At 33.4% G+C, this 60,349-nt stretch overlaps 5 protein-coding genes across 13 annotated transcripts; 2 read left to right on the forward strand and 3 right to left on the reverse strand.

Moving 5' to 3' along the window:
• The first annotated feature begins 5,180 nt into the window (after positions 1-5,180).
• Positions 5,181-7,833, forward strand: LOC115959405. Its single transcript, XM_031077773.1, has 4 exons — positions 5,181-5,355; positions 6,761-6,833; positions 6,927-6,982; positions 7,584-7,833. Exons 1-4 carry the CDS (start codon positions 5,300-5,302, stop codon positions 7,696-7,698), a joined length of 300 nt encoding a protein of 99 aa, XP_030933633.1. The 5' UTR covers positions 5,181-5,299; the 3' UTR covers positions 7,699-7,833.
• Positions 7,834-8,672: 839 nt separating this feature from the next.
• LOC115962052 (protein ABIL2) lies at positions 8,673-13,962 on the reverse strand. Of its 4 annotated transcripts, none has more exons than XM_031080916.1 (10): positions 13,324-13,962; positions 12,227-12,364; positions 11,914-12,011; positions 11,673-11,823; positions 10,204-10,303; positions 9,954-10,046; positions 9,813-9,855; positions 9,627-9,715; positions 9,348-9,490; positions 8,673-9,131 (listed from the first exon to the last, which is right to left on the reverse strand). In XM_031080916.1, the coding sequence occupies exons 2-10, from the start codon at positions 12,329-12,331 to the stop codon at positions 8,961-8,963; spliced, it is 993 nt and encodes a 330-aa protein (XP_030936776.1). In that variant the 5' UTR covers positions 12,332-12,364; positions 13,324-13,962; the 3' UTR covers positions 8,673-8,960. The 4 variants fall into 4 exon arrangements, with proteins under 4 accessions (XP_030936776.1, XP_030936779.1, XP_030936777.1 ...); XM_031080919.1 differs by having other exon boundaries at positions 11,914-11,996; positions 13,324-13,960; XM_031080917.1 differs by lacking the exon at positions 13,324-13,962 and adding an exon at positions 13,167-13,185.
• A 3,903-nt stretch (positions 13,963-17,865) lies between these two features.
• On the forward strand, positions 17,866-32,221 carry LOC115959260 (protein RKD4). 2 transcript variants are annotated; one of them, XM_031077600.1, is made up of 5 exons: positions 17,866-17,972; positions 22,457-22,609; positions 30,541-31,039; positions 31,607-31,642; positions 31,752-32,221. In XM_031077600.1, the coding sequence occupies exons 3-5, from the start codon at positions 30,677-30,679 to the stop codon at positions 31,905-31,907; spliced, it is 555 nt and encodes a 184-aa protein (XP_030933460.1). In that variant the 5' UTR covers positions 17,866-17,972; positions 22,457-22,609; positions 30,541-30,676; the 3' UTR covers positions 31,908-32,221. The 2 variants fall into 2 exon arrangements, with proteins under 2 accessions (XP_030933460.1, XP_030933461.1); XM_031077601.1 differs by lacking the exon at positions 31,607-31,642.
• Positions 32,222-32,691: 470 nt separating this feature from the next.
• LOC115959113 (uncharacterized protein At4g00950) lies at positions 32,692-34,823 on the reverse strand. Its single transcript, XM_031077414.1, has 2 exons — positions 33,990-34,823; positions 32,692-32,963 (listed from the first exon to the last, which is right to left on the reverse strand). Exons 1-2 carry the CDS (start codon positions 34,542-34,544, stop codon positions 32,871-32,873), a joined length of 648 nt encoding a protein of 215 aa, XP_030933274.1. The 5' UTR covers positions 34,545-34,823; the 3' UTR covers positions 32,692-32,870.
• Positions 34,824-50,185: 15,362 nt separating this feature from the next.
• On the reverse strand, positions 50,186-55,016 carry LOC115959700 (interaptin). Of its 5 annotated transcripts, none has more exons than XM_031078207.1 (4): positions 54,661-55,016; positions 52,072-53,310; positions 50,928-51,847; positions 50,186-50,689 (listed from the first exon to the last, which is right to left on the reverse strand). In XM_031078207.1, exons 2-4 carry the CDS (start codon positions 53,285-53,287, stop codon positions 50,345-50,347), a joined length of 2,481 nt encoding a protein of 826 aa, XP_030934067.1. In that variant the 5' UTR covers positions 53,288-53,310; positions 54,661-55,016; the 3' UTR covers positions 50,186-50,344. The 5 variants fall into 5 exon arrangements, with proteins under 5 accessions (XP_030934067.1, XP_030934064.1, XP_030934066.1 ...); XM_031078204.1 differs by having other exon boundaries at positions 54,652-55,016; XM_031078206.1 differs by lacking the exon at positions 54,661-55,016 and adding an exon at positions 53,878-54,278.
• Positions 55,017-60,349: the final 5,333 nt, after the last annotated feature.

The raw sequence follows: 60,349 nt of genomic DNA on the forward strand, positions 1-60,349 counted from the left end.
AATTGACCCCTTGCAATTAATTAATTAATTAATTATTCAAGTTAATTAATTAGATCAAATTTAATGCAACAACGTGGCAGCACAAACAAATCACCTAATTATCTAAATGCAACGGAAAATAAATTTGACACAGGTGATTGTTTACGAATGGGGAAAACCACCGAGGTAAAACCTTACCGAGTGATTTTAAGGTCACCACTCCCAAGAATCTACTATTATCAATCACTAGCGGTTACAAGTATAAGTAAATCTTACCAAACCCTTTGGCCGATCCCGAAATACCAACTTTCAGTTGAACTCTTACCTCAATACCCAATTGGACTTGTATTGTAGCGGCAATCTTTCTCTCGATGCATGAATCCCAGTACATGACTAACCAATGTGCATGAATCCCAATACGTGACTAACTCCAGCAACTTGAAGAGGTTGTTGGCTGCAAAGTTCTTCAATTCATCAACGATAAAAATTAGGAAGTTCTTTAGTCACAAAACCCTTGGCATAAAGATGCAGTAACTTCTTCAGAAAGAATAATGAACTAGGGCACTTTCTGCATGCACGACAACCTTTTAAAATAAGCCTTATATATGTCTAGGGTTGTGAGAAAATAAACCCTATACAAATATTTCAGCTTGGGCCGAAAATCAGATCTGGAAGTTCTGATTTCGTAAGTCTTGACAGAAACAGCTTGTGTCAAGTTTCGACTATAAACCTCGATAGAAGTCTTTCTGTCGAGATTGCTGTCAAGATTTAATGAATAGCTTTTCTTCACTTGTTTCTTGGCCAAATCTTCATAGAGTGCTACTCCAACTAAAATTTTACTACCCAAAATTTCAAAAAATTTATAATAAAATTTATTATATATTTTAATTATGTTGATCACTTTTCATAGTTTTGTGTTTTAATATAAAAGAGTTACATCTTAGGTACTAAATTTGTGTTAACTGCCAAGTGACTATCAACATGAATTACACATAGTAAAATTATGTACTTTTATCACATGACTCATTAATTATCAAAATAATTATATAATTTCAATTTTACTAGTAAAAAATTTAAATTTTTTATATAAATTTTAATTAATCTATCGAACACAGGTATATTAGCAGTTTCAAAACTATAGTTCGGCCACCTCAATTTTTCCAAACAATGGAAGTGATGCATCCATGTTGCAAAAAGGCCATGTTTAAAGAGCACTGCTGTAATGAACTGGTTTTCCCAGTTACAATGCAACCAACTATAACTAAATATGAGATTCAAAAGTTGTTATTACTTATTACAACTTAAACATACAACATAGCAGAAGAAACCACAAATTTTTATAAGAAAAGCTGGAATAGCATATTATATATATATATAGATATTAAAATTCACGACATTCCTTTCAGTTCATAATGATTGTTCTACATCCTCAGATCAATATCATAATCGGATTTTTTAGTATGAGTATGATTTGAATCCAAAACTCTTATCCAAAAATAAGTGATTTTATTAGGCGAGCTAATTAGAAATCACATAATAAAAAAAATACATATATAGATTATAGAAAGCTATAAACATCATATGTATAGAAAAAGGAGAGATGATAGAATGAAGCACTATTGTTTGATTCAGGTGATCCAATATTCATGTCCTCCATGTTATGGTGGACTAAATCAAACATTCAATATACTATATATATAAATACTAGCCTAAAACAATTAATATGTTATTATAATCCAATGTTTGGTTTCAAAGAAAACAGTTTGTCAGCAACAATATTAAGGTAGCATTTGAATTCTCACAGGAAAAAAAAAAAAAACTTACCGAGGGAGAGAAAGAGAACGTGCCTGTCACTTCTTTCTGAGAGATGAACATCCTCTGAGTCTGAGGTTTTTCAGTTTTGTTTGATTGAGAGAGAGGTTGGTAAATAATGAAACAAACAAGAAAGATAAGAAATTTTGAGAGAGAGAGAGAGAGAGAATCTTTAGGTTGTGCTGAATAATATACCATGCATATTTAAAGCAATAAAAGAGGAGTAGATTAAAATCCAATAAGAAGAAATTAAGAATAGTTATAGTTATACTAGATTACTATATAATCATGTACGATCCTATTATTTACGTGTTATGTTCCTAAGAATCCCGCTCGAATATACCAATATGCTCATTGATAGGATAAATGGATAATGCAACAAAAACATGCAACTTGTCTTTTTTTTTCTTCTTCTCTGAATTAGCAACCTGTTTTTCTTATTTTTCATTTCATTTTAAATGTACTCATTTTTAAGATTTTAACTTAAATTAATTTAATATGATATGATTAAAAATTTAATGAAATGATGTATATCATATAATATGTATATTGTTTTTTGAGAATGATATGTATATTGTTAATTAAATATAAAAAAATAGAATCTTAATTATAAATTATAAACTCTTTTCACTTTTAAATTTTGAATATCTTAAAAAACTTTTTTTTTGAAGGAAAATATCTTTAAAAACTTAGGACCATTGAGTGGTCTTTTTTTCATTTTGGCCTTGGTATTGCATCATTGGCATGGCACGGAACTGAATATATGCATGTCATATCCATTCATATTATCTAACAGAAGATTCCTCTTTTTGGATTGAACTTTTATGTTGTTCAAAAATACCCCTAGACCCTAAGTTTAATAGGGACAAAACTTGAGGATAACCTGGGAAAAATATATCTCTAACTTCACAGAAAATGCTTACAAACTAGGACATTTTCCTTCTAATCCATATCTTCAAAATAAACTTATCCAAAAATAAATAATAAATAAAAATTCTCAGTCCACTTTAATATTTCCCTCAAGACCATGTTCCAAATTTTTTTTTACTTTATCAATACTCATAGGTTTCTTTTATTTAATTTTTTTTTTTTTTTGAATTTCCTATTTCCTTAAGTCCTAATCTTACGTACACTAGACCAAAAAAAAAAAAAAAAAAGGCCTTATCGCATGCGCAAAGCGCATGTGATGAGACTAGTATTCATATAATAGGACAGAGTTTGGCTCCAACATGTTATTAGAAGATATTTTTTTAACTTATTATGTGGTAAATTATAAAGCTATTCAAGTGTATTATTTTAACAAGTCACATGACTCATTTAAAAATTTATATACATAAAAGTATACATAAATGGTTTATTCAATTGCACATTGTCGGTTGGAGTAAGATACTTTTAAATATGTTTTGAACCATACTTTTTTTTTTCCTCGTATTATTATTATTATTGTTATATAAAGAAAGAAAATGATAAGTTGACAAATAAATAATAATGGAAGGGAATTTGTGGATTCAATGTAAGGGGATCTTATCCCAACAACTAAAGATTATAGCCTGACCTAGTGACTTCCACTAAGGTCTTTATAGCTTCAATCGGTATGTATCTTAAGTGAATCAATGTCACATGTATAAGGGTATAATTCAAGATGTAGACCTCAACCAAAGCATCCAGGAGTGATTATGCCAACAACAACAACTAAGCCTTAATCCCCCTTTTTTTTTTATCAATTATGAACTTTTAATAGAATAGTCAAACTTGGCCACATGTATGTTGATGACCATATTACCAAAGAAGAAAAAAAGTGACTACGCCATTGGATAACTCACCCATGGTGTTAATATGTTATATTCAATTTTGTTAAATACTTATTCATAAAAATCAAATATTTTATAGAATAAAATAAATGGAACAAATGTTTTATTTTAAATCTAAATATAAGAAACATGTAAACAGAATTAATTCATTAAAAACCACAATATCTATTTCTTGATTAATATCTAATGAATATATGACCTATAACAAGCACATTACTTGTAAGGACTAGATTTGGGATCCTGGCCCGAGGTATGAATGGACTTAGGCCCAAAAAGCCCAAAACAATGAATTTATAGAGAATGGGTTAGAAAACTGGGTTTTAGTTAACCAAACAACAAGTTAGGTAGGTTTGATAACAAAAGAATGAAAATATATAAGTGTAAACTGAAGAAAAAACGTCATCGGCGAAGTCCGAGGACACTGGTTCTTATATATATTGTTCTTAGGTAATGTTACAAGTCTGGTTCAAGATTGCTACCGTGTTTCTTTCCTGATTTTTCCGATCCCTTCCTCATGGGAGGTCTTTTATATTATATAGCTTCCTCTGGACCATCTTGATCCTACACTTGTTGATCATTTGAGCTCTTACTTGAATACTCGTCCCATCAGACACCCTCTTTGGTTTTTTGTGAGTTGTGATTGCCAAGGCGGCATTGTTCAGGGGTCTTTTCCACGTAAATACAGTCAAAAGAGTAACTGTAGTGCATTTAATGTGGTAATAACAACTTTCCCTTAGATATTTTTGAGTTCCCATCACCCTGGTACGTTTATGATGCTTGTTCCTATCGCTGGAGTTTCCTGGAGGGTCACCTTAATTATCAGGATACATACTGGAGCTGTTCCCAATTTATCCGAGGAGATGTTTCTCCTCGAACTACCTTCCACTCATTCCCTACTTATGAGGCTTTAGACTGGAATTACCCATAGCTATTTATTCCTCCTCGGACCATTCGTGTCCTCGGACTAGGCCCAAAGCCCAATATACACTTTAGGCTCTTAACCCTACATTACTCATTAGAGCAAAGTTGTTAAAATCTACGGCCAAAATCACATTCCGTACTTAAAATTTATCCATTTTTCTAATTTGTCTCTTAAAATTGCAAAAGTAGCATTCAAATCCTTCCAAAAAAAAAAAAAAAGTAAAATGATCCAATTTGATTCTTACACTACACAACATCATGTGGTGTTATTGGACTTGGGTACATTTATAATATGAAATAATGTATTAGTAATAAGTATCTTAAAAATATACACGGGTTGGTTAGATGAACAAAAAGTGTCACACTATCAACAATCTAACATTATGATTCTATGTTGAATTCAGGTTTAAATAGGTAGGATCGGTGATGCCATGTAATAACATGGCTCCAACACCGATGAGATAAACAACAATGAGGAATAATGAGAGGAGTGATAGTGAAAATATTGTGTTTTTTTTTTTTGGTGAGAGAAGTGTGTTTGTGAGATGATAATATGATATTTGTATTTTTTTTTTTTTAAGTTATTAACGGGCCTGTTGAGTTTTTTTTTTTAAAGCCCAAACGGGCCAAACCCATTGTATGAATTCAAAAGATAAAAGCATTTGACTCATTTGAAAGAACAAGACGATTTCAGTGCCCTAATTGATTAACCCCTAATTTCCAAAGCCCATTATCTCTCTCTCTCTCTCTCTCTCTCTCTCGCAAAGCTTGAAGCTATGGCTGCTCCAGTTGCTGACATGGCAGGCACACAACCCCAATGGGAGTTCAACTGGTTAGTTTCTCTCTCTCTCTCTTGAATTGTTGTTCTAATTTGTATGTGAATTTGAATGCTTTCTGTCATATTAAGTCTCAGTGTCAACTGGGTTTTCTGGGCTTTGATGCTTTTCAGCGTTTTCTTCAATTTACATTCTTAAAGTTGGGATCTTTATTGCCAAACCAATGTGGGTTTCATTCACTTTCTTCATATCTTTTGTGTAATTGTTGTGTGTGCGTTTGTAATTTTTCATATAATTGTTGTTTAGTTTTAGCTTATGTTGTTATTGTCTGTGTTCTCTGTTGGGTTATTTAAGGTTGGTTAGTAGTGATTTAGTTTTGCATAGAGCTCATGTCAAATTGGTTATTTTTATCTCCTGGTTTGGTAACTTTTATGAGTGGCAGAACAACCAAAGTATAACAAATTTGGAAGAGTGTGGACAAACCAAAATCTAACCTTTTAACATGAGGAAAATAATTAGTTCTTAGTGGCACTAACCTTTGATATCAACTACTACTTTGTAACCCTTTACTTTATGTTAACAATCTGCTAGCTTTCAGATATTTAGGGTGTGTTTGTATAAGCTGTTGAAAAACGGTGTTTTGAGTTTAAAATGAGTGTTTCTAAAAATGCTATGAGGAGTTGTGGTTGCGAACAGAGTTCTGGGTTTTAAAAACGCTCTTTTAAGCTCCCAAAACGCCTAACCAAATGGGCCCTTAATACCCATATTAATTACTGTGGGTGAGGTTAAGCTTTGTTATTAGGTGCTCCATTTTAATTTCCCATTGAAGTGAGCCTAAACTTGTTTTCACAAGGAGTTTAGTAACAGGAAAGGGTTTTTTTTTTTTTTTTTAATCATCTGCACAAGAGCTCTCAATCAGTGATCTACTATGCACTCTTTGAAGGGTGTCTTTTTCTAGCCTGCTTGGCCATTCTTCTCCAAATTTTCACTTGAGTTTTTACTGATTTCATTCATAGTTATGAACAGGGGCTCTGTTCAGGAAAAATACTTAGAAATTCAAGGGAAAAAAAAATTCATTTTGAATTTTTTATCTGAAAGGCATGTAAATCTAGTAGTGGAATTATGAGATACTTCTGAAAATATGCAAGAATGAGCATCTGTGAGGTGAAGGTGCACTTTAAATTTTTTTTTTAAGATAGATAATTGCATGAATCCTAATGTAGGTACAAACCATACATCTAGGAGATTCTTTACCATTAGAAATGACCTAATGAAAGACTACAAACTTCAAAGGGTAACTATCTTTGAGAAGGAGTATGGATTCCATCGATCATTGTTTACATGTTTACTTCAGTGACATGATGTTCAGGTTCACTTTATCTGCCTTTGAGGATTTATTTCCTTAGAGTGGTACTTAAATTTTATCTCCAAGTTAATTCTAAGTTGAAATATTATTTGCAGCGACTTGGAAGTAGACTATGAGTCTGAGGAGAATGCTTCTATGGTCTATGCAGCATTAGCTGTTGATAAGGAGGTGATCCTTCATGCTGCCTATGTCATTTTTTTTCTTTGTTTTTGGGGGTGGGCACAAATTTAGATTCTTACTCAATTCCATTTCTGATTGCAGTTGCAGCCAGACAAAGTGAAAAGACAGATGGAAGTGTCTAATGGAAAGCTTATAGTGTAAGCTCTCTTATCAGTTGGAACCTTTTTCAATGAAGAATTTTTGTTTTGAATAAAATATTAAAAGTGATAATGTTATATGTTAATGATTAATATTGTAACTGTTCTATATTGCATTATAGCGTATTGATTAATACTATGAAAATCCTCAGCAAAGAAGGGCAGGAGGGAGGAAAGTTAAGGAAAAAAAAAGGCAGGATGCCACAATATATCGTTTGAGAAACTGGGACCAATTCCTGTTTGCCTGCTTGTATTAATCTTCTACTAATTTTATTATTTTAATTTATAAAAGCCCTTGCCAATGAGCTTTAGCTCAAAGAGCACTCCCTTGTTCCATAATAATGGGATTGAGGGTGATGTCTTGGATTTAAAACCCAATGGATGCATGTGTATCTTACCGATAAAAAAAGGACATACCCAGTGCACAAGTTCCCACTTTTGATCAATTTGTGCGAGGAGATTCGTGGGTAGCTTTAACCCCAATTTTTTTTTGGGGGGAGGCTGATTTCTAGTCTTGAATCCACAACCTGTCACTTTTATATATAAATGAACTCTCTGATTGCCTTATATAACTTCCCATCTCTTTGTCTTTCTAATACAGGCACTTTGAGGCGGTAGAAGCAAGATTTCTTCGTGCATCATTTAGTGCTTTTGTGGACGTCCTTACACTTGCCACAAAAACGATTGAAGAATTTGGACAAGGAATGGAATTGTGACACCATATGTAATTCACCAACTGGCACTGCTGGTTGTTCCGTGAAATTGATCATTTTTTTTGTTTGTGACATCTTGTACCTTAGGCTGTAGCAAACTTTTGGTTATGAGTTATGAAATTTCTTTTTTTTATCTAAGATGCAGTAGTATGAGTTTTACTTTGAGTGATGGTTAACTTATGAAGTTTTTATATGTACAATAGCTATACTAAATACACAGATTTTAAACTAATGTTAGAATGATCACTGATATGTGTTCAAATTTTTAGAGAAAGTGATGCAGCCCAAATGGCTTTGCTCTAGTTGTTTGTAGAACCTGATTTGCCTGGTAATTATAATCCATAACCCAAATTTACTGGGGTTGTTTTTATTAATCATCACGCCTTTTATAATTCTTGCAGATTCTCCTCTGCCCTGCGGCATGAGCAAGGTTACATGAAATAGAGTGAGAAACTCAAACTGAAATTTTCCAGAAAAGTACACAAGAAATGCTGATAAGAGTGAAATCGTGCAATATAGATGTGGAAAGAAAAATGTTCATTTAACCGCGTCCTTGCTGATGAGATGCTTATATGTACTAGGAAATGGATGTGATTTGTGAGTCCATATCAGTTGCAACTTAAACCAAACTTCTTGCAAGATGGTCACCAACCAAAAGCGGGGTGGGCAAGGTCCATAGTGACCATTTAATAAATTTGCAATTTCAGATGTTGCATAATAGAAAGACAGGGAGATTGCATTCAGGAAAAGGTTTTATTTATGTTCATTAACTGGCTTCGATGAAATGAATTGGATCCTTGCATTGATTGAATTGGACATTTGCTTATTGAAGTTACTGAGAAAGTTTAACCTGTTTATTAAAAAATACAAGCTTTGTGGACGTTCAATGCGCCAAAATAAAAATAAAAATAAAAACCCTAATTTACCCACATACTATCTACAAACACAGCTAAAAAAGGACCAAACTTTCTTAAAATATGTAGTTCTCACTTCTCATTACTGCTCGATGTTATACATATTAAACAAAAGAAATGTTATGTATGATCTTGAAGACAAAATACATTACTGCAAGATTACTCAGAATGGTACATCACATTATCAATGAATTACTTGAATGTTTCAATGAAGGGGGGGGGGGGGGGGTGGTAATAAAAGAGAAAATACTATATAAAGTACAAAACAAAAGGGAAAAACTGAAAGCAAAAGTCTACAGACATAGCATTGCTCCCATGGCCTCTTTCTCAACCCATTGTATTCTATTTGTTTCAGTATTCATCCAAGTAAGTGTATAGCATGTCATCTTTCTTTGACTTGCGTCGGCTAAGCAAGGCTTTTAGGAGACGTTTACTTTTGCTAGGGTATTGTTCAACATCTTTGACATTTTCTCTTTCAGCTGGTAATCGCATTGAAGCCGATTTTCGAGGCTCTGAAGGGTACTGGTACAAGTATAACAAACTCCAAAGTTTCAGTTAGAGAATACAAGAGTTTTGTTTATCTTTTAGTTTTGGGCGAAAAGGGGGTTGGGGGGAGTTGTAGGAAACCATGGACTACTGAAAAGATATAACACTTCAGTTCAGATTGAGTGAAATGGCATACTATTACAAATTCAACTATAATCGCACAACATTCAGACAATATTATTTTGTACTCACCCGTCGTCTTGGATTAGGATTTGGAGTGGTCGGCCTACTTGAGTTAGGGGTAGTGGGCCGAGTTGAGCTCGGGGTTACTGACCTACTTGAAAGAGATCCAGATCGTAAAAGTGGAAACCGATATGGTGAAACTGTTCTCTTGTCTGATTTGTAAGGTAAACATCTCAGTTGAATGATAATAGATGATATATGCATATAAATAAGACATATTTAGAGAGAGACTACAAAATAAAATGCATTTGGAAGATTTATATATGTCAGCTCAACATTCATACGAACCTAATTCTTTTTTGGGCATGGTTGCAGTAAAGGAAAAAATTGCAGATCGCTGGGGAGGTCGTGGAGAAGGTGAGGGGGAATGCCCTCTACTGCATGAAACATGACTTATAATATCAGAATCCTCATTACAAAATAAACCAAGAGTACCAGATAAATGCATAACAAAGATACAACATTAGTATATACCTGACTGTAGATGGTGGGGTTTCTCTAATTGTGGCTCGAACAGCTTTGGGAAATCAATCAGATTACAAGAAGAATTAGATTATGTAAAAGTGTTGCCCAATAAATATGCAATGACACAGATCATGAGATAAAATACCCTACCATTCCTAAATTGATGCCAGTCATCTTCATCATCCAGGCTGCGGCCCTGGTATTTTGATTTAGTACGGTTGGCACCACTCATGGTCTCCCCAACTGATATGAATTCCAGGAATTGTAAGCATCCAAATTTAATATTCCCATAATACTAAAAAAACTGACAAGGAAAAAAAAGAGAGGGGGTGGGTGTTTAAATTTGCATTTAGTATATAACATTTAATAAATGAAAAAAATTGGAGAATTATATATTTGCCTGGCAAGATGTATCGCTTGTGATACTTAGGAGTATTTATCACCAGTGACTGTTGGGTAATGCCCTCGTGATTGATAAACTCTTGGCAGGTCCGTAATCTCTAACATTCCACATCCAAGCAATGATGAAAGTGAGTATTATGTAAATTTTGCTTTCATATAGTGAAAACTATAGCTAGTGACACAAATACTGTTATAGTGTTATGGTCCAATAATCAATTCACTCATGTTCAGTAATGACAATGTTGATATGAAAATGATATAAAAGCATTGCTACTAAATATTTAAGCACGGCATGTTCTTGGGTAATAATCATCCATCATTTGCCTCTTAAATCCCATATGGCCATATCTGAGGGCAATATCAATGTTTTGGTAAGAGAACCAAAAGCAGAGCCCAATATCCAAATCTATGATAATTGCCCATATTTGTAAACTACACTGTGTCCAGGTAAACTTTATGTTGTGTACATTCTTTGAAGGTTTGGGTAATGAATGTAATTTTTGAAGAAAAATTTCCACACATCAAAAAATTTGTGTATATTGAATATATAGAATTGTGTACGTTCTTTAAAAATTTGAGTACATTGATAGTTTCAAGTCAAAGGAAAAAGGCTTGGTGGCCATATTTACTATTTAGTATAGGTAAAGGGTTGGACTTTTTACAAACAAGGTTTAATTGTCATATTTAGTATAGGTAGGCTGACAATGTAAGTAGGAAAATTCTTTAAAAAGATGAATGACATCTTAACAGTAAATATTTTCTGAGTATAATGAGAATAACTTTCTAATTTTAAAGCAAGAAGCAGCCATTTGGCATAGGGTGATTTATGCTTTTCAGCCCCAATCATCTGAATCTCTTGCCTTCACCACCAGTGAAATTGGGTCACTTCAAACCATGTAAGTTCTTGTATTCATTTTTCATTTCTTTCCCAGTTATTTTCAGGATATCCTAACATCATACTTTGCACATCGAAGTTGTTCATGTTTACTGATAAGGAGTATAAGTACACTTACATTTCTTATTGCCTTTATACTAGTAATACAGAAGCATAATCTATCGAAATGGTTACTAAACAAGAACAGCGAGGTAAATCTTATGTTTGATCTGAAAAGCAAGTCATCAGAATGTGGTGCAAGAGCCATTTGACCAATATTTTCACCGCATTATCTTAGAAATACACAAATCATGATTCTCCCTCTTTGCTAAATACAAGGCTTTACCAAAACTAAACACCAACTTTAAAAGAATCTGAACTTTTGTTAGGGCTGCTATTCCGAACTGACTTGTTATTTATTTTTTATCAAACAAAATCAAGTGAATAGCCAAAATAGTAGTAATTTTATTTCTATTCCCTTTAGGTTAACTCATAAATCTTTACCCTAATGATTGCTAATGAGAATCCCTACCATAAGTGCCTATTCAAGGTTTACAAGTATCTTATTGATTAAAGAAACAATCCCAGCTCACCTGCTCAATGGAAGATACACGGAGCTCCGTTCCAGAAACTTCATCAACCTTCTCATCCAAGAGATCATTAACCTTATATGTAATAGAACCCAAATGGTCCACAGTATTCACCAGAGCTTTAATCGTATAATCTTTTAATGTTTCTACTACACTGCACACATGTGAGGATAACCTCTTTCAGAAAAGATAGAATTGAAACCTCACTTGAAAACACCAGCATTTATGAATCAGATTAACTCACATCTGGTTTTGGTCATCATTGGTGTATGATAGTTCAAAATACTCTGCTGCTGAGTATAACTGTGTTCTTAGATTTTTCAGGTCCTGAACAAACATATGCTATAAGAAAATACAGTTGGTACAGAAAATAAAATCTTAAGAAGCCTGATTGCATAAGCTTGGTCAAGTCTTAAAAAACTGCAGCATATTCAATTACCTTATCAGACTAAAGGGATGAACCGAAAGTCCGAATCCCAATTTTTGGCCAATATTTGAAGTTTTAAGGAAGATTGTAAAGCTTATATAGATGAAGTGTAAACAAGGAGCAGGAGTACCTTCAGACTATCTGCGAAAATCAAACTCTGCTGCATGGAAACCTCATCGAAATTAGATGCTTCATGAGGGACTGGCAGTGTGGAAGATGTCGTCATTGTCCCCATGATAGAGAAGATGGAAGACAATAATTCCTCAGCCTGCAGCAACCAAGATGATCAATTTAGTATGAAAGAAAAAAAGATAATATTAAGCAAAGGGAAAAGCAAGAACTAGATGAGAAAACATTCCAATTTTGAACCTCAATTTGTTTTAAAATTTTGAAAAACAGAAGTTGCTGTCTTCTTACAACTCATCAGAAAAGCATTAAAATGCTGAGAACTTGAAACCTCAATATATTTCAATGACAACAATAGCAAACTTGACTCTTTTTTTTCTAAAGAGAGAGAGTTTGCAACCAAAATCAAAACCCCATTTCAACCCTGACATTTATATAGCAATAGCTGTCTAAAATAATAGATATAACTATGACAACTGAAACCCCCTAATTGAATTTGTAACAACAGCAGCAAGTCTGAGTGTGTAAGAGAGAGAGAGAGACTCTTCTTTAAAAAGTCACCATCAATGAAATACCAGAAACCTCTATTTAAATAAAAGATTAGCTGTACTTAACCCCTTCAAAAAAATAAGATTAGTTGTGTATGACATAATTTATGAAAATCCAACAGCATAAAACATGTAGTGCTTTGCCACACTTCAACAACTATCCCAGTCAGGAAAATCAACAGACAAAGAATAAACTAAACACTGGAATTCGATACCATTGCAAAAAGCCCATTTTGTCTGAATCTTCACCAATACTCACATTGTATCAAAAAATTAAAAAAAAATTAAACCCAGATAAAGTACAAGACAAACCAAACCTTAAAAACATCAAAAGCCGTAAAATTTCAATACCCTCTTTTTAATTTCTAATAAAACTGAGTTAAAGAAAAAGAAAACCTTATGCACAATGAAAAAAATAATTGATATATTAGGCTCAGCCGAGTAAAGGCTGTTACTTTCTTGGGTTAATCTCTTTCAACTCTTTCAATAGAGCTAAAACAAAAACGACAAGCAATTGTGTCCAAGCAAAAAATGAAGAGAGAGAGAGACTAACCTGGTGTTTCTTTACACTGAACTTCCTCTTATAATCCTGTAGCTGAGACTATAACACAAAACTGACAAAACCCACTTCCAGTTCAAAACCTTAAGCATGAACCCACTTTCAAAAAAAATTCAAACTTTGAATGGCAAATGCGAAACAAATGAAGGCAGCCAAAAAAAACTAACAGTACATAATAAATAGCCACTCTTTGACCAATAAAAAATAAAAAACCTCTTTGAAACAGTGACAAATGTGGTTTGGTACAAGATTTTGACTACACTAGATAAAACGACAACTTCGAATTGTATCTATAGGGTAGGTAATGAGGAACACAAAGAAAGCAATGAGTTGGATAGAGAGAGTGAGAGATGAAGAATAGAGGGACAGGCATCAAGGAGAGCACGTCTGAATGGGCACTTTAGGCAGGGAATCCGGAGCATTTTGTTTGTCAAACACAGCAAAAGCCTGCCCCTTTTGGAAGCAAAAACTGGTCTCAAGCTGAAATTTCACTTCTCACTCATCATTGCCTTTAGTTGGGTCCTACATTTTTTTTTTCTTGGTTCTGTGGGTCCCTTGCCATTTCTATTTAACTGAGCTTTGGCCTCTGAGCAACATAAATCGTCTCCTGGTATTTCAGCACCTCCCAGGCTCCCACATGTTGTGGAAGGATTTTTTATAAAATCAAATATTGTAATGGATATCAATAAAAATAATATATTTTTTTAGGTAGAGTTTTATCTTATAGTCACTCGGGATAATTGTCCTTTTATTATCAGATTAAGACACTAATTTATTTTTAATGTAGATGGAAATTTTCGACTACGAAAAACTTTACCGATTGAATTAATTATAACCCACTAATTAAAATAATATGAATAAGGAATTTATGTGAAAACAATGTTGTCTTAACAAGTGAAAATTGTAGTGTCCCAAACATTGATGTTTAATATAACAAAGTTAGGAGTTTTAAGTTCAATGGACACATTTTTTATGTTTATAGCAAAGATGTGCAGGTTCAAATTATGTCTAGCTTATTCAAATGTTAATCTATGGACTTTGTTTCTAATTTTCATTAATATGGTAACCGGTTGACTCCTCCATGTTACTTTAAAAAGGGTTAGAGAATCATTTTACTTTTTTATCTTGTTTTATTACGGTCAACAAGTATAATCAGAAGAAAGAATTTCGATTATTTTATTTTCAAGTCCTTCCATTGTAGTTCTTTTAGGATGAAACTTATGTTAAATTTATTTAATCATATGTTTTTTTTTTTTTTTTTGATAGGCATATGTGTTATGTTATATTTAATAAGATTTCCGTTTAAACGTTAAATAAAATATGAAGGAAGATTCATTATTCTTTACCTATGGTTAACCCTCCTGGGCCTCCTCCCCAAAAAAAATGCATTTCTTTCGATATATTTAAATTTTAATACATTTTTCAAGTTAGAAAACAAAAAGAACATACCTTAGCATTATCTTTACAAAAAAGGTTCACCAAGGAGGCAATACCATTAACTTTTGACTCTAAATAATATAGAAGAATGGTGATGTAACATGTTGTAATTTTTTTAGAGTGGTTAATCTATGTGAAAATAATGTTATTCTAATTACAACTTAACAAATTATAAAAATAAAAAGTTGTGTCCCTAACATTACCTAATGCAAAAAATAATACTGATTACTTTAATTGATTTTATAATTTGAACTATCAAACATTATAAGTTTATTTCCTTAAAAGTCCTTGAAGGAAAATGCCAAAGTTATTATCAAATTTAATTTACTACCAGAAAAAAATTACAAATTAACATGACATAAAAATATTTGATTTTGCTACAACGTAATTGATAAATTTCTTAATTACTTTTTTGAATCGTGTTCAAAAGTTGACACCACACAAGTAATTAAGAAATCATACTTCATGTCCCATTTCGAAGGAAACAAATCCAAATGATAACATGAACATGTTTGTTCGGAAATACACAAATGTTGCATTCGGATACTTGAATTTAGATTTGAATTTCAAAATGATGGATTTGAAACGCGTTAACTCTAAGTATGTCATATGAATTTCTAAAATTATATAGGTTAAGAAGTTATTTTAAATTTAAGAATTTTAAGGTAGATTTGACAAGTCCAAATCATTGACCCTCTATAAACTATCCAAATAAGGTGTTTAGATTTTAATTACCCAAATCCTATCATCCAAAGTCCAAACACGCCAAAAAAGAACATATATCTACCCGAGGATTGCAAACACATGAGCATTTTCCTTCATTTTCTAGTATAATAAAAAAAATCTTTTTAATTCTTCAAAACATATCAACTTTATTGGGTCCCATCCCATATTTTATTTTCCCTTTTCCTCTAATTACGGGGAAACTGGTGGGTTGATTTCAGCCGTCTGATTAAATGTAAAGATTTTATCAGTTTTTGGGTAAAGTGGTAGCCCCACGCGCATGATATGCAAGTTGGCCACTAAACAGTCTAAAGTATTCCAGTACATCCACGGCCTTGAAAGGCACGCTTTCTCACAACTCTATCCAAACGAAGCCCACGCGCCACTTCAAGTGCGTACCAATTTTTAAAAAATAGAAGAACAAAAGAAAATCGGTAAAACTCAAACAATATTATTTGAGTTGTTGGGAACCTTCTTCCCCATTAAAAGTTACATTGATATGAAGACAATTTTTTTTTTTATTCCATTATTGTCATTCTAGAGGTACTTGGCAAATATTTGGTAAAATAGTTATATAAATTATGTTTTTGGGTTTAATGGATATTAATTATTAATGTCAACATTTTGAATGTTGAATTAAAAAATTTGTATAATATATTTTTCAAAAAGCAAATTCAGATGTTTGGTAGTGTTGTTTAAACAACATAACACGTATTTTCACAACATTTAAACAACATTACTAAAACAATATTACTAAACGAGCCTAAGTCTTTTCACTCTTGAAAACGAATCAAAATGTGACATATGCATTTAATTATATTTATTATTCCAAGGCAAATTCATATATTGAACATTTGAATTCCACTTTTTTTTTTTTTTTGAAGCTAGATGTTGAAGATCAATATTCTCTTTAAGAATTTAAACCAACATTTCTCAAGATATAAAGAAACAATAATAAATTTTTTTTTTTTTAAATGACAACCCTCCCCTTGAGTTGGTTTTGAACTCAAAACCCAATCTTGCTATTAAATCATGCATCACAACTCGTCCATCACATCTCCAACGAAAAATTGGAGCTGGGAGCTTCCCCATTAAAAATTTGCAGTAATATGAGGACTAATTTTTCATTTATATGATATTATAGTGGTAATTCATTTTTGAGGTTTGAACTTTGAATGAGACAAATTATGAATGTGAAGAATTTGAATGATGGAGAATTGAATTACATAAAATCCCACTCTTCAATATCTAGATTCTAATTTTTTTTTTTTTCTCCGAAATGATTCTGGATGGTTTATTTATTCCAAAGCAAATTTGAATATTAAACATTTAGATTTCACTTTTTAATTTTTGAACGCCAATATTCAGGATTCAAATTTAAACCAACATTCCTCAAGGTATAAAAAGACAATAATAACCTTCAAAGTACAGGGAAAAAATGACTGCCTTCCCCTTAAGTTTTACCATAAACATAACATATACCATTAAAACCTTATTTAGCCATTAAATCACCTTATTTTTGAGGACTCATATTCCTAATTTTTGTGTTAATAAATTAACCAATAGGCAAAACAAAAGATTTATCAATTAAGCAAGGGCATATTAATAATATTATTACTTAAACACTCTTTCTTTTAGCTTGTTCTTAGTGAAACTCTTGACATGGGCGATAGCTTTGATTCATAAAGCAACAACTCACCAATTTGTTTTATGATCAATCAATCCATGCCTCCGTCATGGGTGCAGGAAAAAGCAAAGCGAATGAATTATTTGTGATTCATAAAGCAACAACTCACCAATTTGTTTTATGATCAATCAATCCATCCCTCCCTCATGGGTGCAGGAGAAAGAAAAGCGAATGAATTATTTAAAAGGTAGTGGGCACAATAAGCATGAGTCAAATGACAACTGCTATAGTTAGTTTGTCACATAAAAATAACATTTTATGTTCTTAACAAAGAGCATGTTCCCCCTCAAAAAAAAAAAAAAAAAAAAAAAAAAAAAAAGGGCATGTTGGTTCACATTAATAAGGTCATATAAGGGAAATTGGGATATTATGTAACGTGGAATTCATTATATTTGTTGTACTCGTCATAAGCACAATGGTGCGATTGTCATTTTTACTAAAATTTAGGGGTCATTATTATTTTCTTATACCTTGTTGAGGAAAAAATTTTCACACCACATGACTTCATTTCATTGGTGACCCGCACCACGTCAAGACTATAATGCCAAAGCCCATGGTCCAAAACTCATGGTGATATAATATCATTAAAGCCCATAGTTTGAGCTCATGGCACAACATCTCATTTTTGGCTCATGAGTCTCAACGGGAGGATTTTGGGATTCGTGGTTTGGAGGGCCAAGAAGTATGTTCAGAAAAACTCCAGTGGTTCAAAGTTGATAAATGAAAGTGTGTTGCTTGACATGTCTTCTCCAACTCCCTGAACTCTGACGATTCAGTGTGCAATAGGCAACATTTGGTAAGCCTTTCATATCACAGAACATTTAAAATGGTCAAACTCTCCATGCTTTTTACATAAAAATTAATGTTCATCATATAATATAAGTTTAAAAATGTAATTATAGTATTTCATATAAATTATATTATTTTTTCCATTTAAATCAATCTCAAGCACATGGCTAAATATATATTAATATTTCATATCTAGCATTAAATGTTCTCCTTACTCTTCAAGATTTGGTTAAAATACAAAAAAACTATAATTACATCTCTAAAACTTCATCAAATATCAACCAACTAGTTTATTACTTACCAAAATTATATATGGACTAAACATATAATTTTCCAAAAGAGGAAACTTAGCCAAAAATACTAGCAACACAACAGAAGCTGCAACAACTCCAACAGAAGCTGCAACAGCTCCAGCAGAAACTGCAATAGCTCCAGCAACAACTACGATAGCTCCATTAGCAACTTAGGTAGTTGACACATGTTCTAAAATGACATCACTTGCCCATTAATGCCCAATCCCAGCAGCTTACTGTCATACCCAAAGAAGTAAGAATCCTATAAAAGAAAATCCTACCATTTTAAGCTAAGATCCTTAGCTTTCAGTTGCAGTACCAGAAATAGGAAGGTCCTATAAAGGTTATCTTACCATTTTTAGCCAAACCATGAATTTAATCCTCCAGCAAAAGATGTCATTCAGATGACATCATCCAACAATTACAGCTATGACTGACAGCTGTAATAGCAACTCCAGTAGTATTAAAGTCTCAAACTTTCTTTTTTTGGCTAAAAAACAAAAATCCACTAATGAAACTACTTACTTTGTCAAAAACTTTTTCTTGTTTGTTAAATTTTTCTTCAATTAATTCTAATTTAGTTACATACTTGGCTCTATATAAAGAGGACTAAGCTACACACTAATTGAACTACTATCCATCCCTATCTCACCCCTGATTTTGAAACTACATTCATTTTGTTGCCATATCTCTAAACATCTCCATATCTTTCTTCATCTCTCTTACAAAATCCTTCTACTTAGATAATCCCTATTACACACACTACTACCCATCTCTCCCACATTTTAATATTCTGAAACTGCATCATTTTGTTGAACAAAAACACATCTCCATCTCTTTCTCTATTTTTCTTACAATACCTCTCTTCTTAAAAAGCAACATAACCCATGATATAACACAAAAAACCACTCCAGCAGTAACTATAAGCTCATGTATTTACTATATTTAACTTTTATATCATCTATCTCATACTTCCATATATTTCACAAATACATTCCTCACAAACTATCTATACATATTTCCCATATATATTTATAATCTGCCTTACAAACACCATATCTCACACAACATAAATAAATAAATAAATATATATATATATATATATTTCTTACAATCTCCATACATCTTAAAAGATGCCAAACACTCTTCCAAGAACATATTACAAAAACCCTTCTCATGAAAGACATTTGAACATCAATACTAAGGTATTTCTCTTAAAAGGCACAAAGACTTTGTAGTGGGTCTTTTTGGTTATATCGGGCTAGGCTGCCTTCTGCGGTACTGGGCCCAAATATTATGAGTAAGGGAATTGAGATCAGTCCAGCTGTAACTTAATTTGATCCGGCTTGTGTACAAACTATGCCTCGTTCGCCAGGAGCGCGCTTACAGCAAGTAGAGCTATTTTAGATGAATCATGGTAGATAGATATGATAATAATAAGACAAAAGAAAGTACTTTGATTTCTTAATTAAAGTAAATAGATAATCCCTAATCAAGAAAAAATAATCACAGTTTAACAACAATTACTTTTATAAAGAAAAGTAAGGGGAATAAGTGGATAGTATATAGGTTAATTAAAAGAAAAAAGAAATTAGATCAAATCTGATCCGCAGGACCAAAACCAGAGAGGGAAGAACGTCTCTTCTCAACATGAATAATCTCCCAAGGAAATCTTGTCGTGGAAATTAATCACTTTAGGGAAACGGACCTGAATGGCTGGTGTATAAGAGAATTCTTTGTTTCTAGCAGAGAGCAGGACTTTGAGAGGGAAAGAGGGAATCAACTTATTGGTGCATGCCTATCGCTCTAACTCTCTATCTTTTTATTTCCTTCTCTTCTAATATTCTCCTTTCTTATTCCTTTTTCTCAATACTTGTTTTATATTTCCGTTTTTCAAGTTCCTATATCGTGGTGGTGGTGTCGTCCCCTGTACAAGGCAAAGGTCTCTTTTTATAGTACCTGCCGTGACTAGGTTTTACTATTTTATCTCTTAACCACCTTTGTCTGGTCTGGGTGTATTTGCCAATCACCACTGGTCTGTTTGTATGCCACTACCCATCACCAGACAAAAGAAAACTATTTTGTTTATTTGTCTGTCGTGGCACCCTTCCTTGCTATGGTGTGGGTGCATTCTCTCCCTATTCCTCATGGCATGCATCTAGTGGTTTCAACTCAGTTTTACTTCTTTTAGGTAGTATGTCATCCCAACAAGACATTTTCCCCAAAAAAACTCGAGCAGGAACTTCAGAATAGGTTTTTCCCCTCTCTTCATCGCCAAACCATACCCTCTTACCTCTGACCCATAACCTCACTGTGTCCTGTATTGGCTGGGTACAGATTGGTGAGGTATGGGCCTTGCACATGCCCCTCTTCCATGTATGTCCAAAATCTGCCCACTGCTCATGCGTTTGCCGTGGTTAGCTTGCACAGTCTGTTGTCCGTTTTTGACTATTTTCTGGTTTCCCTTTCTTTTATGGCTTGCCCCACTCAAGGGCTGGGCCTTGCTTGACGGTGGGCCAGCCTTTTTTCTGCTACCATCTCCTACCATACCACTTTATCATTCATGCTGTGAAGTTGTTTGCCTCAATCCTGCTGGACCTCTTTAGGCCTGCCATTTATTCTTCTCCCAATGGCCCAGTACAGCCATTGGTTCTTTTATTACATCATTGGTGGGCTCTTGTGTCCCATTTGTTTTCTCTTGTGTCCTTGGCCCATTTGCTTTCCTTGGGTTTCCTTGGCCCTTTTTTTAACTTTGCATTCCCATGAGCTTTTACTGAGTTCTTTGGGCTTCCCCAACCTAATTACATTATCCCTCATCCTTGGGGCTCATGGGCTTGCCATCAACCCCTTACTTTCTTTACTTTCTTTACTTTCATTACTTTGGACCTGTCGTGGTTCATTCTCACTTTTCCACATCATATATTGCCTATGGTTTGCTTTTTTCTCTCTTTTCGGGTTCCTTTAAGCCCATTTACCCCCTCCAGGCCCATTTGTTTATCTCATGGGCCTGTGATCCATTATTCCTGCCACTTGAGTTTAATGGGTTTTCTATCCATTTATCAACTCTTTTCTGTCCACGTTGCTGGGCTTCTCCTTTCCACTTGAACTTCCAAAATGGTCATCAACAAACTTCATATTAAAGTCATTTTCATTGAAGACATACATTTCTAATACTTAAAGCTTTTCTTATGAAAGGCACAAACTTATAAAATTAAAAGCCCTTTTTATGGAAGACAATATCAATCATACTTGACTAAAAACTAAAAGAGCATTACATGGGAAAAATCATTTTAAGTGCATGATTAAGGGGACAAACTTAACCAACCGATGCATACTGCTGGACATGTTCTCTTTCCTTCCAGTTGCACCCACTTTTCCCTTTCAATCATGAAGCCACCATGAAATGACTCATAATATCATACCGTACCATTGGACTCACTTCATCATGATGATGAGATATTATGTCCACTTCTATTATATAGTTGGAGCTACAAACTATGAAAATAAGTCATTATATTTTTATCTCCAAAATTATACTATTGAGTATATTTTAATTTATTATCATTGTATTGTTGTACTTATATCATTCTGCTGTTAGAATGTTATCAGCTCACTAACGCTATACGGCTAGAGCCACAAATCATATAAAGAACAAAATGATGCTGTACAACTGGAGTTAGAAACATTCAATATAATTCAAAATCTCTCTATCTTCAAGATTACATTATTAAGTACATGTTAATTCATTGTTATTGTACTGCTGGATACAAGTTACTTTAATATTATCTCACTATTTAATAAACACAATCTCACTAATACTTCATTAATGAACATATATTATTTGGACATGAACCACCATTACACATATTTTATTTGGACATGAACCACCACTAGACACATATTTTTTGGAAATGAACTACCATTGGACATATATTATTTGGATATGGACCATTGTTGGACATACCTTATTATGTTGAACATGAACGATGAACTGCAGCTGGATATCAACTATTGGACTCATTCCATTATCGGATATATGAAACTTAATTAAATACTTTCTAATATTGGAAATCACTTAATAAACATAATAATAACGTATCAACTCACAATTTAATCAAAGTTATCATGCTAAGCATATTATTTATATATTTCAACTATTATCATAATTCTGAGACTTTGGGCCTTATCTATTTTGTAGGCTTAAAATGCACCAGAAGTCAATAGTCTATGCGGCCAAATGTCGAGTTCCGGATTGGACTCTCCAAAACAAATTCGGGTCTAGTAAAGTCACACCTCTAGCAAAAGACACATGGCTACGCGCAAAAAACTGCCCCGACATACCTTAATAGAGGTTTGTGTATTTTATTTTTTTTTTATATAAAAAAATGTAAAAATGCAAATTTTGTTTTGTTTTGTGTGTTCATGTAAGATTCTTAGAAAAACAAATCCCATTTTGAGAAAATTGAAAAGAAAAGCACTTGGAAGTAGAGGGGGAAATATATATATATATATATATATATATATATATATATAAATGGAAGGGAGAGAAACTTAGTTAAAAAAAGGAAAAGAAATGGATACAAGATGATAGTAGTTTTTATCATTTGCCTTTTTTTTCCGTTCCTAAAGCCAACGCTAGCTCTCTAATCACCATTAATGTCAACACTCTAATTCAACAACAACTTTTGAGTCCTTTAATGAGAGCCACGAGCTTATGGTTGTTGAAGTAGACAAGTAGAAGAGACCATCAGTTCAGCATTTCGTGGAGCTAGAGAATTCAATTTATTATTTTCCTAGCCAAAAGTGTATGTTTTTTCAACTATAGAGTGTCACATTAATGTGATGGAAGTCATCAATTAGAGCATGATTAATTATGCCCAAATTTAATATAAATCTTTCTATTTTGACTTGCTCTCCCGTTGTGATGGAGTGAGGATAGAATCAATAGATAAGGGATTGGTGAGATTGATGTGAAGGGATAGGGATGGCTCTTTTTATTGGAGTAAACTCCAAAAAAAAAAAAAAAAAAAAAAGCACTTGGATATAAGGCATGCCTTGAAATCTTTTATAAAAAAATAAAATGTAAAATACTATTTTGGTCCCTAAACTTTACTAAAAGTTTATTTTTTATTCATAAACTCTGTAAAAAGTTTTTTTAAATAGTCTAAAGATAAAAATAAGAATGAAAAAAGAATTTTTTCAATAGTTTAGGGATGAAAAATAAACTTTTAGTAAAGTTTAAGGACATAAATAAAACATTTTCAATAGTTTAGGGACGAAATATGAACTTTTAAATAGTTTAGGGACGAAAAATAAACTTCTTAAAATTTAGGGATGAAAAACAAACGTTTGGTAAAGTTTAAGGACCAAAATAGTATTTTACTCAAAAATAAAGAAATAAAATAAAAAGTCATGTATTGAAATGAAAGACAATTATGAATTTGCTTTATTTGTTTATGAACAAGAATTTTTTTTTTTAATGATTTACATATAGGATTTTATAAACAGGAAAGGATAAGTTATAGAAAGGCAGCTTGCTCCGATACGATAATATTTGATGGAGAAGAAAGTTATAAATAATGTAACAATTAATCTCATGAAAAGTTCAATATTGGTTTATGATGAATGTTGACGACATGCTTAATATATCCAAATTGAATGAAAAGCTAGTGGACGGTTGAGTAATATGTAAGAATTTGACTTTTTATAGAAGAACAACAATTTTGATATTCAAAAGGTGAAAGATATAAATTTGTTATTTTCTTTTCATTCCCTATTTTATAAATTTCCAAACACATTAAAGAAAATATCAAAATATATCATATACTCTTAAAAATCATATCAAAGAAAATACACAACAATCCATTTCACTCAGTTATTTTATGATCTATCTATTTACTCCATTATTTTAAAAACTTCCAAATACCAAGGGAATAATTTAGAAAAAAGACTAAACAGAGAAGGCCCTTAAGTTTCACATTTTGAACAATCCTCTGTCAAAAAGCTTTCAAAATGGTGGACAATAGGTTAGAACAAACCCCTCTAAATTTAGGTTTGTATAAGCTGATGCAAAACGGTATTTTGAATTTAAGGCTGTGTTTGGTTCGTGTAAAAGCATTTCCGGAAAATGTTTTCATGTGTTTGGTTGCATTTCAAAAAAAATTTCGAAAAATATTTTCTAGTGTTTGGTTGTATTCTTGAAAATATCATAGAAAACACATTTTCTACTTGTTGCTCACATTTTCTCACATTTTCTCGGTTGCCAAACGAATATATAATCCCATTTCTCAATTGATAAACACCGAAACAAAACCCAACCAAAAAAAAAAATCATCAAAACCCAACCATTTCTCAATTGCGATTCGAAGTCGAAGTCGAACGGCGAAGTCGAAGGGTGCGAAGTCAAAGGGCTCTAGGTTCGTCGGCGAAGTCGAACAGCGAAGTGGGCTCTGGGTTGCGATCTAGGCTCTAGGTTCGATCTCTCTCTGGGTTCGCCGGCGAAGTGGGCTCTGGGTTGCGATCTGGGCTCTGAGTTCGATCTCTATCTGGGTTCGTCGGCGAAGTCGAACGGCCTTGCGAGATCAACTGGTGCGTGCGATCGGCTCGGACTGGAGCTCGGGGTTCGCCGGCGATCGTCGAATTGGACTGGAGCTCGGGGGCCTCTCTCTCTCTCGGTCCGGAATTCATTTGAAGTGAAAATAGGAACGGAAATTCATTTCCGTGGTCAAAGCCTATTTTTTTCGGTCAATTGAAATTGATTTTCGGAAAATTCTATTTTCCGGACCAACCAAACACCCGTATTTCTGGAAATGTTTTTCCAAAAATGATTTTCACCCAAAACAAACACACCCTAAATAAGTATTTATAAAAAAGTTATGAAAAGTTGCTGTTATGAAATAAAGTTTTGAGTTTTAAAAATACACTTTTAAGCTTTCAAAATGCTTTATTTTCATATATTGCTTGATGTGTTCTGTATAAACTTTTCTTACACAAATCAGAATTGTTGGAATCAAATTAATACTAAAAAAATAAATAAATCAGAGAGTGAGCTCCACGTAAAAGAGATGAAGATTTTAGAGACAACGAAGGTTTTGTGAAAAAACGTGAGCTTTGGAGTCACTCATCAGTAGTGCTTGGTCAGTCAGTGCAATACTCAGCAGAAAGCAGCAGCAGACTCCATCATTTGAAATTCGAAGTCTCCACAGGACGCTGTCAGCAATCATAACCCACATGCACTCTTCTCTTCCATACTCAACATGTTTTTGCCTGAAAAGGTGTACATGTCAATTCATGACGATCCATCAATGCTTCAAACTATTTCCATGGGCCTAATCTCATGAGGATTTAGGAGGGGAAAAAAACAAATTACTTTTAATTATGTCAATTTAACCTTAACATTTTTATTTATCAAAACCTCTGTTTCACTTTGTTGGATTCTGTGTGAAAAATAAAAAACCAGTACATAAAAAGTGTACTACTTTAACCTTCTATTTCCTCACGTTAAGGGTGTGTTTGGATAGAACTTATTTTGCTGAAATTGAAAACTGAAAACTGAAAACACTGTAGCAAAATAATTTTTAAATGTGTGAATAGTACCGTGGGACCCATTTTTAATGAAAAAGTTGTTAAAAAGTGTAATTTGTGGGTCCGTGAATAGTGCATATATACACTGTTCATGTGAAAAGTCAACATTTGCGGTTACTGTTCAATGAACAGTAACCGCATTACTCAAAACAAAACGTGTGAAAAAAAAAAAAAAACAAAAACGCAGCTTCAGAAAACGCAACGCGGAACCAAACACACACTAAAGAGAAGGGAAAAACTTTATCAATACCTCTCTCTCTCTCTCTCTCTCTCTCAAAGTTTAACAAAAACAATCCCATCATTGTCTTAAACAAAAATTAGTGTTGTTATTGTGTGTGCAAAATGGGCTAGAGGTTTTTGATTATTACACTAATATAGGTGTGAAATATTATTTAGCACTCTAGGAGTACAAAATCTTTGAAATTATTTAGTAATTTCCTCATCAAATGATAAATCTAACTCTATTTTTGAATTTAATTAGTGGTATACTTTCTTCTAGAGAAAATTGAAAATTAGTTGTATACTTTGAAAGTGTGAGATTTGAATTACACAACTAAAAATATAAGATAATTTGTCAAATGTATACATTTATAAGATTTTTTCCCCCAATGATTTATGAACCCCCACAAGCAAACAAGGAGAATGGGATAGACTTTTTATTAGTTTTTTAATCTTTAAAATCAAGTTGATAGACTCCTATGATTACTTTTCCTTTCCCAAAACAATCTAATTTTGTCTTACCAATAAATAAATACTATAATAACAAATAATAATCTTAGTTCGTGGGTCCAACTAAAAGAAAAGGAAAGAAACATTGGTTTTATTAGGTTGAATGTATGGACTTTTTTTGAATCCATGATTTGCAGAGTGACAACATTAATTTAGTTTTTAAAGTTTTTATAATAAAGTACTAATCAATGGCGTGATTGGTGGGAATCATATGGGTCCCGTAGAAGAAGAATAGGAAGTAGGAATGATGATTCTTCATTCTTATCTCGTGCGGACTCATCCCCTTGTCCCTTGTCCCTTGTCCCTTGTGCTGCAGACTAGACTAGCCTAGCCGAGTTGACTCAGTTGAGTCTCTCTTTCCCCATAGCTAGCTAGCTTAGTAGCTTGCCTTTCACCGGGCCTGGTAGATCTTCAACTTTATAAGGACTTCGGCTATATCTTTGATTACTTGGATCCAGTGTTTATATGGGCCAAATAAGGCAAAGCCCACAAGAAGGGATCACATGGCTCATAGAAGCCCAAACCCATCAAATTGAAACAATCCTTTTTCTTTTTGGTTATCAGTCCATTGATTGAGGCCACTTCTTTATAAGATTATAGATCGTATAGCCCATGTTGCTTTTGTGCCAAAATAGGTGAATTATTGAGAATGTTGTGGTTATTAAGAAAGTCATACACAACTTTAGGAACACAAAGATAGAAGAAAGGCTATGTGGGCTTTTAAGCCTTTTTAAGGTAGATTTCTAAAAAGGCTTCTGATAGAATGGAATGGAATTTCATCTTTTGAAACAATTCATATTGTCTATTGTGATTGCAGTGCATGCCTAATTCATTATAGTCATTGTTATGGCCTAAAATGTATTAAGGCTAATTAGGCAATTACATATCTCAAACAAAATTGGAGATTTCGGATTCTTCTTCTTATTAGAAGCCAGAGTGTTGGGGGTGAAAGGTTTATCCATCATTTGCTAAAAGGTCTAACACAAAATCACCATAATTGGGGGCCAAATTCTAGTATTGATTTCAATCTCGACCTCAATGCATATATGCAAGTCCCATGTTTACAATAACTTCCTCTCTTAATCCAGGTGTGGATCAAATATATCAACTATCAAGCATAAAAAATTAAGTAGAATATGATAACCACTATGAATTTTTTTTTTTTTTTAAATAATTTTTACCAGTGGTGGAGGCCGATTCAAAATATGGTTCTACTCATAAAAAATATCAAGTAATATTACTGAATTTTAAAAATCTTGTCATTATTTTTGGGTGAGAAATTTGAACTTTAAATATCTCCTTTAGAAATACCAAGCAATTCTGACTAGTTAAGTTACAAGGCTTTTGGTAACTCTCGACAATCTTGACATCGTGACCATTTGAACCATCAATATTCACTAAGGCCTCCTTAAATGTACATCAAGATAGATTTATTAGATCCAATTATAAGTTACAATCCTACATATGCAAGTAATAAAGTCCATAAATGTATAAACAAACAAAGCCAAAACATTCTATTCTACCGTTTTAGTAGTCGCCATCACAATTCAGAATGTGCAGGTAAGAATAGTAGGGGAAAGTATATGTATAGCGATGCATAAATGGGCCGCCAATGGCGGTTATGACGGCTCAACCCATTAATTAAATACATACTAATACTCAAAAAACCCCTAAATCGGAATTAAGATAAAAATGATGAAGAGGGTAAGTGAACTCATCTGTATTAGTATGATAATTAATTCATTTTAATGCGAATTTATGCTCTCAACCTCTGTAATTGTGCTGTAACCTCCTCTCATTATAGACATCTTAATTTGGCATGCATGTATGTGCCAATGTTGATGCATACGGCTAAGTGCAAACAAGATAAAATTTTAATTTTTAATTTGAATAAATTTTTATACTAATGGCTAGGACTATCCAAGCATAACCCGGACCCGAAGGATCCTTCTGACCCGAAAGTCACCTAAACAAGTCACGTAAACATAAAACTGTTCAATCTGAATGCTAAGTCAGTCAACAACAATTCCCCATTGTCAATCGTCGATATCGGTTCAAGTGACTGGTTTCTTGTCTAAAGCACCAACGACTTCGACTCCAATACGCCAACCAATACGTATATTCCCACATACAATCCATATCTTACGTATGTGTTAAATTGTGATTGGATTTTAGCACATTCACGTAGGTCCACCATTGATACTTGAACATATTGTGTCAGCTTATGCACTAATCATGAGTTAACACATAAGAAGGGTGTGTGAATGAGTGTGTCCATATATAGTGTTATTCCTCTGTCCAATGTTGCAAGTTTCAGCATTCTTCATTGGTGCTTCGTTGTGTGCCGCCACAAGGTAATCAAACTTTTTCTGAGAAATTCAATAAGATCTCGATCAGATCTTAGCCAAAATTGGCTAGATCTCTACCATATATGGCAAGATATACGCTCGATCTGACGGGATCTATGCTAGATCCAGCAATATCTACACGAGATTTGGCTAGCGCCACAAAAGCTCAAGCGTCAACGATTCCGACCAGATCTGATAGCCAGATTTTCGTTTTGTGGCAGTTAGAAACTCATGCAGTCATGGATAGCAGCAGGTTTGCAATCTTTAGACCCACAATTTTAAAGTCATGTTGTTAGTTTTGCTACTAAACCCGAGTCGGATCGACCCATAGACAACCCTAGCCATTTGGTTTAGTGGCACCTCCAATTATATCTTAAGTTTCATTATTGATATCTCAACTTATTTCCACAATAATGAATTAAGTTCCCTTAAAATATGGTGAATAATTTGGAAAATGATAGTCTTTATTTGATATAAATTTATTTATGATTAAAATGAGATATTATAAATCTAATAACATATCTAGTACCAAACTATTTAAAATATAAATTAAATGATGTGTTATATAATCTAAATGGTAAAATGGACTTGAAATTAAGAGATCCCAACTTCATACTGATTTTTTTGGACATGCAATGTTCTAATAAAGGTGGGGTTTTAATTTCTAAGAAAATTATGTGATATGCATGCAAGGAAAAATGAAAAAATGAAAAAAAGAAAAAAAGAAAAAAAAAAAGACTTAAAGTAGCACTAAGTTGTCATGTCTCTTGTGTGTGTGAATAAAGAAGTTTGCCACCATTATACTAATTATTAGACTTCTTTTTTTTTTTTTTTGCTTATTAGCATATTTCACATTCAATTTTGGTTTTCCCATAATAATAAAAATTAGGTAAAATACAGTTTAATATCCTTGATATTTGGGTTAATGCCAACTAAATTTAAGACTTTCAAATCGATAAACTTAGTCCTTAATCATTGTGAGAAAGAGGAGAAAAATGAGTAACAGTTTAGAACTAAATTGGATTTAGAGACCAAATTGGTCACTTTTGAAAAGTCTTAGATCATATCATAAGTTTTTATTTTTATTTTTTGGAACATGTATACATGCATATGGTATAATTTACCATGTGAATGTAATGTACAATTTACCAGGTGAATGTAATGTACATGCGTGTGAAATCAATATATAAAGAGATTTTTTTTTTTGAGAATGAATATATAAAGAGATAGTAAAGCATTAATTGAGCACGAATGATACATACCCCTCTTCTTGATTGGTAATCGTTCACTATTAAATATCACATTTACTAGATTCCACCGAGAATGTAACCCCCCAAGGTGTGTGCACGAACTTCAATCCATCTCATTCTCAATTTATACCTTTGTGTTTTCCATTCATTCCCTCTCCAACACACACACACTCTCTCTCTCAAATGGGTTCTATCCAAAATGACATTCCCATAAAGATTGAGAACCCACATGAGTTTGACTGGGTATACCAGGAAGAACATTCTAAAAAGTAAGATATATATACTAAATTTTGTACTGTTCGGTTTGCTTATTATGTACTCACTATGCAAGTTTTCTATTTTGTGTGTGTGTGTGTGTGTTTTTTCTGCAGAAACTTCGAACTTCCCGCACTAGACAGCTACTTTGACGAGTTATCTGACTCGTTTCCATTATCATATAGCTACACAAAGCAACTTCCTTTCACTGAGTTCCAAGACTTTGAAGATTTCCCTTATGACTTTTTCTCAATGGAACAAGTACAAGACTTTGCATCCCATTTTGACATAGATCATGTGGTACTCGACCAAAGTCCTGTTAACCCCATTACAGAATTTGCTCCTTCTGGAAGTGAGTCTTCAGTGATAAGTCAGAGTGAGTACGCAAGTTCTGGCAAGAGTGAAGAGGAAAAAGGGACAAGTAGTAGGAGAAAGAGAACTACTTTATTGGAGTTGGATGAGATACAGAAACACTTTGATGTCCCAATCACCAAAGCAGCAAAAGAAATGAATGTGGGTTTGACAGTGTTGAAGAAAAGGTGCAGGCAGCTAAACATCATGAGGTGGCCACATAGGAAGATCAAGAGCTTGAATTCCCTCATCAAGAATGTTCAGGTACGTGCATGCATGTCAATTTTTGGGTCCAGATAGGTCCAATATGTATGGGTTACTATATATACAATTGTCATCATTATGAGTCTCCAAAGTTGACAGAATAAGCCTTTCCATAAGGGTTTTTGCAACCTTCTGTTCTGCTCTGTGTTTGTTTACGGATATGCCTCAAAGGGTACTGACCATATTGATCAAGTTCAAGGCTAAAGAAAATATTGTTTTGTTGTTTGATTGTGATTGGATTATAAGTTTATAACACATTGTTTATTGTGTTCAACATGCATATTTTAGTGAGGAATGTTCTGGTCACTGCCAAAGCTTTCATAATCTTTGAATGTCATGCATTGACAATTTGGAATTTGTGGTTGTTTGGCTACGAAATGTCAACTTCGTCTACTGTAAAAAAAATTTACTGTCAAGATTTTTCACATTAATGTTCAATTGGTATTCTATTTCCTAAGGTAAAAAGGCATGTAAAAATTGTATTCTTCGTAGTTTGAATTTTTTATTTGGATGAATGATATACTTGACTAGAAAAAAAAGTTAAAAATTTGCCTTTAATATTTTCAGAACAAAAGATTGGAGTTAGAACTTCTGGTGGTTGAGGTACATAGAAGAATTGACAGATAATTCCTGTTTGATGTTTTTATTTTCAATCTTTCATATTCATGACTCAACAGTCAATGTCTAAAATTGTTTGTTATATGTATTTTAGGATTTAGGTTTCAAACGGGAGGCAGACATCTTGGAGGATCAGAAGAGACTTCTAGAGATACTGCCGGATACGGAGCTGACTGAGGAAATTAAGAGGCTGAGGCAGGCTTGCTTCAAAGCAAACTACAAGAAGAAAAGAATGGCTATCCAAGCTTGACTACCTAGTCATTTAAACATAGAGAGAGAGAGGTCTAATTAATAGTTTGTTATCTAGAATAGCAGAAATGACAATACAAGTTCGCAATCGTATTGGGAAATGATAAGATAAACTTTGAATTAGTCTGTTTAGAGTTTAGGCTTTGAAAGCATAGAAATATTTCTGGCTTATATTGTGGGATTAAGTTGATGTTGATATTTGCTTAAAGACTATAGACTGTGCTTTTCAGTTCCAAATATTCTCAGTCAAGGAAAACTCCTTGGCATTATTTTTCTTGCTTACTTTTCTGATACTATCTAGCTATTAAAAATCAGACGCGGTTGTAGACTTTGTCAATTGCCTATATACAATGTATGTCACCAATATCAACAATCTAATCTCTACCATTGGAGTCAATGCTCAATACCACTAGTTTTCACTTTTCATTCTAACACAGTAGCCTATTGGTACATAAAGGATAAGAATTAAGAGTCAAATTTGGCTAATAATACTGTTTGTTTGTTAACACTATAGTAGCTTAGTGCTATTTCAAAGGAGAGAATCTTGGTTCTAAAATAGTAATATTTAAATCTTTCTCCCTCAATTGTTATAACAAAATCCATTTTAATTTTTCTTGCATTGAGAACTATAAATAACAATAATATATATATAAAAAAACACATCTCTACACTAATCAATTTTCTTAGATCTTCTAGTATATTACAACTGAGAAGTGAGAATCCTATTAATCCTTTTTTTTAGCCAAATATGCTATTGATGAATTTTACACTGATTTTCAGAATAATTTGGTAGCAATTATTACTTGTTTTTATTGTAGAATGGTGCTCCATCACTTAAAGTAGAATATACATATAAACATATTATTGAATTATTTTGGAGCTATATATACAAGGTTTCTAAACAGAATTAAGAGGACCATATATTTATGGCAGCATGATTGAGGAGCTAGGAGGGTGGTAAAAACTAAAAAGTCACAGAGTGAGAGTCCCTCTTTCTTAGTCTTTCTTGCCTACGTCTCCATGGGACCGCTTGCTTTAGGCTTTCATAAATGTTTGCCTGCAATTATATTATATATAAGGTACGATTAAATAATTGAACATGAATGATTAGAGAAATTAGTCAACCACCTCGTTAGAGATAAAACTTTTTTTTTGTTAATATTTTTTTAATACATTAAAGAAACTTTTTCTTTTGTTAACATTTTTTTAATACATTAAAGATCTTTGTTTTTTCATTTTCTAGAGGAGCCAAAGAGGTTTACCTTAGCTATATTAAATTATTAATGCGCATTAAAAATGGTATGAGAACACAGAAATTTGCTGGAAAATCAGTTTGAAGGAAAATGATGAACAATCTGTTTGTGTATGTTGAAAACAAGAAACACAAAACGTAGCACATGAATTTGCACCAAATTATGATTATGCAATTGTGTTCTGGATGGCCTTGTTCAGATTGGAACATGTAGCATTGTTCTGGTTTTAAATGATTGAAAAAATTTAGCCTATAAAAAGCAAAAAATAGAAAGAAATAGAGAAAGCTTTCTACAAAATTGCCATAAGCTATCACTTTTTTTTTTTGAGAAGACCATAAGCTATCACTTGGTTGCAATTGAAACCCCTTTAACGTGTTATGGAATGCTGTTACTTGTTATAGCATGCACTATGAGAGCAATTAATGTATATATTCACAGGTAAACATCAACAATCAATTAATCCTTAGTTCCAAAACTTTATAATCAACATTATCAAAAAAAAACTTTATAATCAACAAACTAGTCAGACTATATTCACATGTACCAAGTAAAAAAGAGAAGAAAAGAAAAATGCAGAAAAGTGGGGGAAAAAAAAGCTTCATGACATGACAAGAAAGCATAAAACCTTAAAATCGTAACACAACCTGCAGATACACAAAACAACAAGGAAAGTTTGGCCTGATCCTTGATTAAAAATCATAACTTTAACTTTTTGTGACACAGAAACTCATAATCATACACTTTTTTTTTTCTTTAAATGGTAAATAAACATGCAATAGAAATGTGTAATTCTAATTCATGAGACACAGTAAGGTTTGGAATGAACTTACCAAAAAATGTGGCTTTGTGTGAGAAAGATTCGAGAAGCTCCCAGACCTTTTCTTAACCCTTGTGATCTTCATCTTTGTATCACCACCACCACTATCCACCACCGGATATGATGAAAAGTCGAAAATACCCTCAACAACCTCCTTAGTCTTCCTGAAACTCCCCCACCTCATAGACCCTCCTTTGTCTTTAGCCAACTTCTTCCCCACCAAAGCCTCTGGGCTCCTAAGTGAAAACCTGAAAGAGATAGACCGACCCAAATAAGGTCCATCCAACACCGTAGTTGGGGAGGGTGTCTTGGTCATTTTGCTCTCACTCAACAACAACCTCGGAGGCAGTTCCAAGGATCTTGCACACTTGGGTTTGGAACTAGATTCGGTTGTTGTTTTCGTGCATGGCCTAGGTTTGCCTGGTGCTTCCTCCCACTGGAATGGAACCGAAGCTTGGATTCGGGGTGGTGGTGTTAACGTTCCTGCAGGCTCGGGTGGGTTGCTTGGGAATGAGAAAAGAGAGAGCTTAGGTGTGGAGTTTGCTTCGCAGTCTGCCTCGGACCCCATTGATTTTCTTTCTTCCTCTATGTCTAAAGCTTTAAGCTTTCTCTAAAAACTCAAAGACCCATTTCTCTATGAAGAAAAATATGCATACTGTTATGTGGGTATGTGAGTTTTTATAGAGAGAGAGAAAGTGAGTTTTTAGAGAGAGAAAGGTTGAGAGGTGGTGGGGAATGAGAATTGTGACGGTCACAGGCAAACGCTCCTGGCGCTTCTACTTCACGAGAAATTGCGAGGTTTTATATTCATTAGCAAGCCTTTGTTGACGAAAATTTGCACACCCTGGCCCTACCTTTTAGAGAGATCTATGGATCTTATTGGTAAATTGATCATCAACGTTCATTAGCTAATTTTGTCTTTTGAAAAGTCATATATAGCTAGGGAGGGTTTTTTTGATAAGAAAAGAAGAGAAAAGCAAAGTGTGATAGGTAATTTGTAACGGTTAGGTAAGGGTCATGCTAATTGACAATTACTACTACTACACGTCACAATAAATATGTATGTAACACAAACTTTTTTTCACAAATTTTGGCTTGTTTTATGCTTTTATTGTGATTGGTGGGATGTAAATATATTGTGGATGTTTGAGCATAGGAAAAATGATGTTTACGTGACTAATATTGTGACTTCAACAAATTGTGAAAAAGGATGTTAAAAAGTTCGTGCATCTGATATTATGTTTCACAGATCTAATTGTTAGAATTAAAATTCTTGCCAATGAGCAAAACACTTTGGGGAGGAGGGGGAGTTGGCTATGTTAGATTAATATCAATTTCACTTAGATCACATCAATGTGACAAATTGGGGAAAAAGGTTGTGTCAACTTATTACTGGGGTGTTTGGATAATTTATAGATATTAGTGGAAGTAATAGTTTGTGGAAAAATATCTTCCAAATGGAATAGGTATAGCGTAGGAAGAAAGTTAGAAAACTAGAGATTGTTTATAGTTTTTTTTTTGCTGAAAAGAGATTGTTTATAGTGACATCAACTTGACAATAGAATCTTACTCCTAAACAAGCTAGATCTTAGTCTTGGCAGAAAATTAAAGATGGTGATCCATTATTACATTACATCTGATTTATTCTTTGGTTCTAAATTAGTATCTTGACCTTGGCGTGGCATAAACTTCGATACTGATAGATTTTTGCAAGAGAGTAAAAGACCAAATTTTCTTGTCCTTTTCTTTCTTTCTTTCTGTGAGTCAAATGTTGGATTAAAATAATAAAGATAGCGACTCAAAGGTCATTGAGACTTGTACCTCGGGTCATACACTCATACGTGTGTCATCTAGCTACCTCTTGTGGTGAAGGTGAAAGGGTTAGACTTTGTTCCGGGTTTTTTTTTTTTTTCAAACCTAATAATGCTAGTGTCATTTTCACATTTAAAGGACAAAAGATTGCATTAACAAATGTAAATCTTAGGTGCCATCCTACTGATGATAATCAGATTTCCCTAAAAGAGACATTTCTGTAATGTTCTAATCATTCCTATTCCCATAAAAACAATATAAATTGTTTTGGACTCTGTATGATTTGATATGCTTAGCAGCTTAATTAAGTTCATGTGAGATTAAGGACACATCATGACTAATATGATATAGTGAACAAATGTAATAAGATTTGTGTAAGCTTTAATTGGTGCCATCTTCACAATTAGAGGACAAAAGAATGCATTAGCAAATGTAAATTTTAGGTGCCGTCTTACTGATTATCATCAGATTTCCCTGAAAAAAACTGCTCTAATGTTCTAAACTTCTGAGTTCTAATCATTCCTATTCCTACATAAACAATATAAATTTTTTTAGACTTTGTATGACTTGATATGCTTAGCAGCTGAATTAAGCTCATGTGAGATTAAGGACACATCATGACTAATATGATATAGTGAACAAATGTAATGAGATTTGTAAGTTTATGTGAACTTTGATATCATAAAGAGTGTTTAGATTAATATGCATGAAACATGTATGTACATGGAGGGAAACTTTAGAGGAGACTCCATATTGCTAGATGGCCTGTAAAGTTGAACATGAAAGGTATTTTGGGGCCCAAATAATGATCTCCATGATTTTTCAGGACCTTTGCTAGGGTCCCTTTTTAATAATCTGGGGTTGTCTTGAATATATATTCCAACTAACAAAAAAGAGAATGAAAAGAAGATCTGTTTTTTCCAGCATGGAAAGAAGATAATACCAAATTCCAGCTCAAACAAGTCTAACCACTCTGTACCCCACGAGGTCTCCTTTTTCATGTTTTTGGATTATTTCGTGTCATTCACTTCTTGCTCTATTTTCTAGAAATGAGGGATACATCATAGAAAAGAGGATTAATAATAACTTTCTTTCATTATAGAGTCAACTACATTGTTTACTTTAAACTGTTAAGTTTTTATGAGCAATATCATGACCCATGATTAATTTATAATGTTCATTCCAACATCTAAAATAAGAGTCAAATCTAACAAATTAGTAAATTTGTTGGGTGATGGAGTGTACTAATATGTCAAAATTAACACAAGTTCTTATTAATTTGCAATATCCAATTGCATCAATCCACTAATTTTGTAACTCTAAGTTTGGATGGTGGCGTGTAGAGATTGCAAATTAATTTGAAGTTGATATTTTCATAATTTATAATTTAGGATGTAATTGTAAATGAACCCTATAGTTAAGGTCGCTAACTACAGTTAGGCTTAATAAGGAAAAAAGAATTCGCACAAAATCACTACAAGACATGATCAAGACACATGTTTTGAAGTTAAAATAGAATGGATGTGAGTCTCATGAAGTGAAGAATTCAAAACTGCTTCTTACATTATCTGAAGAATAACATGGCATGTGCTGATTACAAATCCAATTAAGAAACTACTCAATCTAGTTGTTTATTGTCGCTTTCGCCCTGCATCATTTTCTCATCCATAAAAACTAAAGTTAGTCTTATAAATCGATTTGGCGGATATGAAAATCTCATTAAGTTACAAGGAAGAATTGAAACCACGGGGCATGTTTTTACAATACAAGGATGTTTTTGCATTTTCACCCACAAAAAATATGTAGGATTCTATTGTTTTTATTAATCCACCCATGGATATCTCTTTTCTTTTAAATTTAAAATTAAAATATACTATAAGAAGTATTTGGATGGAGTTAACTTTGATTCTATAGTGTACGAAGTTCCTTTATTCAACCTCATTAGATGAAATTCTTAAGTGAAGGTACAAAAAAAGAATCTCATAGTTTTATTGTTGGAATTGGAACAAATAAAATCCTATACTTCTAAATGAAACACTTGTAGAACCCCAGACTTTCACAAATGTACTGAAAAAAAATTTCCAACAAATCTCATCCTCACAAATGAAATGTATGAGTTAGATTTTCCATGTTCTAACTTAACTAACTAATCTCTCAAAAAAAAAAAAAAAAAAGTATGAGTATTTAACGTATTCCAAAAAGATAAAGTATGAGTTTTTATTTTTTATTTTTTGGGTGGGGATACTTTGCCCATTTTTTTAATACCAAAAAACAAAAACAAAAAAAGACAAAATAAAATATCAATGAGGCTTTCAGTGAATTCATTGTCCCACCGACCCACCTGGTTTTATTACCTTCTTGTAGTTTCTGTAAAAATTAAGGCCTCAAACACCAACTTATGGAACAATCTGGGACACAAGCAGAATCCACCACAACTTTCATTGACCTCTCAATCTCATAAAATTTAATTTCCAAAACCCTACACACTGCACTCGGCCACCTCAAATTTAGTGAAATGTGAACTGGAGAGAGGGAACAGGTGCAGAATGCAGATATTACCCATTCAAAGTGAGTGACTAAGACTAGTAAGGCCATTCCTGCCAGAATCTTACACCTCCGACTTCCTCATCTAACAAATGACACTTTTTTCAGCTGCCACTATATAGTCACATCTAGAAGTTTGATTTTCAGACTTTTGTTTCTTTCAGAACATTTATTTCTGATCCAATCACAAATGGAATGGGACATATGAACTAGCTATTTATTATTAGGGAAAAAAAAAAAAAAAAAAAAAAGAGAGAGAACCATTGTAGCTTGCTAGATGTTCCTTTTCATGGGCAGTAAAACCATGCATCTAAATTGGATTCATTCAATCCTTGGTTTTTTTTTTTTTTTTTTTTTTTTTTTTTAGATATCAAGTGCCATGTAAGAAAAAAAAAATGTATATTATGTGATTGGTATATTCATAGGGTTCGTTTAGCTAGATGTTTTGAGAGTTTAAAATAACGTTTTTAAAATCAAAAATTCGGTTTTGCAACCATAATTTCTCATAAATTTTTACAAACGTTCATTTCAAGCTCAAAACATAATTTTTGAATAACTCATACAAACACACCTTAATATATGAAACTATATATCATGAGAGCAATACATATAACATTTGCATGTAAATGTAATAGTTATTGATATAGTAGGGATTGCTTTCAATGATGTAAACCCATTATCGTTATTGAAGAGCTTGAAATTTCTACCTCTACCAAAGTAACATAAAATGCTTCAACGTGTCTCCTAGCTCTAGCTGTCTAGCACCCTTGAACCTTAATGAGGGTTGGATGATACTTTTACACGAAGAAACGATCCTAAAAACTCCATAAACAAAGACTGGCCAAAAGGGACAATATAGGAAGAGAATCTGATCTTTGTCAAATGGCAAATTTTCCAACCAAACAAATGCAAGTGACAAAGGATATCCAAAACTGTTCAATTTTCTTGAGCTGCCGACCACCTCCTCTACCACACATCCCTTTCTACTATCATATCTTTCTCACTTCCTTTCAGGCTTCAACTACCACCAGAAAATGTGGTGCTTAAATAAAAGCAATTATTGACTTCCAAGAATTATTGGAATAAAAAAACAAAAAAAAATAAAATTTGAGGACGAGGGGAAAGCGATATTTCAACACAGGAAAAAATGTTGTTAATAAATTCTTATTCATCCTATGAAAGAAGAGGTTTAGAAGCAACATTTGACCCCAAAACAAAAAGAAGAAAAATGTTACATATACAACTTTTTACAACTAGGTTAACAGATTTTTATTAATTTTTTTTAGTTGAGCTTACCATTGATATTATTTTATTATTTATCGATAAAATGATAGCTAGTAGTAAAATATCATTGTAAAAACTTTCTGGACCCACGAAAGTAGTAGCAAAAGCCATACAAACAAATAGTGAAGTGCACTGTCAAGAATCTTGTAGCTATTAAGAGAATCGTATCAAGGGGCTAAATTTTTTACATTTATCATCTCAAAACACACCTTTTACTTATTTTATTAACGCATTATTTTACAATATTATTAACATCAAAAGTTTTTAACAATTTCATTTAAATATTATTATTTTATTAACACAATCACCATCCACGAAAATCACAAATCCAAACCCACAACCTCATCACCACCAACAAGCAGAAAAAGAAAAATAACCCACGAAAATCACAACCATATCACAAAACCAAACCCACAACCTCATCACCGCCTCCGCCAACAATCGGAAAAAGAAAACCAACCCACCAAAATCACAAACCCGTAATCCTCTCACAATCACCGCCGGAAACCATCAATACCTGCCGAAAACCACCGCAACTCTAATTAAAAACCCACCAAAATCCATTGCGAGACCCACGAGCTGAGCCACCCATGAACACGAAGTCGACCCACACACCAAAAAAAAAAAAGAAGAGAAGAAAGGGAGAAGACGGAGTGACAGAAATGGTGAAGATTGAAGTCACTGAACAGAAAAAGAAAGAGGAAGAGGAGTGACAGAGATATGGTGAAAGAAGGAGAAAAATTATTTTAATGAAAAGCAGAGAGAGAATGATATAAAATATTATTATTTATATCTTTGAAGCTACAATAGCGGTGTCAAAGATGATACTTTACTGCATTGTTGTTATGGTGTGAGTTGTTAAAAAATAACTTTTTTAGAAGATGTTTGACCTAGTAGTTTGAGAATTGTTGTTTGGAGTTTTTTGAAATTAATGTGGGTGAAAAAATGTATGAAAATATGTGTAATATTATTTAAAATGTGAAAATTGTTGTTTGAACTTGGTGGCCAAACATGCATTTCACAGCTTTGCAGTGAATGCTCTATGTAGGAAAAATTTAGCATAAAAGTTCAAAACCTTCCACACATCTGGACTTGGAAAAATCAATTATTGTAAAAAAATTTGCAATAGTGCTATAATGTAATTCTAAAGAGTATTATAAAATAATATGATATAATTGATAAAGTAGTTTTTGGAATAATAAAATAAAAGAGGATAAAATTTTGAGATGTGAATGTTCTAACCAAGGTAGCACTGTTTGGTCTCTACCCTCTCTCATCTTCTATTTGTTGTAAGTAAAAACACAAACACACACACACACACAACTTTAAAGAATGCAAAGAAAGAAATGTGTACACAAACACTACAGCTCTCGCTCCTACTTTATATTTTGGCACATGTTACAGGAATAACATCTTCCCAAAAAAAAACAAAAAAAAACAACGAAACATTTTTTCGTTTTTCATAATATTTTATGTAGGAATCATCAGTTTTTGTCCATTGCCACATAACTATCGCACTTAATAGCAATTTAATAAAGATTAATACAACCAAAAGCACAAAACAACATGGTTTTCTTCTCGAACAATACCCCAAGTAATATTATTCAAAATATTTTTTAAGAATTAGAAAGAATTACGCTACAATGTCTCAGTGAGCTATGAGTGATACTAACACCCTTTTTTTCTTTTCTTTTTTATTTTCTCTTTTTTGAGATGGTACTTTTTTTTGAGAAAGTTTTGAGATAGTACTTTATATATGGGAATGTACCAATTAAGTTAAAAGGTTCTTGACAACACCTTAATTATTTGTCACGCACTAATTAACATATGGGTTATGATACATACTCATAGATGAAGGTAATGTATATTATTCATGGCATCTTGTAATCGATGACCGAATCTTAAGCAATTGCAAACATTTAGATTACTACTAAAATTTCTCGTTTTAAGCACCTTATCATGATGGATTGATACCTCATATGCGCAAGGTTATCAGGATTGAGATCCTACATGGGATCAGTGAGAGGTTTCAGGGATCGAATCATAGGATCGACACGAGAATCATAAAATCCTACTATGGGGGCCTTTTGCATGTTTGGGCCTTGACCTTTCTGCTGTACTAAGGCCTGTGAATCTGGGGTAAGGGAGTTGGGATTGACCCAGTTTGGATTGCATCATAGGCTAGCTTGTACACGAGTTGGGCTTATCCAATGTTAAGACAAATTGGGGGAGAGCACTATAGGCTAAATGCAAGGTGTAGTTGTGGCTGGACAGCTGTCACAGCAGAAATATACTACAGAAAAATATTATAGTAAAACGTGTTAAATGGGGTCACAGTAAGCAACTAACGCCGTAAGTAAAATAAATAGAGTTACAGCAGAACAACTTATACAACAAATAGAAAAAGAAGAGAAATACTATACAGCATGACATATAGCACTAAAACAAAACCAGTAACATTAGTATTGCCAACATAAACTAAAAGGGGACTGTACAAGTGAAATGGTAGGCACGACAACTATATACAATAAGTTTAGAAAATTACACTACAAAAAATGGTTCTACAGCCGCGTTTAGTATTGTTATATATTTTTGTTATGTATTTTAACAAAAAATATACTTTGTTACAGCTTATTGGGCAGCTAATGACCCCTCACTTTTTTTCTTTTTTTTTTTCCTCCCCCTCGGTACAACTTATTATAACCTCACCTTTTTTCTTTTCTTTTTTTTGCAACAAATTATAGCAATAATATATTTTGTTGCAATAATATATTTTGTATAATAATAAAAATATTTTATTGCAACAAAACTCTATTGCAATGAAATATTTGTTGCAATAGTGTATTGCCACAAACTTTATCACAATAGTGGGCAACAAAATAGAGGTTTATTGCAACAATTTGAAGTTTTTTGCAACAAAACATTTTGTTGCAATAAGGCCTTTTTTCTTGTAGTGATTTGTAATTTGGTACTTTATTAATAATTTTACCAATTTGTGTCAAAAATTACTTTTTTTTTTCAATGTTTCTTTAATATATATTTATAATTATAATTATAGGTATTTTTTTAATCAAAAAGTAAGATTTTACGATCCTCGTGCCATTCTTACGATTCGATCCCTAAACTCTCTCACCGATCTCGTGTAGGATCTTGATTCAGATAACCTTGTTTACTTTTATCTTAGTAGTTATTATATATAAATAACACTTGAGCTTTAAGACCTTATGTTCTTCTCCTAATGCATAGGAAGGGGCCCTTCATCTTTATCTTGTTGGTTCCACTTCCTCCTACTCTTCCTCTCATCCCTTTCCTTCTTTTGTTTCGCCGCCTTCTCCTTTTTTCTCTTTTCTTCTTTTGTTTGCGTGCGTGAGATATGCCCAGCTCTCAACATTTCTTCTACATTAGCAAGAACAAAGTAACTATCTAAAATTAGCGAAGATTCATGGAATCCAACCGTGACTGAAAGTAAGACAATTCCAAAATGTAAACACAATTTCTTTCTACATTCCACCTAGGGATGACAACATTGGACACGACCCACGAACCTGATATGACACAACACGAAATTAATGGGTTAGTGTCATATTTTGGTTGACATAACTAACTCGTTTAATAAACGGATTGGGTTAGTGTCCAGTACAGGTCGTTTGATCTGTCTGACCCGTTTAATTAAATGATAATTTATCAATACTCTTCAAATCCTAGGTATATAAACTTATTAGTTGTTATGGTTTATTTTCTTTAACATATTATGATTGATTATTTGTGAAATTGAGATATGTTTTAGTTTTGAATGATTATTTGTGATGCAATTACTCGTTAATTCTGAATTTTATATTAAAAATTTATATTTTTTTGGTTTTTCATAATTCAATTTGGTTAATACTATTTTTTTTTTTTTGATAAAATCTGATAAACAGGTTGACACAATTAACTCATTTAATAAATGGGTCGTGTTAGGGTTTAGGAATCTTAACCCGTTTAATAAACATGTCGGGTTAGTGTTGGCCCATATAATCGGATACTCATGAGTTGATACAATACGAACCCGACATGCGAACACAAATTGCCACCCTTAATTCCACCAAACGCCCCCTTATAGAATCATTAAAACCCAATTAATTTGGTTTCTTAAAAAAAAAAAAAAAAAAGTTTGAGAGTCCCAAAAACAAAAACAAAGAAGAGCTTATTAATGTGAAAATCATGCATCTACAAATTACAATCCAAACATGCTCCGCTTGCAACATCTATGCACTTACATATAATCAGTTGATTAAAAAAACTACATACTAACATCACTTAGTTTAAGTAAAGGTATTTTTAATTATATACTAATATTAGTTTGATAATCATAATACCTAGTCAAAGTAAAACACTATAACAATACTAAATCAAATGAATCACAAAAGACCACTCAATATCAGTATCAGTATGATATGAGTAGTTTGAGCCGATTTAATACACATGAGTTGAATTTGGAGAAAGTCAATAACTAAGGCTGTGTTTGTTTCAGGTGTATATGAAATTGGGAAAATATTTTACACCCTAATTTGTGTTTGAGTATACATGTAAAACTCGGTCAAACTGAAAACCATTTACTTTGACTATAAAATTTTGCCCATTCACCCATAAAATCACTTACACTCTTAATTTACCTTCAAACCCTTTTTTACAGACTGAAAACTTGGAGAGAGAGAGAGAGAGAGAGAGAGAGAGAGAGAGAGAGAGAGAGAGAGAGAGAGAGAGAGAGAGGAACCCAGCCAAGCTTCAGACCAGCTGCCCCACCACCCCACTACCCAGATCACGTTGTCCCACCAAACTAGCCAAGCTTCCTCTCTTTTCTCTCTTCTTCCTCATTTCTTCTTCTCTTCCATATTCAACCTCTGCTCCTCCATCTCTATCAAACCCAAGCCCAGATCCTCCACACATAGATCTCGCCGCCTCAACCCATCCACCACCCACGTCATCGTTTCCCTCTTTGGTTTTTATTTATTTATTTTAAAATAACATTTGTTCTTTTGTTTTGGAGGATCGGTTGTGGGTTGATTCATGGGTTTGTGGGTTTTGATGGTGGCCAATTGGGGGTGGTGGATTGGTGGCGGGGGTGTTTTGTGGATTTTAATGGCAGTAGGTTGTAGGTTTTGATATTGATTTTGAAATTAATGGGTTTTGATTTTGATTTTGATTATGATTTTTTTAGGTTAATTGGTTATGTGGTGGTTGTTGGTGGCTGGGTTTGTTGTGGCTGGTGGTGGTTGGGTTTATGGTGGTGACTGTGGTAGTTGAGTTTTTTGAAAATAGGTTTTTACATGCATTACCAAACACTGAAAATACTTTTCTAGTAAATTTTCCAAAACACAAACAAACAACTGAGAATATTTTCCTTTTTATAAAATATTTTTAGTTAAAAATATTTTACATATTGCCAAACATAGCCTAATTCTACCATACTATCACTTCAAGGTCTATTATCATTAGAAGTTCTATAATACCACACATTATTTATTTATTTTCTTATGATACTTTTATTAGTAATAGGGTTACACATGACAATAAGCATTAACTTCACGGTTTTTTAAATATTTGTAATTTTACTTGTTCACGCTAGATTGTGATAGGAAGGAAAAAAAAATAGTGTTTACACTTTACACTTTACAAAGCTGATGATAGGATCCACCATATTACATTATAATCCTTTTTTTTTTTTTTTTCCTCCAATGTCATTTTGAAGAAGCAAATTAAGCAATAACACGGTCATATGCAATAATAACTTTGTCACATTAAACAGTAATTACAATATTGATGTCGTTGAGGGGAGGGGAGGAATTGGTCCCTGGCCACATATAACTCCCCCTATTTCTTAGTCTTTTTTTTCATTTTTTTTTTTTGTTGGGAAGAAAATATATATATATATATATTTTTTTTTTTTTTTTGGGGGTGGGGGGGGTGGGGGGGGGGGGTGTGTTTTGGTTGGTAAAAGTTTATTCAAAGAGGGGAAAAAAAAAAGTTTCAGTAACAACAATATCCACTGGATTTGTTCTTCCCTGTTTAACTGGACTCATTGTCATTGGCAATATCCTTATCATTTTCTAACTCTTTTTTCAGGAGAATGGGCTATTAAACCGGCCTACATCCTTGGGCTGGTTAAAGGATGGGTTTCCATCTTCTTTATCAGCACCTTCCTCTTGACACAAATCCTCCAAATTTGGAGTCTTTGGGTCCGTTTGGATCGAGCTTATTGTTACTGAAACTGAAAACTGAAAACTGAAAGTGCTGTAGTAAAATAATTTTTAAATGTGTGAATAGTATCGTGGGACCCATTTTTAATATTTTTTAATGCGTGAACAGTACATAACAGTACATGAACAGTGAACCCATGTGAGGTTACTGTTCACGTGCAGAAAAAGAAAAAAAAAAGGCAAAACGTGTAACTGAAAACGCAAGAATAAGCACAATCCAAACGCTCACTTTGTTTCTCGCTCTCTCTCTCTCTCTTGATAACTTCATAGCCAATGGCCTCATGGGCTATTGCTGGACTATGTACAGAACAATTTAAGTTAGTATTTTTAGCAAACTTTACTCTACTCCCCCATCCTCTCCCTCATGGGTTAATTCTTCTTCTCTCTCCAAAAACAAAGTTTCCATTTTCATATTCTCATGTCTAAGCTGTGACATAGGATTAATACCATTTTCCTATTGGTGGTTGGAACCTTATGCTCCAAACGTGTTTGGAGCCAAACTTTGTTCGATGTATTATGCAAACAACTAAATTCGGAATGCAAACAACTAAATTTAGAAGTGGTAGAGATAGAATCCAAATAACTTTGTAGTTTCTCTTAGCTTGTTGATTGCTACAGTACACGCGCTTGATGAACCAACTCCCAAAACCTTCTGCTTCTTTCTTTCTTTTTTATTAATAATTCAAAAAAAAAAAATCATTTGTGGCTAAAGAATGGAATAATCATAAAACTTCATTATTAAGTTAATCAATAATATGCCTAAGGAAGTGAATGCTGAACCCAGACTAACCCTTTTAACTCCCAGAGTCCCATCAAGGTTACGTACGGGTAATCAATTGGGTCGTGGAAAATTTGATGTGGATATTTTTCTTAGGCCCAATTAGTGGAAATGAAGAAAAAGTCAAAACTCAAAAAGTGAGCTTGTCATTTGTCACCCTCACCGCTCCATGCAAAATTTCACATCACAATTCACAATCACTAAGCTGTAATCAAAGAAACTTTAGGCAAATGCACTGTGATATTATAGCCAAATTATAGCCAGAATCTAGTCTAAAGGATAAAGGGTAGAAAGATTAAGCCAAATCAGTGACTTTAAACATCAAAGAACATGTCAAAGATGGAGTAAATTATCAAGTTTATAGTATAGGACTATGTTCCCACCAATCTCCCATTCCCAAAGAAAGCAATCAAGCACCAAGCTTTAATTCCAAAATTATGGGATTGATCATGGATTCTCAATAGATTAATTATGGTCTGCCACAGGCAATCCTTTTTGTCATTATATCTTATTTGAAGTCATATTCTTTGTTATTGCGACATGTATTTAAAAAAAAATTATCATTCCTATTTTCTTCCCAACACTTTGTTTGGATATATAAAAGAAGAATATATTACATCCAATAAATTAACCATTGTTGAGGGGGAAATTTCTGATGTTCCCAAATAGAATATGGGGTAGCCAAGCCAAACTCAACGATGGACCCTTGAAATAAAGCCCAAAGGCTATCGGTGTGGTGTAAGTCCGCCCAAGCAAGAGATAGAGATTGCATCCTAACAAAAGACAACAATAAAGCCCAATAAACACGTTAGTATTGTTAGTTTGTTATATTATTAGTCTTTTTACGCGTCATAGTTCAAATCAGTCCTCAGCGGTATGGTATTATCTCTAGCGGTAGGGGTGAAATTATACTTAGAGTCCAGCAGTCAATGATTAAATAAATTTAGGAAAGTGTTCACTCCTGGGAGTCCTTGTGTGTCTTGGTCAAGGGAATTTATAGTACTTTTAGCTATCATTACATTAATGTGAAGGAAAAATTCAATTGTTACAAATACATTATATCCTTCATCATAATAATAATAAAGAATGATTAAAGGCTCCATAGTTACAAATAAAAGATGAAAAATATGATGAAATGAAGGGAGAAAAAGATCCCTAGCTCAGTGCAGCAAGTATTAAACTAAGATTTTGATGAGTGTATAATTATAAGGTATGAATGAGGTGAATGTGGGCTATTTTGAGTAAGTGAGATGGGATTAACACTAAGATTGAAGCTTTTTGTGAGTAATGGGCTGTTTGTGTCTAGTTGGAGGACATTTTTTGAGCTGTGGTTGTGTAGAGGGGTGAGAAGAATATCTGAAATTAGATGAGTGTAGGCTGAAGATGATGAGTGGTGAGCTTAAGGAAAGCTAAACCACGAGCAAAGTAGTAAACAAACCAAGGGTTTCAGAGGGAGTGGCTGTCTTGGTCAGTTATGGGACGTTTATGGAGTTGGAAGGTGTAAGCAAGGTGGTGAATGTTGGTGTTATGGTGACTATAGGCTGAGAAAGGTTGTGAGTGAGCTCCAGAGAGCTTGGGGAAGCTTAAAGAAAGCAAATGGGGATTGAATTTCTTTAGATTATAGTCAATGACAGAAATTTTTTAAAGAGGCCTCCTCCCCCTTAGTGGGCTGAGGTGTGTATGCTTTTATAAGAAAGTTTTAGAGAAGCATTGATTGGCAAGAATCCAAAAAATGCACGACTCATCAGGGATGACGAATCAAGGTTAAGCTTCTTGAGAATTTTTGGTTAGAAGTAAGAGATTCACTTTAGGGGGTGCCTTACTTCTTTGGGTAATGATGGGATTTTAGAGCTTTTTGCATTAAGTGCCAAGATTTTCGGGGCTAAGCTTAATTATTGTGTATCAAGAATGAATCCTAATGCTACAAACTGAGATTTGGTCCCCAAAGAAGTAAGATTCAACACCCCAAGCCAGGTGTGAAGCTTTAGTCTACTTCAGGGGGTTCCGCTGGAAATCCTTTTATGCCCTCCAAACCACATGTTCCCAATTTTCCCCCTTTAGGATTCATGGGCTTGGCACATGAATCACGTCTTGAATGTTTTTAACATTTATAGCATCAATTTGTTAAAGTTTGGTTTCAGCTCTCCTTTTGCTGGAGGTGCAGTCTTGAGGAAGATGATGAAGTCCCTTCATCCTTTTGACTTCAGCTGATATGACAGCCCTTGGGCAAAATTATTCACGTTAGGCAGAGGGTGGCAGAAAATTGATGGGACAGCCCTTAGTCCATTCTCAAAGGCTTGGTTCCCTTGTATGAGTACCTAGTTGCTCTTTTTGGATAGGAATGAACAAGGGCTGTTTTGCCCACTCTCCTTTGCCTCCTGTTGGTGTTTTTTGGGCTGGAACTCTTCTCCATTTTAGCACTTTTAGTTGGGCCACATGACCCTTTCTTTGCTTTGGCTTGTTCCCTACTTCATGAGATTCTTGAGCCTACAAAATGGGCATTAAAGACATGCTTTGCCATGGGTTTTTTACTCCTTATGAGCTTTAGTTGTTAGTAGAAATAAAATGAATTCATGAGCTTTTATGAAATATTTATGATAGATTTTGGGTATTAATTTTCATGGGCTTCAAATAACAACTTGTATAGTTTCTCTATAGATAATCATAATGGACATGTAGGATGAATAATTACCATGAGTTTTGGTAATAAATATTATGAATGTTGTGATGTAAGATAAATAGTGACCATTAGTTCTTATATAAATTCCGTGTGTTTATATTATGGTTGAAATAAATAAATGTCATAGGTCCAAAATAAATAATCATAACTTTCCATGGGCTTTTATAAATTCATAATTCTCCATGGGCTTGATATATGTTTGCCATGGGTTTTGGAAAAATGAATAGTGTTACGTAACATAAATGGTTACCATGGGTTTTATAAGATAGATTTCATAAGCTTGTAATATTGTAGTAATAGGTTTAAGAACTTAAAACATTGTTGATTATTGGACTTTTAAGTGAAATAATTATGATATAGTATTTTGCTAAGTATTAATAACCTTGAGCTTTTGATAGAATAGTGTCAAGTAGTTAGCTTAGGCTTTTAAATATTGCCAGCGAGAACTGGGCTTTGATATTGCCAATGAGAATCGGGCTTTTTTGTGATGTTTTATATCATAACCCAATTTTAGATAATGAGATATGAAACATTTGTGATTAACATAATAATAGAGCAAAAAATATTTGGAAAAACCCAATAACTTATTAGTGGTGTTTGAAAATAAGTAGGTGGTACCCAAATAAAATTAGGTGTAAAAAAAAAAAAGTACCCTAACAACCATATAGTCATCAAATGAACGAACTGCTAGATCATTAAAGAAAGAAAATCAAGGTGAACATGGATAATTGTGACTTACTGTGATTAATTTATTGAGGATCCATAGCCAACTCCAAAAACTTTGGGACTAAGGCTTGATTGTTGTTGTTTGGTGGACTGTTATGTTGCACAAAATCATTTCTTGTTGATGGATGATTCATTTGAAATCAGTATAAAGAACAATTATTCAACATCATTTCTATAGCATTAAAATTATTGTGTTTTTTCACTATACAAATTCAACTATATAGTTATCAGTAGAAACACTTACAAACTGCAAGACTATCTAATATGTATTAAGCCTCATCTTTAATTTTTTTTAGCTCTCCTCACTACCTCCTTAAATGTATCATCCCCTCACAAGTCAATGTCCCCTCAAGATCTCCAATAATTCGAGCTATCCGAACCTCAAGGCCCCTTTGAACTTCCTGAAAGAGAGTTCTGACACTGTCAGCAAAGCGTTTCATGTCAAAGCTGGCAGTCTTATTTATTTCTTCAGTGACCCCAACAAATCCAGAAGCAATCTTGGATTGAATTTCCACCCATTTCTGTCCTGTTGCAACTATATGTCTCTGCAGCTGAAATGTTTCGTCTAGGAATTTTTGTAGTGCTTTAGTTTCTTCCTTTGGTCTTGCTGTACTAGAATCTCCACCACTCGCATTTAGATTATGCTCATGCTGAAAAATATAAATAAGAAACTATAAGTAAATGACCACATTTTTATACTGCCAAAAGAGAGGCCAATGAGAATGTCATATAGTGTGTTATGCCCTAATTGAAGCCAAACAGAAGCACCGATATTTAAAAGAGATGGTTGAAATTTTGCAACTATCAAAGTGTTGAGAACACTGAATTTCCAAAAGTCAATTTTATTGTCATAGTTTTTTGAACTTTACTGAATTAATCCAGGCTTACCATGCGTTTGGAAAGGTCATCTGCCTTCTCTTGAAAGGACTGGTACCTGCCAACTTGTTTATTCAGCAAAGACATCAATGCAAGGAAACTCTTGATCCCAATTTGCCCATTATCATTGCTTTTTGTATCTTCAAGGCTTTCTTGCTTCCCTGTCAGTCTCGCAAGCATTAGAAGTTGCTGCTTCAGCCTTTTGATCTTATAAGAAACTTGAAGAGCATGAAGATCCATCCTCCAAAGAGAATTGTTTGTCTTATTCAAGGGCTGACTAGATGATGCCAGCTTTTCAGTAACACCAATATCCACTGGACTTGTTCTTCCCTCTTTTACAGGACGCTCTTTGGCAATTTCCTTATCATCTTCTAACTCGTTTTCAGGAGAATGGGCTATTAAACCTACATCCTTGGACTGGTTAAAGGATGAGCTTCCTTCTTCTTTCTCAGCATCTTCCTCTTGACACAAATCCTCCGAATTTGGAGTCCTTGTTTCTTGCTCTCTCTCATTCTGTTTTCTCTTATTGATAACTTCAGAGCCAATGGCCTCATGGGCTATTACTGGACTATGTACAGAACAATTTAAATTAGTATTTTGGCAATATAGGGCCTTCAATTGTGATGCTAGTTGCTCTTTTAAGGAAGTTAATTCTTCTTCTCTCTCCAATAACAAGGCTTCCAATTTCATATTATCATGTCTGAGCTGTGACATATCCTCATTCATTCCCTCAATATGGGACTGCAGCCGCTTTGATTCTAGTTCCATGCTCATCAACTGCCAACGAAATGTTTCTAATTTCTCATCTTTGATTCTCATTTGTTCTGCAAAAGCATCTAGTTCTAAGTGATGCCTTTGCTCAATTAAAGTTGCATACTTCTCAGCTTCTGACAGTACCCAACTTTCCAATTGCTTAACATCAGCTGTCATAGCTTAAAAAGCAAGAAAAGGGAAGGTATTAAGAAATAAGAATCTAGAATTTGATACAAAATCAGGAATTAAAAGCATTTTGACTGGATTTTATAAAGGAAAATAAAATCAAGAATATGTGTGTGCGTGCGCACATGTGTATTAGAGTTCGCTATTGATAATGTTGGTTAAAGCTAAGAGTTCATATATTTTAAATCCTAATGAAAATTGGGAACTTTGTTCTTACCCAATGCCTCATTTCCTTCCAGTGAGTAGCAGTCAGAGATTGGAGAAAGTTCTGGCTCCTTTCTGTCCTTTTTAAGTCCAATATGCCCATACTCAAGAACAAGATCAGTTGGCTGTGATCTTGTCTTTCCAATGTGTGATGATCCTGTTGCATGTTGATGCACCCCTCTTGCCCCTGTGTAAAAGTCCAATTTTGAATTTACTTGGTTAGTCAACATACTTCTTAATGAATGCCTCTCATGTCTAGACTCTGATACTGCCCTCCACCTTTCAGTTTCTATTTCAGCTTGCTTTCTCTTAGCCTTCAATTGTTTAACCTCCTTTAAAAGCAAGTGTTTCTCTGTCGTATCCAGCTTGTTCTTCCTAAGCATTGCTGACAGAATTTTTTCTTTTTGCTCCAAATCCTTATGCATTTTTACCATCTCCATTGATAGTTTTTGAACCATCAAGTCTGCCTCCTCCTTTCGCTCTAATACTACTTCAAGTTCTTGTTTTGTAGCTTCAATTTTCCTAAGTGCGCGGCCCATTCCAGCTTCAAGTTGCCGTTGGTTTGATACAACTTCAATGAAGGCAGATTTGTGCTTCCATAGCTCAGAAGAATGCTCTTGGGCTTCAAGCGTTGCAGTTTCTCTCAATTCTTTGATGACATTTTCAGCTTCTTTTAGCTTTTCTTCTAATTCACTCTTATTCTGCTTCTCTTCCTCCAACTCCTTATCCTTATGCTGCACCATAATCTCCATTTCCTTCAACTTTTCATTCAATTCAGAAACAGCATGATCCTTTTTTTTCTCAACAACTCTCAATCCATTCAAAAGAGCCCCAATCTGCTGCCTGAGCATCTTCCTTTCATTCAACCAGCTCTGCTCTTTTGTAGCAAAGATACTCACAACTTTCTCAGTGGCTCTTGCATCTTCACGTCTGAGTTTTTTCAACTCTTCCGTCTCTCTCTCAGCAGTTTCAAGTTTATAGAGAAGCTCACACTTTCGTTCACTGGCTCCTTCTCTCTGGGCCTTCCACACAAGCAACCCCAGCAGCTGGGCACTTCCTTGAAGCATTTTATCACATACTTTGGACCATCTTTCACCTTCCGATTCAGGTCTTGACAATAGTTGGAGGGCAAAGAATGCACAAGAAACACCAAAACACATTGGATACAAGGTATCACTCCTCTTTTCAAATTCGGCTGAACATAAACCGGAGATTTGCTTCTCATCCATTATTCAAGACTTTGCTTCTTTTCCTTTGCAAAGGGAATTAAGAGTTAGAATACACTAAACAAAACTGAAATTCATAGTTTTCTGCTAAAAGCTTGAAGAATTCACGTCAATAAATTGAAAAGAGAAAAAGAGCCTACATTAAGCTGATGTAGCAAAAACTTTTCAATAATTTGAGCAACAAATATGCTTAATACACATGGTTCCACAAATGAACAGCTCAATAATTGAGGAAACAAAAATATTCATTACAACTATAGGTGCACAGAAACTACTAATCATTAGTTTACCTGATCCAAGACTAGAGCAATACAAAATATAGATAAACAACCGGTTTAAGACTTCTTTAACTCAAACAAGACAACACAACCTACTTGAGAAAACAAATTGTAGCTTAGGTAGAGCAGTGTTTCAATTGAGAATCACACAAACAGCATGACTACTGTTATACAAACGGCTACTGATAATGAATGCCTAAAGCATGAATCAACACGTGCATGATAAAGCAAATTCAGTTAGAAATGTGCTGTATTTTTAATAGAATGGAAGAAAAACTATGATTATTGTTCCCTGGTTTTCAGTGAAAGACTGACCCTATTAACCCCACTTGCTCTTCTTTTCTTCCCCCACTAACTTTCTTCCCCTTTTCCTCTCCTTTTCTTCTTCACCTGAGGTAATGAATGTTATAAGAAGCAAAAGCGCTAGATTCTTGGTTGTTTGTCACCATTACTTATTAAGAAATAGAGGTTGGACTTTGAAGGATAAAAGAAACATATCTCTGTCAAAGAGTTCTCAAAAAATTAAAAATTTCCAGGGTGGCTTACCTCTTACTTATGTTTAACTAATCTGCATAAAGTATTTTCAAAAGGGTATACAGTAGACAAGAAGAATAAGAAAGTAGTTTTCAGTAATCATAAAATGTGATTATAATTTCTTGTTTCTTCTATTTATGATAACGATATGGAATTTACATCTTGGCAATGTTGATTAGAAATCTTACCAACTTCTTATAAGTCAATGATTAACATGGATGATGTCAATCAAGGTACCATATTTAGGCCAAAACAAGATCAATAACTCAACATGGACCACATAATTATTAGTGTCATTGTACAATTACAGCACCTAATAAGAAAACCTCATGAAAATTCTAACATACACCAAGCAATGAAGCTCAAACCAAAAATTCCCACCAACCCATTTATCAATTGCTAGACAAAAACATGAAAAAAATCTAACCTTTTTTCCAATAGCAATGCATAATTGCATATGTACCATACATTCATATATGATAAAGAGCATTTTGTGCAAAGAAAAAAGAAAAGAGCAATAAAACTGTCAGTTCACTATCATAATTATGGAGCCACCTAAGGTACCACATGTCTTCATGGGTCCAGAAAAAGATTGAAGTTTCTCCAATTGCTTCCTTGGCTGAGACCTGTAAAGCAGGAACTTGTTCAAGAAAGTCTATACATAACATAAGTCCAGTTTTATTAAAAAAACCACTTTTTTTTTGAGAAGGTAAAAAAACCACTTGTTTCAAAAATAAATACTATTAAGTACTGGACCAATAGTAAACCATATTTTGCTTTTTAAATTCCAAGATCTGCTCTTGGAATCAGGACATGGGCTATCCTTTGATTCATTCATTTGATTATATTTAAAGCAATCTCTCTCTTGAGAGCAGTACACCAAGAAAACAAAAAGGAGAAAGTACTAAGGTCACACTCAAGCTTAAAAAACTTGTGGTCACAGACAGCTCATGCTCTCCCTCTCTCTCTCTCTCTCTCTCATTGATTGAGAAGAAAATCAAAATCCACGCACAAATACATACAGAACACAAACAAGAGAATGTCTAAAGTCACAGTCGCGTGTGGTCATTTATGGTTACAGCCCACGTTCCCAGCAAATATTTGTAATAAAAGATGGAATCTTTCTGGGGTCCCATATGACTAGACTGGTTCAGCCATTACTGCTCTTTGATTTCCCTTCTTGATGAAGGTATTAGTGAAATTTTCACCCAGTAAAAGTTTTGATCTTGTTGAGATGTTCGATCAGTGCAATGTTACTTTCACACTAATCTATTATTAGTACAAGTTTTAGAATAAATTTTGTTTACAGTGTCTACTAATCAATGTAATAGAAACAATTGGAGAACATAATATACATCATCTCATACCATTCCACTTCTGCAATGGTGAAAAAATAGTGACTTTGAGCTCCCTATTTTCTTTTCTTTTTTCACCATCTTTATGTCAGTGTAAACTGTAAACAAAAGATAAAAACTCCTCATTGAAATTTTGACATATTATGGTGTCATTATTATATTGCATTATTGTTCTTTTTGCTCTCATTATTCAGGAGACTAAGTTTGAATATTAAATTGCTATGCTTGGATGGGTTATGACAATATTTTATTTATATATATTGCCTGCAACTTTGATGACTAGCCTTAAGAATTTGATGAGACTTGAGAGTGGCTTTGGCAACCAAACTCGCTTATAATACACTTGCTAAAATCTTAACCAATTTAATAATTGCCATTACTTTGACGTGAGTTTACTACTAATACTATTTTTATTATTTTTATTATGTACCAATCAAGATAAAACATATTATATGTTGTGAATGAAATTTTGAAAAATATTGTGTCCCTTAATTTAATATAATAGGGGGAACTCTTAAGCACAGTGCCATCTAAGCTCTAGCAGAATTAATAATTACAATTTTATATAACACTTAAGCAGCAGACAAGGAGGAAGCAGAAAATTAAGGAACCAAAACTATTGTGCTTTCAAGGTCCCATTTGTCTAAGCTTTGAATTATGAGCAACATAATTCTGCTTACTTCTCTCTTAACCCAACAAAAGTTACACTAACAAAAAGCTTGGCAAAGCTCTTGGGATCTCCAATCTTTATGTTCTAGCAGATCATAATTACCTAGAATATAAAAGATTTGGTTGGTTAGATGGTTACAAGGAGGGGTCAAATCGATGGATTTAAAAAAAAAAGATACATAAAAAATGTGCTCTTTTTGTGAAGGTTCCAGGTCGGCAAAAATTATTGCATTTCCTAATTAATGTTGTTAATTAATTGAATTAATATATTATGCTTTTTAAAGTAAAAAAGGTGTAAACGATGTGAACAAAAAGCCAATTGGCTTTCTCAAAATTGTCCATGGATTCCATACAAAAGTATCATTTACATACATACCTGCCATGCTTACTAAGATAGTGCCAATAAGATGCATCCAACTCCAAGTATTGTAAAAAACTAATAAGGGTTTGTTTAGCTTTCTTTAAAATTAAAGTGGCCCCTTAACAAATTTGTCATCTCCAAGAAAGACCTTGTTAGATACTAAAATTGACTCTAAAAGATCAATTTTGAATTTAATACATTGTCTTCATTCCAAACTTAAACTATAATTTGTGATGGTTGTCCATTTTTATAATGGTCCCTTGTTTGACAAGGAAGTCACATATATTCTATGTTATTACAAACTACAAAGTGATACGAGGATTTATAGAAAACAAGAAATGACAAGAAATTCAAATTATATATTATAAATTTAAAAGTGTATTCAATGACACATTATTTAAATTTTTAACTGATTTGATACCCTATATATATTCTATATCGTAAGATGAAGAGGATCTTATTCCTAATAACTAGGGTTTGGATTGTTTTTTCTTTTCCTCAAGTCCACATCTCCAAACCTAACGTGGAAGTTTCCTATCATAGGTTTGTTTTTATTTTGCTCCATCTATTTTACAGTTATCTTGGGATATTTTTATTTTTATTTACAAGCAAGAAATTAGAGATAACGAAGCGAAAGAGAAAACGGATGATAAAACGAGCTTTTGATATGGTCAGCCCTTTATTCTATTCCTTACTCTGGTCAGGAATAGTGGGCTGATTGCTTCAAAACTGCATATTACTCTTTGGGGGTCTCTTGCATACAAGAAGCAGCTCTAATGAGTTAGCTCATTAGCTCATTTATGAAGAGGCAAGGCACTTATGACGCTGCGCTACGGACTAGTATGTTCTGGCCTACAGCTGGGCGGAGTTCGGTCGTACCTCCCTCATCCCTTCGGATGTAAGACATCCTACAGGCCCTCACACTTGATGCAAGCGCTCGGCTGCGGGCTAGTCGGACTAGCCCTTGTCTGCTATGGGCTGTTGGCCAGAACCTACTATTCCTCCGCTTCGCTTTCCCGTTCTATCGCTTCGCTTGTTTAACTGCCTTGAAAGAACATGTGAGACAGCACTTTGTAACTAAGTTACCAATTTATTTCATAACAAAACACATAATTAGGTTTAACCTTCTAAAATGTAGCTAACAACTTATGAATGCATCATGCCAACATTCAAACATGATTGCCTTCCCTTCAAAAGAACTTTCAAATGTGTTATAATTAGGGACTTATATAATTAGTTATAATTTGATAGTTAAAACAGGAGATAACACATTTAAATTCTAGATGTTTCATTTGAAAACAATAAGAAATATTAATCAATTGAGTTACAAGGCTTTTGGTTGATTATAATTAGTTCAATTTGATAAAATTTCTTGTTGTGAAATTAAAGTTATAAAATGCCAAAGGTCTTGTAACTGAATTGGCACATCTCCATGCACAAAGTGCTTAGGAATTTAAAGAGAAAAAGGTTCGAGTTGCGGAGTTAATAGCATATTGTAATTATCTCTCAAAAAAAAATTATAAAATCAAATCCTTACTACATTAAAAACAAGTTAAAAGTAATCATAATGAATGTACGTAATAAATTTTAACCCAAAAAAAAAAATGTACGTAATAAATTCAAATACAATCATATATGTTAAAAATATATACATACATATATATATATATATATATGTATATATATATATATATATAAATAGTGATCCCAGATGGTTAAGTAAGCCATCATGTTAAATAAAAGCCCTAGTCTAATATGAAATTGGGCCCATTAGATGGATAACATACTCTACGTCACAGCCTTCATGTCTACTCCATAGACAGGGCATCTAGGCATTTCTAGTTTCTATCATTCATTATTATTATTATTATTATTATTATTATTATTCATGCACTAAATTATGAGAGTACAAGGTTTTACATACCTTTCTTTCTAACTATAACCTTAATGGGTTGTCTTTTTTTTGGTAGAAAGGAATAATCGTTAAGAACTAAACTCTACTTAATTGATTTTTGGAGGTATATGCTAATTTATTTTTTTATTTTTTATTATTATTTGGTATTGGTATTGGTATTGGTAAACATGTTGGAAAGTTTTAACTTCATTGTAATGAACTCCAATTGTTTTGATTTGTTTTGGTCTGTTTCAACTAGCATGATTGTTGTTTAATATTTCTACCAAAAAAAAAAAAAAAAGATTGTTGTTTAATATTACTTTATAATCTGGTTTGATATATTCCAAGTTTTTGGATTTGTTTTGGCAATTTTTCAACTAATCTGGCTGTTACAGTCCAAAATACCTATGTTTTATTATTTTGTAAATTTAAAGATTAATTTTATCAAAATCTCGTATATATGACATATATAAATAATGATTTTTCTGAAAAAAAATGATATTGGATAGATATTTTGGATTCCACCAAACAAACCAATTTGATAATAGTTCATGCTTCATATTGCATGAGTTTTTTTTTTTTTTTTTTTTTTTTTTTTTTTTTTTTTTTTTTCCATATATTGAAGAAACTGTTTTTGGCCTATATTGTTGTCTGGCTATAATTTGAGTTTTGATTGACTAATCTTGCACACGGTTACATGTTGAGGAGCTGAGTGACTTGAGCCTAGTGACAAGAGGATTAATGACAGCTATCAATTCATTACTACCTTTGCCTGTCAAATTTGTACGATAATAAAAAGAGGAATTGAGAGCAAATTGACATTTTTCACGGTAGGTAAATTAACAAGTTTTTAATAGATTTTATTTGAATCTATTATTAATAATTTGCCATATCAGTAGTCGCGAAATTTTTTGTTTTTATAGATTTTCTCAACTGAATAGATAAGTAACCATTTTTATGTGAGATCTATACCTAACAATTTAGGTATTAATTTAGACCCCAAATTCCAAATTATACGACTTAATCACTTTTAAGCTACACTAATCATTAACCAATTCAATATGCATGGACATTAAATATAAGCAACTAAAGCATATAAAGCAATATGACAAAGTAGCAAAATGAAGCAAACCAAGATTACATCAAATGCGTTATCAAAGAATAATCCACTAAATGAATAGTTGTAGTACAGTATACACAATAAACCCTCTAAGTCTAATGCTATTCTAGTACTTAGGCCCTCTAGTGTGTGTTTGGGTTTACTTATAAGCTGCGTTGCGTTTTGTTCCTGCGTTTTTGTTCTTTTTTTTTTTTTTTCACGCGTTTTGGAGTATTGCGGTTACTGTTCATTGAATAGTAACCGCAAATGTTGACTTTCTGCAGTGAACAGTGCACATATGCACTGTTCACGGACCCACAAATTACACTTTTCAGTAACTTTTTCATTAAAAATTGGTCCCACGGTACTATTCACACATTTAAAAATTATTTTGCTACAGTGTTTTCAGTTTTCAGTTTCAGCAAAATAAGTTCTATCCAAACACACCCCTAATCTCTAGCTAGCAATTGATTATGTTGAATCCTTTCTCCATCTAATCACCAAATTATAAGTAAGTTGAGTCATCAACTGCAAGCCACCAAGTCACCTTGGATTTGTGGTATTACTCCAATGATTCCCAACTCAAAACAACTCTCAGCACACAAGCATGGTGAAGATATTAAAGATAAAATCTCTTCTCATTGATATGACAATGGTGAGAGGGAAAGAGAAGGAAGAAAGGCTATGTGTATGACTATTTTAATGGGAATAGTTCTCTCTTGATAAAATGGCTATCTGAATATTGCTCTCTCAAAACCCTTAAGAGTTTTTCATGGATAAGAACTGAATAAATGAATTGGGATTGACTTGTCCAAAGAATAGAGCATGCAACAATTGTCTCTGCCTTCAGTATTTTTTGAGAACGAAATACTCTT

The sequence above is a fragment of the Quercus lobata genome, chromosome 9, assembly GCF_001633185.2.
Source record: "Quercus lobata isolate SW786 chromosome 9, ValleyOak3.0 Primary Assembly, whole genome shotgun sequence".
Classification (NCBI taxonomy): Eukaryota; Viridiplantae; Streptophyta; class Magnoliopsida; order Fagales; family Fagaceae; genus Quercus; species Quercus lobata.

Excerpts from the sequence above, each read along its gene's own strand:
- LOC115959700 (XM_031078207.1), bottom strand. The coding sequence starts at position 53,287 with ATGGATGAGAAGCAAATCTCCGGTTTATGTTCAGCCGAATTTGAAAAG. Across the intron at positions 51,848-52,071 it reads GGAAGGAAATGAGGCATTGG|CTATGACAGCTGATGTTAAG; the intron begins GTAAGAACAAAG and ends TTGCTTTTTAAG. Across the intron at positions 50,690-50,927 it reads ATGACCTTTCCAAACGCATG|CATGAGCATAATCTAAATGC; the intron begins GTAAGCCTGGAT and ends TATATTTTTCAG.
- LOC115959405 (XM_031077773.1), top strand. The coding sequence starts at position 5,300 with ATGGCTGCTCCAGTTGCTGACATGGCAGGCACACAACCCCAATGGGAG. Across the intron at positions 5,356-6,760 it reads CCCCAATGGGAGTTCAACTG|CGACTTGGAAGTAGACTATG; the intron begins GTTAGTTTCTCT and ends TATTATTTGCAG. Across the intron at positions 6,983-7,583 it reads TCTAATGGAAAGCTTATAGT|GCACTTTGAGGCGGTAGAAG; the intron begins GTAAGCTCTCTT and ends TTTCTAATACAG.
- LOC115959260 (XM_031077600.1), top strand. The coding sequence starts at position 30,677 with ATGGAACAAGTACAAGACTTTGCATCCCATTTTGACATAGATCATGTG. Across the intron at positions 31,040-31,606 it reads CCCTCATCAAGAATGTTCAG|AACAAAAGATTGGAGTTAGA; the intron begins GTACGTGCATGC and ends TAATATTTTCAG. Across the intron at positions 31,643-31,751 it reads TAGAACTTCTGGTGGTTGAG|GATTTAGGTTTCAAACGGGA; the intron begins GTACATAGAAGA and ends TATGTATTTTAG.
- LOC115959113 (XM_031077414.1), bottom strand. The coding sequence starts at position 34,544 with ATGGGGTCCGAGGCAGACTGCGAAGCAAACTCCACACCTAAGCTCTCT. Across the intron at positions 32,964-33,989 it reads ACACAAAGCCACATTTTTTG|GCAAACATTTATGAAAGCCT; the intron begins GTAAGTTCATTC and ends ATATAATTGCAG.
- LOC115962052 (XM_031080916.1), bottom strand. The coding sequence starts at position 12,331 with ATGGGGACAATGACGACATCTTCCACACTGCCAGTCCCTCATGAAGCA. Across the intron at positions 10,304-11,672 it reads GTGTATCTTCCATTGAGCAG|AGATTACGGACCTGCCAAGA; the intron begins GTGAGCTGGGAT and ends GTGGAATGTTAG. Across the intron at positions 9,132-9,347 it reads ATCCTAATCCAAGACGACGG|TACCCTTCAGAGCCTCGAAA; the intron begins GTGAGTACAAAA and ends TACTTGTACCAG.